This window comes from Sminthopsis crassicaudata, chromosome 2 (assembly GCF_048593235.1).
Source record: "Sminthopsis crassicaudata isolate SCR6 chromosome 2, ASM4859323v1, whole genome shotgun sequence".
Taxonomy (NCBI): Eukaryota; Metazoa; Chordata; class Mammalia; order Dasyuromorphia; family Dasyuridae; genus Sminthopsis; species Sminthopsis crassicaudata.
The window spans coordinates 151,400,105-151,472,193 of NC_133618.1; the positions used below are offsets into that span (position 1 = coordinate 151,400,105).

The 72,089-nt window shown below is 35.8% G+C and overlaps 1 long non-coding RNA gene across 1 annotated transcript; it reads left to right on the top strand.

The window, feature by feature from the left end:
• Positions 1-40,200: 40,200 nt before the first annotated feature.
• LOC141553288 (uncharacterized) lies at positions 40,201-48,277 on the top strand. Its single transcript, XR_012485375.1, has 7 exons — positions 40,201-40,257; positions 41,406-42,460; positions 42,748-42,833; positions 43,495-43,669; positions 45,011-45,146; positions 46,269-46,325; positions 47,984-48,277. It is a non-coding gene; the product is annotated as an uncharacterized LOC141553288 (long non-coding RNA).
• The last annotated feature ends 23,812 nt before the right edge of the window (positions 48,278-72,089 follow it).

Below are 72,089 nucleotides of genomic sequence, written 5' to 3' on the forward strand. Positions count from 1 at the left end.
AAGTTTCTTTGACTTTGTACTTTTATATCAAAGTCATGATGTGGTTTTAGTTTATTTTTAGGTTATAACTATGTCTTTTGCATTGAAAACAGAATAGTCCAAGTATCTAATCTCCCATCATAAGGCATGCTACATGAAAAAAAAGAGTATTTCAGAGGGTATCCCACAAAAACACAAACTCTGCCATAGAATATTTAAACTAGTGCACAAAGTATCAGCTGTCTGTTTATCTGCAATTGAAATTCTATCCTTTAAAATAAATTCCTCTGGCCAGAAATCTCATTTTCTAAACCAATTCATTTGAATATTATTAAACTCAGAGAATTCTTTTGGCCATATGATTCCTACAAGATGGATAAGCAGCCATAAGATTAAATTGGGCCAAAAAACAAGAAATCCCAATTCTAAAGGATTTTCTGGGGAAAATAAATATTGTTTTTTTTAAAGTCAATTCTATGTTATGTAATATTATTGTTTGTAAGAAACGACCAGCAAGGTGATTTCAGAGAGGCCTAGAGAGACTTACATGAACTGATGCTGAGTAAAATGAGCAGAACCAGGACATCATTATACACTGCAACAACAAGAATACACAACAATCAATCCTGATGGATGTGGCTCTCTTTAACAAAGTGATGGTTCAAATCGATTGCAATTGTTCAGTGATAAAGAGAGCCATCTATACCCAAAGAGAGGACCATGGAAGCTGAATGTGAACCACAACATAGCATTCTCACTCTTTCTGTTGTTTGCTTGCATTTTGTTTTCTTTCCTAAGGACATTGATCTTATTGATCTGATTTTTCTTGTGCAGCAAAATAACTGTATAAATATGTATACATATATTGGATTTAACATATATTTTAACACATTTAACATGTATTGGACTACCTGCCATCTAGGGGGGAAAGAAGGGGTAATTTGGAACAGCAGGCTTTGCAAAGGTCAATATTGAAAAATTACCCATGCATATGTTTTGTAAATAAAAAGCTTTATTAAAAAAAGAAAAAAATTCAATTTTAATTCCACTACTAATATAATTTATTGCTATTTAATTCTCTCAGTGTTTGTCCATTCCCATTATTCCAACTATGATCTCTGTGCTTATACTCCCTAAGGCAAATCTTTAGCTCCATCTCTCATCCATATCTCAATTCCTTATTTCTAAATATATAATGAATGTCAAAAATTGGATCTCACTATCATATCACATTTGCCATGTCCTAACTAAGTACACCATCTCATTTCAAAATTGGTTTGAGATAAGTAAGAGGAAAAAGTGAGAGGAGAGAGGATTTCCAGTTATCATGGTATTACTATTTTCATCTTCTTGGCTAGAAATCTTAAAGTTGTTTGTAACCCCTCCCATTCTTTTATTCAGTATCTCCCCCATTGCCAACTTATACTATTACAATTTAGATATTTCTGAGGCCCTAGTGATAAAATTCTTGTGAGAGAATACATTCATTCTACTAAGCTCATATCTCCAGGCCCTCTAAGTGTCCTTCCATCTAGACAAATATAGATATTCACACTTATGACATATTAAACATACCTACTTATTTGACAATAAGATGAAAAGCGATTAGTATAAAATCACAGATACAAATATAAGACAAATAAAGTTCACATGTAAAATTGGGTCATGTTTTTCCCATAAATGTAATCAGTATCTGTGAGGAAAAGAGGAAAACACAGAAACCTGGCAAAGAGGCACATATATGCTTAGGATAACTTACAGCTATGGGACTGTAAGCTTCTTTTTTGTTCTCCATTTTTTCTCCTCCTTTTCTTCCTTCTCTTCTTCCTTCTCCTCCTCTCTCTCTCTCTTTTCTGCCTTCCTTCCTATTTCTTTCTTCATTCTTCTTTTTATTTCCTTCCTTCCTTCTTTCCTTCCTTGCTTCAAGATTCTCATTAGTCAACCAATTTTCCTGTCAATAAATAAAAGGAGAAAGAGAGGGAGAGGGAAAGAAAGAGAGGAGGAATGGGAAAGAAAAAGGAGGAAAGGAAGGAGGAAGGAAAGGAGAAAGAGAGAGATGCTATCTTTAATATTTTTTTCCTCTCTTATCTTTCTATATTCAAACTCTTCTCTGTGAATAATCTCATACTAACTTATGTTTGGTAACAAAAATGTCATCTTCTATCTCTGATCAGGTAAATTACATTTGTCCTATAACCTTAGAACAATTTATGGATACATATTTCCCCAATTGGTAGTCTAAAATCTGTCCAAGTCTTCAAATACAAATCACTGAAATGTAGTGCATTTTCCATTTGCTCTAATATTCTATAGTTTGTTATATTAAAAATGAGCTACTCCTATGTCCCATTCAGACTTAATTTCAGGATCTGCTATCTTAGAATTCTGAGTACACCTATGCCCTAGACAAGTGAGCTATTAAAAAAAAACAAAAAAACTTTAATTAGTAAGTGTTTTTCTCGGGAACATCCTCATATCTCATACAAGTCTATGGTCATTCCCTTAAATAGCCACTAAAAAAACATATCCTTCTACCATTGAATTTCAGTATCATAATTGCCTAGCGTTGAGAGATTTAATGACTTGCTTGAGATCAGTTTGTCAAGTCACATCAAGTCAAAAATTAATTAAGTGTTTACTACATGCCAAATACTGTGCTAAGCACTGGAGTTACAAAGAAAGAAAAAAAAATGTTACTGTCTGTGACACAATATATATACAAAATCAATATAAGGTAATTTGGGGGGGAAGACAGTATCAGCTGAGGGGATCAGGAAAGGTTTGATGAGATAGCTTTTAAACTAAAATTTGAAGGAACCTAGGGATTCTAAGAAGAAATGAAGAGGCAGGGCATTCCAGCAAATGCAAAGGATATAGGAAGTCCATTTGCTGAACCAGACAGCATGAGAAAGGGATTAATGCATAAGGAAACTGGAAAGGCAGTATGAGGCTAGATTATGAATGAGTTTTAAATGCCAAAGAGTTTTAATTTTATCCTAGAAGTAAAAGGTAGCAATTGATGTTTGTTGAATAAGGAAATGCTGTGGTCAGATCTCTACTTTAAGAAAAATTCAAGTCAAATTACAAGGCCCACATGTATGTGATTCTTGGATGCTCAAAGAACTTGCAGCTGTGATTGCAGAGCTGGTGTCAGTGATTTTTGAAAAATAGTGAAGAACAGGATATAGGTTGCAGGATTAAAAAAGAGCAAATAGTGTCTTAATTTCTGAAAAATCATTGATGCTTTTTTAAATTAATGGTTAAGCAGTGGAGGGAAGAAGGATAGAGGATGATAGTTTGGATAGTAGGGTCAACTATATGCATATGCTGGGTCAAAGAAAATATGTATACATGTGTCTATACTTACAAATAAACATATATAAGTATACATATATGTGTATATATCTTGAAGTTACCCACATAGAGATGTTTATGTAACCCATGGGATCTAATGAACCAAATATACATAGACACACATATACATACACACATGCATACTGACAGCTACACATATTTGTACATATGTACTATATGCATGTTTATATGCATGCATACATTTAAAGATACAACCTTAGTCTCCATCCAGTCCAGCATCTCAGTTTTTTGGACACTGTGTACTGCATATCCTGTAGAAACTCCAAGTATAACATATTCAAAACAGAATTCTTTATCATTCCTCCAAAACTTCTTCCAAATTTTCCTATTTTTGTCAAGGGTGCCACCATTTTTCAAGCCAACCAGGTTCCCAAACTTGGGGGTCTTCCTTGAATTCTCACTTAACTCATATAACCAATTTACTATATACATATTTTTCCATTTGAGCTTCACAACAATCCTATGAGATAAGTATTACAAAAGAGTGGAAGTTCCCTGAGGGTCAGAATTATTTTTCTTTTGTGTTTGAATTTCCAGTGTCTAAGTCACAGGAAGAGCTCAATAATGCTTCTTAAATTTAATTTCATTATTATGATTATTTTTTATGATGAGGAAACTGATAGAGAGGTTAAGACATTTCTCCTTGGGGCACATAGCTAGTAAGTATCAAAGACTTGAATAAAACCTAAATATTCCTAATCCAGTGGTCTTCCTGAGTTCTTGTCTAGTGCCATTCCTCTGGTTCCATTTACTTTCTCATTAAAAGCAGCACTTTGCTGAAAGCTGGTTCATTGCTGCCAAAATCAGCATTTAATAAATGAACTCAGTGAGTATAGTCTTGAAGTTACTTAAGTCAATTTCAATGGAAAAGGGAAGCTGCAATTTGTTTGGGTGCCTGCATTATTTATACTGGCCCAGAGAGAGTTAGCCATTTGGCAAGAAAGTTGAAGACCAAATGAAAACAAACAAAAATAACTTTCCTCCTTGGAGATGAAAGGCAGGATTCATCCTGAAAAAATGACTATAAACTAAGTAATAGCTTGGAAATGAATATAGAAAAATATGGAGATTTCATTTCACAGAGAGAGAGAATAGAGACTTCAAGAGCAGCCTGTTCAGGTTAAGCACTCTGCCCGACACCTCTGCCCCAGCTCCCAGCACTCCCTGGACACTAATAAGATCATTAACGGGAAGCTGTTTGTCTTGGGATAGCATCTGAAAATTAGGTCATTGGCCACATGAGCTCACTTTGGGGAGCTGTATCTCAAGCCAGTTGTGAAAACAAGTGTTTGTTTGGATAACTGATAAAATATAAGGTTAGAGGTAAAGTAAAACCCCGTATTTTTGGTCCTTCGGATAAAAGGAAAGTTCTTGTAAGCAAGAAGTTTTCAGAGAAGTGTCTCTCTCCAAAATTCTAAGTGACAAATGGAAGTGGAAGGAGTTCCCCATGTCAGTGAAATAACAACTTCTCTGGGAAATCTTCTTTCCTTAGTATTACCAGAATTGTAGAATATGAAAACTGGATGGCCCTGTAGAAATCTCTGGTAATCTAGATTAGAAAATCAAAGCTGTGACAAGTGAAGTGACTTGTCCCAAGCATTATACAGGTATTAGATAAGTAGCATAGCCAAAAACCTCAAAATTTCAAGTCTTTATGGCTTTTGAATTTCCATATTCTTTTCCATTATTGATAATAATTAATATTTTATTTTAGTGCTTTAGGTTTTGCAAAAGTCCTTTTCACAAATAATCTTCATTTTGAATCCTCACAGGAAACTCTGGAAGGTAGGACACTATCATTATCCCCAATTTTTACAGATGGGGAAAACTGAAAGCAAAACCTCAGAGGCAAAAATGGGCTGACCCAGGAGATACACAGTAAAGTTTTCTGAATCCTGATCTGAAACTCAGGTCTTTTCTGATTCCAGTGCTATGCTGTACCCCTCTGATATCTTGTCCCCTCCCTACTTTTACTACTGCCTGCTTTTTGTGTGTGGTCTTTAGATTGTAAAGCTCATTGAGGGGGAAAAATTGTTTTCTTTTTTATTAAATTGTATCCCTAGAATTTAATATAATGCATGGCACATGGTAGGCACTTAATAAATATTTATTACATTGGATTATAATTTCAGATGGCTGAAAAGCTGAAAGGCCTGAGCCAAAACTGTAAAACCCACAAGAAAGGCAAACCAAGAAGCACACTAGACCCTTGATGGCCATTCGAGTGTGTGTGTGTGTGTGTGTGTGTGTGTGTGTGTGTGTGTGTGTGGCTGTGGCCTAATTGGGGATACAAAAAGTATGTGTGTATATCCTTCCATCAATCCATTCACCTATCTATCTATCTATCTAATCTATCTATCTATCTATCTATCTATCTATCTATCTATCTATCTATCTATCTATCTATCTAAATAATATTTATCTATCTAAAATACTATGAGAAACCCACTGTAATCCCCCAATTAGCCTGTAAGTTTACATAAGGGCCAAGCACTATGGAACTTCAAATATCCTCCATAATGTTTGCATAAAATAGTTATTTACATTGTATCACCTGAATTTTAATCAAAGAGTTTTCTGACTTTTAAAAATATGTTTTGATACAAAAGCCCACAACTAGTCTCTCACACCCTTTAAAGAAAATAATTCATATCTTTCTCCTGATATGGTTGAAATGCCATTGTGACTGCCATGTGAAACATTCAAGAAATATTTATTAATCTTATATGTGTGTGTGTGTGTGTGTGTACCTGAATGTAAATAAAAGTGACTATATTTGGTACTAGGGATACAAAGTGCCCTCAAAAGGCTTATATTTTACAGGAGGTAACATTAGACTAGTATGGATAAAACAATCAGGTCTTCTTCCTCTATCTAGGCATGTGGGACAAGGATGAGTCTTGATATAGAAAGAAACTCTCTAGCTATGTTTTTCCCTGGAGTTCCCACCTGGGACATTTTATTATCACTTTGCTAGACTTGATATTAATGGCACATATCCAAAAGGGGAAGTAGCATCCCCTTATTTTGAAGTCTTTCTTTCGCTCCCATCTATGAATACCAGCCTTAGAAAATATTAGAAGAAAATAATCTGAGTCAGAACTTGAATTAAAGAGGGCTCCAGGCCATCAGTCATTGGGAAAATAGTTCTTCCCTGTCATTGTAGGCCATGCTAAAACCCTGTTTGAATTTTTCAGTGACTTTCATGTGTCTCTTACATCCCAGATTTGTTCTTATGACCAATGGTTTGTTTTATTTCCTTTATCTACTCTCTACCCATACTGCTCAGAATAGATGCCCTTGGCAAAAGGCAGCATTTGGAACACAACCTACTTTAACTGACCACCCTTATAATTGTTGCACCTCAGCTGAGTTAGCTCACAGCTTCACCAGTTTAGGCCTGTCTTGGGCTGGAAAGCTCATTTATTTTACTCTAGCCCAAGGCTATTTGGTGTTGGTCTTGGTGTTGGCTTTTAAAAATAGATAGTTAAAAAATAAAACAAATTATAGACTCATGAAGTTACAGAGCTCCAAATTATATCTTAATAGCTTCCTATTCTGGCTGTAGAATTACCATCATTTGCTAATTTGTTAAATATCCTTCCTTCCATTTACTAGCTAAGGCATGGCTACTATTTTGCTCAGGTCCTCAAGCATAGACAAAAATCCTAATTCCCTTTTCTTGAAATTTTAGGTTATTGCTTGATTGAGCTATAATTTAGAGCTATAATTCTGCCACATTTGCAAAACTTGACCTTCTGTCCAAAACAATATAGTTCTCAGAGCCTATAATTCTCTCCAAAACAAAATAAAATAAAATACACAGAAATGTAGATTGACAAAAATTTCTCTTGGAATCCCCCATTTCCTTCAAAGTCTAGCTCAAATGCTACTTTCTATGATGCCTTTTCTGATTCTACTTCACTTCTTCAACTGCCAGTGCCTCCCCCTATTCCAAATGACTTGGGTTTTTTTTACATAATTTATATTTACCCTTATGTATATATATCAATTTAGATAGAATATAAGTGCTCTGAGGGCAAGGATTATTTTATTTTATGAATTCTCAGCATCTACCATCATGACTACCATATAATAGATAATTAATAAATGCTTTTTCTTGATTGATTATTCTATATACAATCATATATTAAGAACCTATGGAACCTCCCTTCAATGAAATTCATACATCATGTTTAATGATCTTAGGAGATCACTTGAATTTTAGAGAAATTAAGTGAAATGTGAGGTCATATAGCTAGTATCAGAGATGGATTGAATTTTGATCTGCCGTGTCCAGCACTCTACTTGATCCTCTACACTTCCCACATACAAATTTTTACTCACCACCATATATCCAAATCCAGCATCTCTGCCAACCCTTGTTAATGTTCAATCCACTAGCACAAATAAATAAAATCAGAAATGTGATACAGAGCTAAGAAAATTGAAAAGTACTTCTTTAAATAAAATTCATCAATGAACAATAATTTATTGAGTGCTTACTACATAGAAGGTAAAATGCTAGTTTCCCAGTTGGATACAAAGCTGAGAGACTGGGCTTGACAGCAAGGATTTTAGCCTAGTTGGAGAAATAAGATATATTAACAGAACAGAAAAGTAAAATCCAAGTAATTGCCAAAAAAGAGATATAATCCATGAGGAAATTTTTTTGCTTTTTGTTTTTGAATTGTTTCAGTCACATCTGATTGTTTATGGTCCAATTTGAGGTGTTTGGGACAACAATACTGGAGTAGTTTTCCATTTCCTTCTGCACCTCATTTTATGGGGAAATTGAGGCAGATAGGATCAGGTGACAAGACCAAGGTTGCACAACTAGTAAGCATCTAAGTCCATGTTTAAACTCATGAAGATGAGTCTTCCTGATGGTCTTATCACACTGAGAACCCCTCCAAATTAATGGTTTATGACCTATTAAAGTCTGGTCTTCAGGATCCTTTCTCCCTTTGAAGTCTTCTAATTTTCCTCTTCTAAAATTACTTACTCACCCAAGGGTCTTAATCCTCTTGTTCAGTCTTTGAAGGTGTTTAAATGGGCATGAAGAGATTCAGCTGATGTCTGGCCTGATGACTACAGCATGACTAACACAGATACAAGTAGCAAGAGGAAAGTTTTGGGCTCCAGGATCAGTGAGTGCCTTCTAAGCCAAACCAACTTCCCATGGTCTTGGGAGGAAATGAGCAGATCACAAGGCTATAAAATGATCACCTCGTGTTTACCTAGTGATGGAAAGGGGCCTGGAAAAATCCTGCAGTTGGGTTGGCTTATTGTATCAGGAGGTTAGCAAGATGCATATCCCACAGGCAAACAGATTTTTAAGGAGTAACATAAATCTAAGAAAACTCACTATGAAGATGATGCTACTGACCCATGTCAATATTTTATGAGCTTTGAATTGTTTTTGCAATAGCAGGGATAGAGTTACTTTGAAAAATTTGGAACCTCACTGCTTTGCCTTTTCTTGTGTCTGAAGGCACAATTTTTTTTTCTTGTTAGGAGGTTGGGAGGGGGAGACAGTAGGCTAGAATTGTGAGTTGTTGGTTTTTTACTTTTTTGTATTTTAAAGTGTTATTGATGCTTTTTCTTCCAACAACATAGTTTCTCTCCTTTGCTCTTACTACATCCTAGCTTGTATTAGACTTACTTATATCTACTTCCCTTTTCTGCTCTATTATACTATAAGCTCCCTGAAATCAAGGACTGCAGCATTTTTATTTTTTATCCCAACCACTTAATACAATGATTTGTATATATAAGATGATTAATAAATGTGGACCTAATTAAATCTAATGTCATTGCCTTTCCTAAGAATGAGTAGCTTTTCTAATTTGAATACACTCTCACTAACCTATTCTACTTGGAATGATGTTGCTATCAAACTATAGAGAAAGCAGGTCATAGCTTTATACCAGAAGTTTAGAAATAATTTCACCAAACCCTCTTTTCTCAAAAATGAAGGAATCAATCACAGAAAAATTTCATGATTTCCTTCTAGTTGAACTCCTCCCCAAGACTGCTCAGCCTAGAAGCATTTTCTTCATGGAACTCTTTGCTTCATCCTTCCAAGGAAATGCAGGGTCTACTTGGGCATCCCTAGAGAGTAATACCCCAAGCTTGTAACAGACTTAATCAGTGGAAGAAAGTGCTATGTTGTAGGCAGAACTGCACTTTTTCCCTGTGGTGACATCATGATACAAGGAGTCTCAAGACCAAGGCAGTCTTCTCCAAGAATAACTATCTAACTAAAAGGCTTTCAGAATACAAAGGAATCAACTGAGAATACCTTACATATCTAAAGAGCCTTATATAGAGCTGATGCCAAGTTTATATAAAAAATATCTAATTTGATCCTCTTAATAACCCTTAGAGTAAACAAGGAAGGCATTTTATATTCATTTTTCTTGAGCATAAAACTAAGGATCAGAAAGATTCAGGAACAGATTCAAAATCAGCTAATCATGGAAGTACCAGAATGATTCCATTGGACAAGATACTGAATTGAGATTTGAAGTACCTGGCTTTGAAATTTATTGTCAATAAAACCATGAGTAACTCACTTTATCTCTAAACCTTAATTTCTTTACCTATAAAATGAGGGAACTTGGGGGAAATGCCTTGATAGTCCCTTCTAGTTCTAAATCTATAATCCAGTGACTCCAAATACAATATTTTTTCTCCTATGCCATGCTATCAAATTAGGTTCAATGTTTCTTTTGGGCTACAAAAGGTGTAATCTACTTTTGTAGAAGTGAGAGAAGGAGTTGTTTGTCTTCTAAGGCCCCATATTCAACTGAACCCAGCAACTGACCCCTTCTATCTGAATCTTTCCTCCTACTTCCAGTTTCTATTCTCCCACCAATATGCCTTTTTTAAAATGGGAATAGAAGGTTCTGTGTGTGGGTGCATGGAGATCATGGCAAGAAAGCCAGAAAACTTGGAACACACAAGGTATGAGCTGGAGAATGTTTAACAATCAGGTTTTTTGGGGGGGAGGAGGAGGGAAATACCCCAAACAAACATTATTATCTACATTATTAACATTTTTTTCATTCATTTCTTAAATTTAGACAATCAACAAAACAATAACCAAACCCTGATTTGTAGCATTTGTCAATTTACAAAGTATAAATGCTCACTCTGAATAATCAGCTTTTAGGAGCCAATGCGACTTGGTTCCAGCACACCTTGGAATGACCTTTCCAGAATCACTTGTTTCTTGAGTCCTGGTGTCATTGCAAAACACCTAAGTGTGAGGGAGGAAGAGATAAACTCTCTGTTTCTATAAAGCCACAGAAGTATGGCAACGATGTGTCTTCATAGCTTTGCCAAGATACTAAGTGGGAAGAAAGGAGTGGCCCAGGGCCTTGTACAAACTCACAATAACTGATTACACATTACTTTGCCTCACACTATGCCATCCCTAGCATTAATCACCTCCATATTTTTCACAAACCTTCCTTTTTCTCCTCAACTTTGCATCTGGGAACCCTTAATTCAGTTCAGGCTCAGCTCTCAAGTGCTATTTCCTTCAAAAAGCCTTTCCAGATTCCCCAACTTTTAATGTCCTTCCCCTTCTCCTCATTGGGTAAGTTTGTGTATGAATCTTCACCTTTGAGATAGGTTTTCCCTTTCCCTCTGCTTCAAATACATTGGGACCCTTCCTCTTCCCTTAGCTCAGCTGTTCCAGAGTAAGATAGAAGGTAGAAAAGCATGAGGGTGTAGAGAGATGTTGACAGAAGCAGGAAATATTCAACCTGAGTGCTGAAAGGAGGAAATGATTAAGAAGGACTCACCTTAAACTTGCCTGCTGATTGAGAAGTAGACCATGGAAACAAATAATACCAATATCCAGAAACAGAAGGCAGTGATAGCAAAATGGTTGAAAATTTCCAATTTAGCTGTAGTTGTGAGTGATAGAAAACAGAACTACAGGGAATGGTAGAAAATGGAACAAATGCCTGGACTGAACAAAAGTTGGCCCCTTCTATTGCTAACGCACTATTTCTAGCAGTACTGCTAGAAAATCACAGAGAACGCACACATCTCTTAAGGAGAGGAGAAGTTTTACATACATCCATACATCATACATTTGATATGAGTCCTTTCTCTGTCCATTGTTTTATAAATAAATAGTAGTATACCTTGAATCTTATGAGCCTTAATGATTATAAAGGAGATATTGTGGCTACTCCTGGGAAGGCAAATTATCTTGTACACACATTCTCCAGATGTCTCTTGAAAGAGAGCAAAAATACAGAGAGGTAAGACCCCCAGAAAACTTGAAGCTTTTTATGAGCCTATGTAGGTAACATGGGGATTAAAAAATAGAACACTTGGTAAATTTTTATCTGTAATCAACTATTTAACACCATCGTTTTATAGATGAGGAATCTGAAGCCCATTAAGAATCAGCATCTTGTCTTAGTTCATGTTGTTAGTAAGTAGCAGAATCTAGATGGACCTCATGCCCATCATATTCTTCAGGTCACCTTTAAGCCATTCACAGACCCAATTACTTTGGAGAATCATTCTTCTATCGGAGTAGAAATCCCAGGCCCTTTTGGAAGATTTATTTTAAATGTGATTTCCTGTTCCTAGGTCCCAGTGCTCATATTACTAACTTCACAGACAGAATCTTGTGCCTACAGAGCTTACATCGTGTCTATGGTCTTAGATGGCCCCCAGGAATAGGATTGATTCTATCCTCCATTGGCAGCAACAGGAACAAAATAATATGTTTGGCTCTATGGTCTTAAGGACAATTGTTTTGCCAGAGAGGGAAAAACCACCAGGTCTCTTCAGTCCAGACAATTTGATCTTTCCAATAGACTGGAAGTTCTTCGCATTCATCGCCATTTGAGTCAAAGTTTACAAACAGATTGTCAAGAGAGAGGCTACATTGCAGACATTATATCAGGAACTTGAGTATCAGCCAGGTGATATCTCTTCCTAGATCTGCCACAGATTGCTTTCAGATTTTGAGTAAAACAAGGATTGGAGGGATTGAGTAGACAAGTTTTTCACCATACCAGACTTTTGGGCAGCATGCATAAGACAGCAGGTAAAGAGTTGCTCTTTTCAAAAGCAGAGCAGAGCAGATGTCTATACTATATATACTAAGAATTCCCCATCCCAACACCAGGATATGATTATAGATAGAAAAGTCTGTAAGGACATTAGAGGTCATCTATAACAACTCATTTTACAAATAAAGAAATGAAAACCCAGACAGGGAAGGCCAGTCAGTAGAAGTGAGACATGAAATTATGTTCTCTAGATCCAAATCCAGCATTCTTTCCACTGCAGTACACCCTCTGTAAGACCCAGAGCCATAATTTGAATCCAGTTTCTCTGACTTTAAATCTATTGCTCTTCTCATTGTACCGTGGCAGCCTTTTCCCTACAGTTTGAAATTCCAACCATTATAAGCATTCTTTTTTTTATTGTTTGTTTGTTTGTTTGTTTTATTTTATAATTATAACTTTTTTTTGACAGTACATATGCACGGGTAATTTTTTACAACATTATCCCTTGCACTTACTTCTGTTCAGATTTTTTCCCTTCCTCCCCTAACCCCCTCCCCCAGATGGCAGGCAGTCTTATACATGTTAAATATATTATAATATATTCTAGATACAATATATATGTGTAGAACCGAATTTCTTGTTGCACAGGAAGAATTGGATTCAGAAGGTAAAAATAACAGTTTACACTCATTTCCCAGTATTCCTTTTCTGGATGTAGCTGATTCTGTCCATCATTGATCAATTAGAAATGGATTAGCTCTTCTCTATGTTGAAGATATCCACTTCCATCAGCATACATCCTTGTACAGTATCATTGTTGAAGTGTATAATGATCTCTTAGTTCTACTCATTTCACTCAGCATCAGTTGATGTAAGTCTCTCCAAGCCTCTCTGTATTCCTCCTGTTGGTCATTTCTTACAGAACAATAATATTCCATAACCTTCATATGCCATAATTTACCCAACCATTCTCCAATTGATGGGCATCCATTAATTTTCATTTCTAGCCACTACAAAAAGGGCTGCCACAAACATTTTGGAACATACAGGTCCCTTTCCCTTCTTTAGTATTTCCTTGGGATGTAAGCCCAGTAGTAGCACTGCTGGATCAAAGGGTATGCACATTTTGATAACTTTTGGGGCATAATTCCAGATTGCTCTCCAGAATGGTTGGATTCTTTCACAACTCCACCAACAATGCATCAGTGTCTCAGTTTTCCCACAGCCCCTCCAACATTCATCATTATTTGTTCCTGTCATCTTAGCCAATCTGACAGGTGTGTAATGATATCTCAGAGTTGTCTTAATTTGCATTTCTCTGATCAGTAGTGATTTGGAACACTCTTTCATATGAGTGGAAATAGTTTCAATTTCATCATCTGAAAATTGTCTGTTCATATCCTTTGACCATTTATCAATTGGAGAATGGCTTGATTTCTTATAAATTAAAGTCAATTCTCTGTATATTTTGGAGATGAGGCCTTTATCACATTATAAGCATTCTTGAAGTAACTAGGTTGAAACATTGTTGACCAAAAGGATTGGCATATATAAAATCTATTATCACTTCCTTGCTACCTGGTAGTGAGCAGGGCAGAAATGACTCCTAGGGCAGATAATAAGAGAGAAAAGTTTGAAGTACTGTATGAAATGGAGGAGGTCAAGTTCAAAAGTGTGGGGATGAAGAGAAGGGAGTTAAAGGGGAGAAAGGAAGACAGAGAAAGTTGGAGGGAGAGAAACAGAGAGAGAGATAGCAAGAGAGTCAGAGAGAGAGAGAGAGAGACAGAGAGATAGGAAGAGACAACTTGCCAAAGAAAGACAGGGAAAGTGTATTAGGAAGAGAGGATCCATCTAGTGTAAAGGAATATGCTAGGGCATTGGGTAGGAAGAAAGAGAAAGAGTACTAAAAGAACTAATAGGTGAGTGAAGACCAATCTTCCATTTTGTAGTTCATTTTTTAATCTCTTTTTTCACTATCCATTTTCTTTGTCCCCTAAAAGGAAGTTAGTGGTACAGTGGATAAAGTGCTGTACCTAGAATCAGAAAGTCCTGAGTTTAATTCTTACCTTAGACACATTAATTGTGTGACCCTGTACAAGTCACTTAACTTTTGCAATGCCTCAGGTTTCTCAACTGTAAAATGGGGATAATGACACCTACTTCACAGGGTTGTCCTGAGGATCAAATGAGAGAATATTTGCAAAAACAAAACAAAACAATGAACAATACCTAACACATAGTAGATACATATAAATTCACTTCCTTCTCCCTTCCAAAAAAATATAAAAAGAACAGATTGCTTGGCATGCATCCAATTGCCCTCTAGCATTCTCTATTCATATTTTAGTTTCAGTTAACCCATCAGCAGAATAAATGTCATGAAAAAAATTTTGAAGTAATGTGAACCAAAGCTAGACTCTTCAAGAATTCGCCAATGTCTTGTTTTCCTTCAGCAACATAGAAACTTCCTCATATCATAAGATCCACTTCATGACCACTGATAACTCTGCTTGGTTTTGACTCTATTGCCATTATAATCTTCAGTCCCTCTGAGGATAACTCAATAACAGGAAACTCATCATCATGGAGAATGCTTCAGTTTTGCTACTCATATCTCTTCAGTACTCTGAAGTGCTCCTCCCCTTTTGATTGGAGTCTTGGAGGGTGTAGCAAAATACCCTTTCCAAAGACTTCCTTGGAAGTTTTGGAATCTCATCTATGCCTTCATTTGCCATCAGTTATTCTAGTGGGTTTTAATCCCACCATCATCATCATGCCCCCTATTAAACCTGAATCCCCTCCCCATTCCAACCTCTTTTTGTGTATTGTCTTATCTTACTAGATTGTATGAACTCCTTGAGGTCAGGAATTCTCTTTCTTTTTTATTATTTACATCTGTGGCATGAAGCAGATATTTCATAAAAGTTTATTCTATTATTACATTGTACAACTTTCCGTCCTGGGCCAGGTAACAAAGATAACCCTTTTACCCTGAGCTACAAAATTGCTAGTTACAGTTCAGATCCTCTATTTTCCATTTGAGGGAGGAGCAAATATTTTGGGGACAGAAAATCAATGTATAATTTGAATACTTAATTACTTGTTAACTATTGTAGGAAGTGCTGTTAAGTGAATTTTCAATTTTTCTCTATGTTTAAATTATTTTCTTTAAAATACAGTTAAATGCTTCCATAACTCCTCCCCCTTTTTACATTATTTTTTTTTCAAGGTAAGCATATGGAAAGAGTGATGGCAAAATTTTAAAAACTGATAGATTTGGAATCAAAAGACCTGGGTTCATGGCCTGTCTCGTACTGTTTGTGTGATCAAGGTCCAGAGCCTCAGTTTCCTCATCTGTAAAATGAGAATAACACTTGTTCTATCTGGTTTATAGTAATGTGAACTCAATTCATTTGAGAAGTATGAGTTGCTTTGACTATGTGTATTCCTTAAGTCTGTACTTTCTACTGGTATACTTTATGCTTTTCCCATTGACACTGTGTTTGGTTTGGATAAATTTGCATATGGAGGGAGAATACTGAAATGTCATAAGAATATTGAGCTGACTATGTCTCCTGATTGACTATTTAAGTAAGTGCAATGGTAGGTTCTTTTAGCTATGGTTTTCAGAGAATAGATATATAGAGTGCTTTGAATCTTCAGGTGATCACCCCCTGGAGATCCAAACAGAACATATGAGCTGCAGGTACAACTCAGAGGGGGTCATTACAATATGTTATTGTATGTCTAAACATACCATGCTCTCTGCTCTCTGTGTGAAATTAATTTTCTAATTCTTTGGAAAGTGTTAGTTTTTGTCATGAAGTAGAAAAGCACCCCAAATGGGACTGTGAGAAACATAATCTTGAATCTTTATAGTTAGAAGTTTATTATTAGTTCTTTACTCCCTATTGCAGATGGTACCTTAACAACCCAGATGCACTGTCCTGAAACCTTGAAATCTGATAAGCTTGGTGCTGCCTGAGAATGACCCCCTTAGAGTGATAACTTTTTTTTCCTCCTGTTTGGAATAGAAATTCCCTTATTATGACAAATGTATCAAGAAGCATTTTGATGTCTCTCTCTCTTCTTCCTATAAATATGTGACCCTGAGGCCACTCATTTGCTGACCCCCCTGTTCTGGTGGGGTGCAGTCGCTAGCTAGCAATAAACGCTCATAAATTTTAATTATTTTGGTTGCCCTGTTTTTCTCTCGCCTGGGTACTTCAATCATAAAAGCCATACAAAAATACTGGTAGAAAATTGGTATTAAAGACAGAACCTTGTTTCTAGAAAAAGTTTGAGCCATTAAAGTCACTGAATCTTTACAATTTCCTGAAGGGAATCCAGCTTCCTCTTCTATTTAATTTTGAGCCCAATTTGTTGTCCATTTACACAAGATCTCCAGGCTGTCCAGCCAAATGCTGGAAAATAGGGGTAGTAGACATTATTCATCTACTTATTCTTTCCTGAGGGTATAATCAGGCCAAAACTCTCTTGAGAAGTTATGGATCTCTCCCTGTAGACACTATAGTACACTGGGTTTGGTGCAACTTGCACACTATCATCTGCAAATGGGAGTCTCTGAAGTGTCTTATATATGACCTAAAAGGAATCTGTCTTTAACCTGGAGTCTTTTGAATTTTCTCCAATAGTGATAAATAATTTTAGTGAGACCCCCTCATTAAGGCCTGAGAAGTTTTTATGTGATCTTAGGTATATAGATGTATAAATCAAACATTTACTGATAATAAATCATAAATAAATTTATTTTAAAACAATTCTTTGGCATGCATATAATTTTACCATTTATTAAAGATGAAAGCAAATCTACACACTAATGAATTGGGTGTGCTTGTTTATTTTTACATAAAGAATTAAATCTTATCAGAATATTTGATACTGTAGAATGTAGACCTCAGAAATCTTTTACTATTGCCAAATTTTTTTCCAACTCCCACAGTGATATAATCCCAAATGAGGTCATGACCCACAGTTTAAAAAGTTTTGGTGTAGATGATTCTCATAAAAACTTTGTAAAGATAGGAAAGGTTTTTGACCTTGTCTTTGTTGCCTTTTTAAATCAATAAAAGTCTAAGATATTTCCTCCTACTTTTGATATCTTCCCCTCCTTCAAATGCTTGATAAATGATTCTTCAATGATGTGCTGCTTTTATATTACTGCCACACTCACTGCAGAGGAGGCCACCCAGGACTAAGGATCACTTTGTAATTTTCTTTGTTTTACAGGTTGCCGTGGCCAAAGAATTCATCTACTTTTGATGACCATCCTAGTACTTAGCTGCATTGATCTCTGGAAAGTTGATTTGGTCTGCTGCCTGGAACATATTGGGTCTATAAAGATAAAAACAAAGCCATACTTCCCCTCAAGTAGTTTACAATTTAAGAGGGAAACAATAGGCACATAGAGAAGGAAATACATACATATGAAATTAATATAAAATAATTTCAATGGGGCAGGGGTTGAAGGTGAAGGCAGTGATAACAACTAGTTGAAGTGTGAGTAATTAGGAAAATGCTTTCACAGGAGGTGGCAATTGAATTGACTCTGAAGAGAGCTAGTATTTAATAGAGATATAGCTCAGTGATTCTCAAACTTTTATTCTCCATATCTTTACATTATTAAAAATTACTGAGGATCTGTTTGAAGATTTTTTATTTATGTGGATTATATTATTTACCAAATTAGAAACAAAAACTAATTTTGAATCTGTAGATCCTTTGAAAGGGTGTTAGAGACCCACAGAATTCTCCAGACCACTCTGACCACAGCTGGAATAGCTGAGGGGAGAGAGCATTCCAAGCTGGGGAGAGGAGTATTTATGCAAATTCAGAGAGAAGGGAAAATGGAATGTTGTCTATGGAAAACAGCAAGTTGGATAGATTGGCAGGAGCGCAACGCGTGAGGGGGAACAACCTCTAATCATTCTGGAAAAGCAAATTGGACCCAGGAAAACTTGTATGAACAGATGCAGAATAAAGTGAGCAGAACCAGGAAAAACAATTTATGCAACAGTTTAAAAACAAACAGCTTTGAAAAATTAAAGAATTCTGATCAATGTCTTACTTGACATTGTTCCTGAAGATTGATGATAAACTATGCTATTCACCTCCTATAAGAGAAGTAAGTAATGGACTCAGAGGGCAGAATGCATTTTTATACATGGACAATGTTTGTAATAAAGAATTCCCCCACAATGGAATAAGAGAGAAGAAATGTTTTTAATTAAAAATTAAATTAAAGATTAAAACAAGTAGGTTGGAACAATAATCCAATCCAATCTAAATGACAAAAAGAAGAGTCCACCCTTCATCCCCAAGGAAACAGGAAGCCACTAAAGCCTCCTGAGTAGGGGAGCAATCTGCTCATATCTGTTCTCCAGGAAGATAAATCAGGCTGTTGTTTTGAGAATGGTCCATAGAGGAAGGAATCTGGAAGCAAGGAGGGGATATTTTGCAAAACTTGAAGAGTTAGAGAAAGGTGAGCTGCCCATTCTCATCATCTGCACCATGAACTTTATCACTCTAAACAAAAAGCATTTTGTGAATTAAAAATGGGTTTTATACAGGCTGAAATCATTATGAATTATAGTTTAATTGATGAGAGGACAGTAGGTTAGAGAGTCTATATCAATAAGTCAAGAGGAAACTTGAGAAAGGAGAATCAGAAAGAGGCATGATGATGCAAATTGGGGATCTGCAATAAGCAATAAGGAGGATTTTAACTCCCCAGAAAGAAACAAAGTAAAAAAAAAAGTTTAGAGGAGAAAGGGAGGCACTGTAGGCAGGGAATTTTCCTAGGCAAGAGAGAGACTAGAGAGAAACATTTATTAAAGTGTTGAAATTTCATTTCAATTCAATTAAGTATTTATTAAGCATTTACTATATTTTAGACTATGGTTACAAAGACAAAATAAATAATTCCCTATATTCAAGAAGCTTTCATTCATCCTCCAGAGAAACAGGACAACTTTTAAATAGATAGGTGAATAAAAAGATTATTGTTTCTCCTTAGTTTTTGAACAAGACCTATAGAGGGTCACAGTCAGTGGGGAAACTCTGGGTGAGGTTTAAGACCCTTCAGCCCAGAGGGAAACTCCTGACAATGTCTGGTTCAGCTCCCCATCTCCTCTAAGGACTCTCGGTCTTCCTGAGAAGTCAGGGGGCGGTGACAACCTGTGTTGTGATTGAAACAAGAGTGATACCAGATAGAAGAGTGATACCAGGTGGCAAACTATATAGCAAGTTGTTTATGTGGTCCTACGTTCTCAGAGTTGTTTTTGTTACATTATAAAAAAGGGGAAAGCCCTTGAAATAAACGCACTCCATTTTTCCATCCTCCTTAGGAGTCCTGCCTCATCACTTCTCCAGTAGGAAGGGATATTTAATCACCCCAGTGTGGGGACTCTAGAAAGCACAGTACTTTTTGTCATCCCAACTTGGGGAGTCTAGAAAGCAGAACACAACAAAGACCAATGGCATCTTGACTTGTACATGAAATGGATTTAAGTAAAGCAGAGTTGAGCCAAATCATCAGCTTTGTTCTTTTCTTAAGTCATTCAAGTCTAATGGTAGGACAAAAGTCAAGATAACTGGTGATGGCCTGGAATGCTGTGTGGCATTGACTTCTTTGATGTCTGAAGAAGCTCTAAACACTCCTTTTCTCTCCTAGAAATTAAAAAATAATAATTTAAAAAGGGGGAAATCCACTAACATCTAAAGACAAGCTTTCCATAGAAGGTAGAATTTGAGTTCAGTATCAAAGGAAGTCCAAGATACAAAAAGATGAGGTAAGGAAGGAGTTTCCTCTAGCAATGAGGTAAAGAAGAAGTAATCTGTGCAAAAGACATCTTGGTGGGAAATAGAACACCAAGTTTAGAGGCTAGCAAGTAGATTGATTCAACTGGAATAAGGAGTATAGGAGGGGGAATAATGTGAATTAATATGAAAAGATCTACTGCAGCCAGTCCATGAAAAGATATAAATGTCATAAATGTATTTTACCTAGAAGAAGTAGGAAACCATTGAAGATTCTGGAGAAGAAAGTGACATGGTCAGGTTTGTGCTCTGGAAAAATATTTATGGCAGATGTACTGATGAGGAGGAAGGAATGAACAGGACAATCAACTATACAGTAATGTAATGGTCTATGCAAGGGGTGACAAGGCCTATTAGTTAGGGTGTTGGCCATTTGAGTGGAGAGAGATTGTGGAGATAGAATTATAGCTGACAAAGCATTGTCCATATATTTTACTTTGATCCTTTACAACAATAATGAGGGAAGTGAGGATGAGAAAAATTAAGTGAACTTGCCCATGATCATATAGATAGTAAGAGTCTGACAATTTGAACTCAAACTTTCCTGACTCTAAATCTAGCACTTCTCTAGTGAGCCACTTAGTTACTCCAAGGAAGAGTCTAAAATTCTGGCAACCTGAATAATGTGTATAATTATGTGTATATGTTTGTGTGTATATGTATGTTTGTGCTATATGTATGCATGTTTGTGTGACAGAGTAAGATGTGAGAGAGAGAGGATGGGGGGGGAGAGGGGAGAGAGGGGGGGAGAAAGGGAGAGAGAGAGGGGGGGGAGAGAGGGGGGAAGAGGGAGAGAGAGAGGGGGGGGAGAGAGGGGGGAAGAGGGAGAGAGAGAGAGAGAGAGAGAGAGAGAGAGAGAGAGAGAGAGAGAGAGAGAGAGAGAGAGAGAGAGAGAGAGAGAGAGAAAATTAAGGAAGAATAAAGAATCAAGGATAACTTTGATATTGCAGCTAGTATGATTGAAGAACTAGGTCCCCTGAAAGACACATGAAAATCTGAAGATGATGTGTTTTGAGGAAATAGAAAGTTCCATATCATACATATTATGTTTTGAAACTATAACCAGAGTTGTGCTGGTAAAAATAACAACTAGCATCAGCACTCAAAAAAAAAAAGTACACAGGACATACCTTTTTAAGTGTAATCAACATTACTAATATTTTACTTGCTTAAATCTAGACAATCAACAAAACAATAAATCAAGCCTTGTTTGTTCATTTCCAAGGTATAAATGCTCACACAGAACATTTAACAATCGGCTTTCAGGAGTTTGCATGAAATAGCTCCTGCCTAGGTCTGACTTTAGATGATAATAATAATGGGGGTGGAATTGTTCAAAATCAACCAACACTTGAATATGGCCTCAGAAGCTTTAGGAAGATTGGAATTTCCCTGGTCTTTGAATTAGTTCCAGATCCAGATCTACCACATACTTTTAGTTGACTGCATAAATAATAATAGTAATATTTATATAGTGCCTACTTTGTTCCAGGCACTGTGCTGAGTACTTTATAATCATCTCACAATAACCCTAGGAGGTAGGTGCTATTTTATTACCATTTTGCAAATAAGGAAACTAAGATACAAAAAGATTATGTGGCCTTTGAGTTAGTTTCAGATCCAGATCTACCACACATTTTTAGTTGACTACATAAATAATAATAGTAATATTTATATAGTGCCTACTTTGTGCCAGGCACTGTGCTGAGTACTTTATAATCATCTCACAATAACCCTAGGAGGTAGGTGCTATTTTATTACCATTTTGCAAATAAGGAAACTAAGATACAAAAAGATTATGTGGCCTTTGAGTTAGTTTCAGATCCAGATCTACCACACATTTTTAGTTGACTACATAAATAATAATAGTAATATTTATATAGTGCCTACTTTGTGCCAGGCACTGTGCTGAGTGCTTTATAATCATCTCACAATAACCCTAGGAGGTAGGTGCTATTTTATTACCATTTTGCAAATAAGGAAACTAAGATCCAAAAAGATTAGGTGACTTGCCCAGGCTCACAAAGCTAGTATAATGTCTGGAATTGGATTTGAAATCAAGTATTCTTGACTTTGGGGAACTAAGTGGATAGGGCTGGAATCCAGCCTCAGACACATACTATCTGTGTGACCCTGGGCAAGTTACTTAATATTGTTTGCTTCAATTCCTCATCTATAAAATAAATTATAGAAAGACATGGCAAGTCACTAGTATCTCTGCCAAGAAAACTTCCCAAAATGTGGTCACAAAAAAAGTCAACATGACTGAAAATGACTGAACAATACTCTTTACCATACCTTATTGACTTCTTAGAAAACTAGATTTTTAAAAAATTTCATCCTCCTTTCATTATATAGATAAGGAAACTAATACTAACTAGTTGCCTTTCTGGATCTTAGCCTACTTCACTATGAAAGGAAAGGGTTGAATTAAACCAGGGATCTTAGCATTTATGTATGTGTCATGCATACATGGTAAAGCCTGTGGATCCTTTCCCAAAATAATCTTTTTCAATCAAAAAGTAAAATAAATAGGACTATAAAGGCAACCAGTTACATTGAAATGCAATAGTCAAAGTCTCTTTTAGAAAAATAAGTTAATGAAGCTACATTTAAGAACCCCTGAACCAGATGGTCTCTGAGTCCTTTTCCAGCCCCATTTTAATCTAAGCAGATAGATGAAGCTAATTAAAAGGGGCTTATCTAAAAGTGGAAACTATATCAAAGGATTCTCGAGTAAAGGGACCTGCCTTGAAAATTAAAAGTTCTACCAGGCAGCATTCTTTCCTCCTGATTTACAATTCTTCCCTGCTGGTAAATAGCAACTGGCTCTTGCTAGCTCCCCAGGTGCCGGAATGAAGAAGTCTTCCTATTAGACTTTCCTAGACAATAACAGCAAGTCCAAAGACAAGCATTCCAGCATCCAACCATGTGACCCAGGGAAGGAGAACTTCTAAAATTCTAGAAGGCTGGCCACCATTCCTGTGGTTTCAGAACCTTCTGTTCAACAGCTTCCAAACTCCTTGTACTTAGCACTTGTTAGATGCAGGTTTGCAGATCCAGGGCAGACAGACCATCCAGAGCTCACAAGGAGGTTGGCCATTTGTTCCACATGCTTTGGTCTGTTTCCTATTAATTCTGGTGACAACTTCTTAATCTGCAATAAACCTTATCAGTTTACATATGAGCCATTGAACTAGGAGTCTCATGGTCCTTTTTCTTCAAGATGGGCATTTTAGGTATCTGTCTTCATCTGAATGTGGGAGATTAGTCTCAGAGTGGCTTCACCCTTGACGGAGATATCTATTTGTTTCTGATGGTAGTTCAAGCAATCAAATAAAATGGGAAATTGGAAATCATCAATTCATTCATCTGCAAAGTGTAAATGGCCAATCTGGATAATTCACTACAAGAAGTAGGTTTGAATTTGTTTTGTTTTGTTCTTTAGTGCTCTGACTCAAGTGATCAATAATCATTTATTAAGTATTTATTTTATATACCAGATTCTGAGAATGCTTATATCCCAATGGGAAAGACAACTTGCACTGTCAGGCATTGTGCTAAGCCCCAGGAATACAGAAAAAGGAAAAAGACCATCCCTGTTCTCAAGTAGATACAGTCTAATGACTGATGTCCTTGGCCATCACTAGTAATCTTGACTTATGTCTTGTCACTGGACATTGGTGACTCTGGGATAGAGACAACTTGGCACAGCCTATCTCACTTAAATCCAATTTACTGGCAAGTCAAGACATTACCCTCCTAAAGTCATTGGTTTTCTCTGAAAACAAAGAACAACAACAAGAAGATTCATATAAATAAAATCTAAGTTGAACAGTTTGTAGAATTTTAAGAAAGAACCTGATTAAATTCTCAAATTATACAGATAAACTGAGACCCAAAGAGAGGAAAGAATTTGCCAATCGTTATTCACATAACTAGTGTCAAACCCTGATCAAAACCTTGAGAATCTCTCTGATTACCTTTAATATAAATTAGAAATGTTTGTCTGGCATCTAAACCCTCATCCAATCTACTCCATAATATCTTCGTCCTTATTTCATATTATTCCTCTTCATTTTAATCTATATTCTAGAAACCTTGTCCCTGAATTTGACATAGAATTACCCAACTCTCTACATGGAAACAGACCACATCTTCCATGCGTGAAATATGCCTACTCCTCATCTTTTTGTCAAGATTATTTTCCTTGAGGTCTCAATGAGAGCCCTGCTTCCTATATGTATTCCCAAATCTCTCCACATAAGAGAAGATGTTCTCTCCCAACCCCAGTGGTCATAGAGCACTTTGTCTGCATCTCTCCTTGTTCCATCACTCTCTTGTAATGTTTTCATTTGTGAACATCTCCTACCACTCTTCAAGCAAAATGGAAGTTCTGTGAACATAGATTTTTTAATATTTTAACTTTGTATCCCCATCAGCTAAACCACTATGTTGTATATGATAGGTACTTAATAAAGGTGTATTCAATTCTTCCTCTTCTAAACAAATGCCATAACTTCCTAATCAGTCCTGCTGTATCCACTTCTCTCCTGTGACCAATCTCCCTTTCATTCAGCTGCCAAAATAACTCTCTTTATTACTTATAGCTCTCAACATTTTATTGCTCTACTCAATATTCTTCTGTGGTTCCCTTTTGCCAAGGGAATGACAATACCAACTCCATTTAATTTATAATCTACCCAGAGAAAAAGAAGTGAAGAGAATGATTTAAGGTAATCACTTAAGGGTGAATCCAATCAAGATTTCCAGGATTGTTGGAGATTATTGTCCTTCATGAACTCTATTCCCTGTGTTCTCAGAGCTTGGCATTTTAACTCCCAACTCCATGCAGATGTTGTTCCTCATGATTTGCTCAGGCATTCTCTCTTTACCTCTACTTTTTCTGGTTCAAAATTTTCTTTAATATTCAATATAGATACAATATCCTTTAGGAAGCTTTTCCTGTTTGGTTTTTTTTTTGGTAGGATGGGGTGATGGTGGTGGTATTTGTATACCCAGGACCAAGTACAATGTCTTGTCCATAGTACTCATTAAATGAATGAATAAATAGAACTTGTCTCCTCCTTCTCTTTCCTTTGTCAAATACCTTTTCTGCTGTACCCTTTTGCATCCCTAAAGATTTCAAGCTGGAAATGATCTTAGAAATCATCAAATTCACCCCTTTCATTTTATAGACAAGGGAAATGAGGCTCAGAAAGGCTAAGTCATCTACCAAAGGACATACAGCAAGTGTCCAAAGCCAGATTTCCTGAATCCAAACCCAGTTCTTTTTCTGTTCCACGATACTGCTTCTTTGTGGGCTTTTTCTCCACTCTATACTTTGCTTGAATCCTGGATGGAAGTGTCTTGACAACTTGAACACTCCTTTCCATAGACTTTCTTCTTTCTTCCTTTCTTCTTTCTTTCCTTCCTTCCTTCTGTTTTTTTGTGGTTGTTCATTTTTTTTTGTTTTTACACTAAGAATGTTCCTGAGAGGTTGCATATCTATCCAATCTTTGGAAATCAAATAATATTTTAGTGTAAATAAAAAGTTTGTTATATAAGGGAATGCTGTGCTAATTTCTATCATAAAATGTTGAATCCTCATGTAAAATGGCTTATTGCTTCCTAAGTTAATAAAGCTGAGATTTCTGTACACTGGCTTATTACAAAATGAGGTACACATATCTGCTTTTCCTATTCTAGTGATTCTAAGTTTGTGAATGTCATTTTGAAGCTCAGGCTTTGAAATACACCCAGATGTCTAACTGAGATGAAGGGGGGGAAAATTGTGGTCTAGAAAAAATAATTTGCTTCCTTGAATTATTGAAATTTCAAGTTACTGAGTATAAAGTTTCCTCCAAAATTATTTTGTCTTCTGGAGTATACATCTGATGTCTTTCTCACTCTTCCCCCTCTTTGGAACTGTTACTGTTACTCACAAAAGCAAAAACAGTTTTCAGAAACAATACTCCTACAAAGCAGGAACTGTCTTTTTGCTTGTATTTGGATGAATGAATGAAATAGTTATTAGGTTTTTGGTATGTACAAAGCACTATTTTAAATCCTAGGAATACAAATAAAGCTAGGTGTTACTGGTTCCAAGGAGCTCACATTCAATTAGAGGTGACAACAAATATAAAAGGTTTCAGCTGCCAGTCAGATAGATGGGCTCTAAGGTCCTCAATGGCACAGAAACAAAGCAGATAATAAATCCTCTTCTCTAATTTATTTTCACATATACATTTATATTAGTTTCTGATATTGAAACATTTGATAGTTCCATAGTCTTTAGAACTTTCTTTTCTGATACTTCAATAGATCAACTGCTAGGTAGTCAGGTGGCTAGATGGCTGGGCTTCATTTCCCCTGAATTCAAATCTAGCCTCAGATACTTTCTAGTGATGTGATTCTGGATAAATGGCTAAACCCTGTTTGCCTCAGTTTCCTCATGTGGAATATGAACTAGAGAAGGAAAAAGCAAACCACTCTAGTATCTTTACCAAGAAAACCCCAAATGGGGTCACAAAGAATAGAACACAATTGAAAAGACTGAACTACAACAAGAGAGATGTGGTGGTAGCTCTTGCAGGAACAGTTATCAGACAATGTCTCCACAAAGGTTGCTTTCCTAGAAAATGGCTTTAGACAGTGGGCTGGAATTATAAGTATTCCAAAGATTTTTGGGTTCAGGGCCTCAACATCTTATTTGTATTTCTAACATAACTCTTGGCACATAATAAGAACTTAATACAAGATTTGTCTAGTCTAATCTAATTGAGTGGACCACAATGAGGCACTTTAGCAATCCATAAAGGAGAGTTCTTATGATAGGCTTTCCAGAGCTAAAAGAACAAACTCCAGGGCAACAGTGAGAAAATGGCCAGAGAGTAAGAAATGGTATTTGGCATCACAGGATTAGGATTAGATGGGATCTTAAAATCTAACACAACTCCTTCAATTAAATATAAGGAAACTACAGCCAGAATAGTTGTGATTTGTCCATGAATATGTCTGTATCAAGTAGAAGGATTGGCATTTGAGCCTTAGTTCTCATTTCTCTTCCATGGATGAACTGATGGCTGTACAACAGGAATATAAGGATGCTGGTTGCAGGAGTGCTGGTGAGAGGGCTGAGATGACCATCATCTCTTTTATCTGCAAACATGTGCTTTTCTATGTTTTTAATTCTCTCATTGAGCTCACTTGAGAGAAAACTTTAGCACTTTCTACAACAGATTCACAAAGATTCACATATTTTATGAATGCTTTCCTCCTTTTTGTAAATATGTGTTTATGCATATGTTGCCTCTTAATTTTTTTCTCTAGTATACATAGCTATAGCACTTTGGTGCTTGGATACCAGTACAAAAGGGAAAATGAGTTGATTAATAAAATCATCCATATGCTAGAAGTCAGGAAAGTTATACATATGAATATTGAGGATTGACTATATTCAGAATTAAAAATAATAATACAGATGTGTATGACCAGGGCATATTAACACAGGTAACTTTTAATTTCCTAATCCTTGACATTATACCTCTCAAAATAGGCTAGGATAGCATTAGTATATTTGGTAACTATATCACACAATTGTTTAACATTGATTGTATTATTGTGCTTAAAATGCTAGATCTCGGGGATAGCTAGATGGAGCAGTGGATAGAGCATCAGCCTGAAGTCAGGAGGACCTGAGTTCAAATCTGATCTCAGACACTTAACACTTCTTACCTGTGTGACCTTGGGCAAGTCCCTATTGTAGTTTTACCTGCCAAAATCACCAGCAACCCACAAACATGGTGGTAGAAGGAAAAGATGTATGGAGCAACCACAGATGCAGTATGTTTAGTTGATTTTCTCTTGGAAAATGAAGGATTCTCAGAAGAGCATAAGAACTCACTCAAGGAAAATGTCAGTCTTCCCTTAAAGACCACAGCCTACTGTGACTATGTTGCTTTCCTTCTGTGGAGGTACCAGTAAGTAGTCTCCTACCCTTCCTCTACTCCTAATCTATAGCAACAGATTAAAATAAAACCTTAAAATCATAGAAATTGATGACACTTTTATAAAATAAAAAGAAAATAAATAATATTTATAAAATTATTAAAATGCTTCACTCCTCCCAAATTAATTAATGATGGGTTTTCATCTTTAAATAATTTAGAAAACAGAGAAATCTGGACCTTCAATGTTTATTTTAATTGAAATAGCAATAGAAATCCCCCCCATTTGATATCTATGGGTATACATTCTGTTTCCCCCATGGAAGGTTTTGAAGGAAGTAATTGTTCCTTTCTTGTCTTTATAGCTTTAGTACTTAGCACAATATCTGATATGTAGTGTGTACTTAATAAATGCTTGATTGATAATCAGCCACTCTTGGCACAAATAGGCTATACCTGTTGCATTCCCACCTCCAGTTCTTCTGCATCATTATCTTTATTGTCTAAATAAATACACCTGGGTCATCTTGTTTTAGTGCCAATACCCTTCTACTGTACTACAAGAATTATAATCAATCAATTATCGAACATGTATTAAACTTCTACCATGTGAGAGTGTACTAGTTGTGGAGTTTACTTAGAGAAGAATGAAATCATCCCTACTCTCTAGATGTTCCATTGGGAGAGACAATCAAAATTCAAGGCAGTTAGAGTGGGAGGTGACTAACATGGGGGGAGTGGGCAGGGGAATCAAGAAATTCTTCATAAATAGTGCTCAAATCATTCCTTGAAGGAAGAGAATTCCATATGATGACAATGAGATGAGAGTACATTCCAGAAATGTGGGATAGCCAAAGTAAAGGAGAAGAGAGTATATGAGAAATAGAAAAGAGAGTTTTTAACTGGATCACAGAGTATGAATAATGATATAGGAAAGATATGTTGAGGCTAGGTTGTGAAGGATTTTAAAAGTTCAATAGTTGATAAATCATCCTGATTGTAATCAAGAGCCACTTAAAACTTATTGAGTCAGGGAGAGATGTGATCAATTCTGTGATTATGGAAAAATCACTCTGGCAGCAGTGTAGGGGATAGACTGGACTGAAGAGAGAATAATTTGGAGTTTGTTGCAATCATCTATGTAAGAGAGGATGAGTCTCTGAACTAAGGTAATAGAGGAGTGGAAAGAATAGATCAAATTCAAAAATTGTTGAGGTAGAAATGAGAGATTTGGCAACTGGTTTTATATCTAGGATGAGAGGGAAAGGTTGAAGATAATGCTGGTGTTACCTATCCAGATTGTCTGGAAAAATAGTGCCTTTGTCAGAAATAAATTTGGAAGAAGTATAAATTTAGAGGAAAGATAAATTCTATTTTAGGTGGGTTGAACTTAAGATTATGACAAGACTTTTAGATTGAAATGTGCAATAAGCAGTTGGAGATGTCAGAGGGAATCTCAGGGAACAGACAAGCTGAATGTAGAGATTTGTGTAAAGATGATGAGGTCACCAGAATGTAAAGACAGGAGAGAAAAACCCAGGATGGCGTCCTGGGGAATACCACCACTTAGTGGGGTGGGATATAGATGATAATTCAACAAAGGAGAACTAAGACATAGCAGTCAGACAGACTAAAGAAGACTAGGAGGAAGTAGAGTTATGAGAATTCAGATTTTTAAAAATAAAGAGAGTGTAAAGATGAAAAAAGGTTTGTCAATGTCTTCAACAAAATAAAAAGATCAAGAAATATGAGTACTGAGGAAAAAACCAAACATATCTAATAGTTAATTTAATAAATCTGTTTTATCTTTGGAGAAAATGGTTTCAGTTGAAGGTTAAGGGTAGAAGTCAGGCTAGAAAGGATTGCAATGTAAGTGAGAAGGTTTGAATTATAGGAGAAAAGTTTCTAGGGTTTTGGTTGATAAAAGCAGCAGAAATATAGGTTGAGGAGATGACACTGACTTTTCTGTCCTCAAGGAATTTATAGTTTTCATTGGAGAAACAAAAGTTAGAAAGTCAAAGTACAGATGGATCTCAATTAAAATCTTGAGAAGTCATCTCATTTTTTAAATTTATTTATATCCACTGGAATTAATTACCATAAAGTGTAAATATGTATGCTTCCTGCTGTGTGATTTTGGGTAAACCTCCTAAACTCTATTTGCCTAGTTCCCCATCTATAAAATGGGTACACACTAGAAAAGGAAATAGCAGACCACTTCAATATCTTTGCTAAGAAAGCCCCATGGACAAGTCCATGAGATCACAAAGAGTCAGAAATGACCAAACTATACTATAATAACAACATATAATTATAACTTGAAACAGCATGAATTTGAATAATAATACCACTTCAAAGATTCATTATTCACAACAATCAGGATCTATCTATGTATGTATATACATATATGTTTTTAAAGTAAAAGACCCATTAATTAATATAATGGATAGGAGAATGATGGCGAGTGATACTTCATATGAAATTGTCTGTGCAACTGCTCTTAAGGCTCCAATTAAGGCATATTTTGAATTTGACGCTCATCTAAATCATAGGATTGAGTAAATATACATATATATAAGTACTAAATGAGATATGGGAAATTAATGCTAAAGGATTATTCCAAGAAGAGAGGTCACTTTGAATGCAAGAAGTGAGAAAAGACTTCTGAGTAGGGTAAGATCTTCATGGGATCTAGAATGGTGGATTGGATTTGGAATAGACGTAGGGAATAGACCTCATGAAGAGAGATAGGAATGGTATGTCCAGAAGATAATAAGGAAATGAATCTGACAAGAGTGAAGGGATCTAAGTTTGTAAATGCTGAGAGATACAAAATTAGGATAATTTTCTTATCTTGGCATTCTATATTGATTAGTGGAGGGTAAACTTTGGTACCTCTTGCTTTGAAAACAGTTTTTCAAAGAGGCTCCCAAGCATAAGAATTCATTATCTGACAAAAACTGCTGGGAAAACTGGAAATTAGTATGGCAGAAACTAGGCATGGACACACACTTAACACCACATACTAAGATAAGATCAAAATGGGTCCATGATTTAGGCATAAAGAACAAGATTAGAGGAACATAGGATAGTTTACCTTTCAGACTTGTGGAGAAGGAAGGAATTTGTGTCCAAAGGAGAACTAGGGATCATTATTGATCACAAAATAGAAAATTTTGATTACATCAAATTAAAAAGCTTTTATACAAACAAAACTAATGCAAACAAGATTAGAAGGGAAGTATCAAATTGGGAAAACATTTTTACAGTTAAAGGTTCTGATAAAGGCCTCATCTCCAAAATATACAAAGAATTGACTCTAATTTATAAGAAATCAAGCCATTCTCCAACTGATAAATGGTCAAAGAATACGAACAGATAATTTTCAGATGATGAAATTGAAACTATTTCCACTCACATGAAAGAGTGTTCCAAATCACTATTGATCAGAGAAATGCAAATTAAGACAACTCTGAGATACCACTACACACCTGTCAGATTGGCTAAGATGACAGGAACAAATAATGATGAATGTTGGAAGGGATGTGGGAAAACTGGGACACTGATGCATTGTTGGTAGGGTTGTGAAAGAATCCAACCATTCTGGAGAGCAATCTGGAATTATGCCCCCAAAGTTATCAAACTGTGCATACCCTTTGATCCAGCAGTGCTACTACTGGGCTTATATCCCAAGGAAATACTAAAGAGGGGAAAGGGACCTGTATGTGCCAAAATGTTTGTGGCAGTCCTTTTTGTAGTGGCTAGAAACTGGAAAATGAATGGATGTCCATCAATTGGAGAATGGTTGGGTAAATTATGGTATATGAAGGTTATAGAATATTATTGTTCTGTAAGAAATGACCAACAGGAGGAATACAGAGAGGCTTGGAGAGACTTACATCAACTGATGCTGAGTGAAATGATCAGAACTAGGAGATCATTATGCACTTCAACAATGACACTGTATGAGGATGTATTCTGATGGAAGTGGCTATCTTCAACATAGAGAAGAGCTAATCCAATTCCAATTGATCAATAATGGACAGAATCAGCTACACCCATAAAAGGAACACTAGAAAATGAATGTAAACCGTTAGCATTTTTTTTTGTTTTTTTCTCCCTAGGTTATTTTTACCTTTCAAATCCAATTCTTTCTTTGCAACAACAACCACAAAATTCGGTTCTTCACATATATATTGTACCTAGGATATACTATAACATATTTAATATGTATGGGAATGCCTGCCACCTAGGGGAGGGGGTGGAGGGAAAGAGGGGAAAAATTCAGAACAGAAGGGAGTACAAAGGATAATGTTGTAAAAAATTATTTATGCATATGTACTGTCAAAACATGTTATAATTATCAAATTAATTTAAAAATATAAAAAAGAGTCTCCCAAGCAGTGTAAGAATATCTTAGCATCCATTAGGCTCCCCAGGCCTAACTCTCCCAGAATTAATTCATAATAAGTTGCCTTTGTTATCTAATAAAGTCTGTTGAAATTAAATAGAATGCTTTAAAATGTTTTTTAAATGCAGTGTTTGAATAAAATTCCAAATCAATTTTACCAAAGTCTTTCATCTTTCAGTTCCAAGCTTTTCTATATTTCTCAGGCAAATATAATCTCCAGGTTTCTAAATCATTATAGTAATTCACTAAAACATTCTTGTTTCCAATGCCTATGGTACCCACAAAACCACAAAGCCTCTCAAGTCCCTTTTTATCCCTTTTCCTTTAAGCCAGGAAGCCATATCTGCCAAGAAGAGAAGAAACCAGGGCTTCTAGGGCTCCAAAGTTCATCTTCCAAGTTAATGTCCCTAAAGACAGTTCAGTCAGACAAGGTGGGCAGCATTCTACTGGACTTGAGGAGAAAAAACAAATAGTCTCACAGAGAGACGGTGAAAAGCACTTACACAGATATTTTATATAAATCCTAATGAGACAGTAAAATCCTTAATATAACAGAAAGGGAATTTGTAGAATAAATTTTAGAAATGCTGGGTGGATTATGACAGATCTCTTAAAGAAATAGATAAAGGATTTCTATGAAACATTAAATATGGATAAAATACACATTTCCTTCTACTGTACAAAGTTTAAAGGCTTATAATGTGGTATTTGGATAAGGATACTTTATTTGGATTAGTTAATTATAAAACTAATAAAGAAATATTTTCTTCTCTCATAGTTGTAATTTTGTATAATTAAATTGTATAAAAGCAAACAAGCTGGTCTTAGGAAAGTTTCTTCAGATCCATCACTACCATGAGATCTTTGACCCAAAAGAACTGACATATGGTAAAAATTCATTTCCTTCTTACAGCACCCATGCTGCCCCCTTGCCTTGTGATCTTTTGGTGATAGGTAGTCACTTCTTCATGGGTCCCACTGTCAAGTTACTTCTTTCTTCTTCCCTGACCCTCAGAAGGTCGCTTACTCTTTCAACTAACTTGCTATAGGGTGTCTATGTCCCCATCCTGCAAGTGAACTTGTCCTAAAGACTGACTATGTTGTTCAGTTTCTTTCTTTTTTTTCACAGTGAAAAATAAATATTCTGAAATTTCCAGTTAGAGATGTAATTTAGGGGGCAGCTAGGTAGCGCAGTGGATAGAGCACCAGCCCTGAATTCAGGAGGACCCGAGTTCAAATCTGATCTCAGACACTTAACAGTTCCTAGCTGTGTGACCCTGGGCAAGTCATTTAACACCAGCCTCAGGAAAAAAAAAGAAAGAAAGAAAGAAAGAAAAAAAGAAAAAAAAAAGAGATGTAACTTGATATTCAAGACTATTTGGAGATGATTCTCTTCATTGGTGAAGAATAATTACTTACTTCTCTACATGTGTATGAAGGATTTAGTTGGAGAGAGGTTGAAAGAAGAAACATCCAAGTCTTCTAGTTTCCATTTTTAATAAAGTATACATATGTTTGCTTCCCTCCTTCAGAGAGAACTCCTGGAATAGAGAGAAAGCCTTCTTGAAGAAGCTAAAATGTATAGAAAATAGATCTTTTATCATCTTCGAACTTCTTGGAACTTTGGAGAATTTGGATCAGATTGGGGATTCTCTCTCTTCAATTGAGCTGAAGTATCTCAGTCCCAATAGAAAAGTTCATTTTATATATTTGTATATTAATTAGTATTGTGGCATACTTATCATATTTGATACCAGGAATGTATAATTTTAAATTATATATTAAACAAAATTGTTTTCAGTTACAAGCATGAATAAAATGAATGATAATGTCCAGAAAAATGAAATTATTATATATAATGTGAATTTTCTTTCTTTTTTAAATTAAAGCTTTTTATTTTCAAAACATATGCATGGATAATTTTTCAATATTGACCCATGTCTTGTGTTCCAAATTTTCCTCTCCTTACTCCAACTCCTTCCCAAGATGGCAAGCAATACAATATATGTTATACATATTAAAATATACATATTAATTTTCTATGAAATATATACACACAATTCCAATGAAAAAAGCGTAAAAAATAAAAAGTAATAGATTAATTTTTTTATTATATTAAGGTGTTTTTAAAAAAAAAAGTGAAAAAACTATGCCTATATATTGGTCTGTTGCAGAAATTAATAATATTATAATTGATGCTTTGGGATCTTTATTTCTACAAATTTATCAATGACTTCATCAAAAGTGATATTTGCATATGCAATCTCCGTAGATAATATAGCCAAATTTGTGCCTTTCTATTTGCTCATAGCTGACCAAAAGACACTTTTTAAAATTCATTTTAATTTCAAAAAAATTCTTTTCCATGAAGCAACTGTTAAACAAATTGTTAGAAAAAAATATTAAGCAAAAGGATGCTTGGCAATAATTTATAAAAATTCCATTTCAGAAGGGAATTTTAATAAACCTGAAACATCTGGAAAAGATTCAATTCAGGCAACTGCTGAATTGAAACACTATTGTAACATTTTATTTTCTTGACTCATTCCTTAATTTAAAAAAATAACAACATAAAAAGAAGAAAATATTCAATTTTAAATATATTTTACAAACATCCCACATATCAACTAAAATTTGCACTTACCAAACAAAAATATTATACATTATAGATCAGCTTGTTTTAAATTTTAAACACCAAAAAATCCAAGTAGTCACAATAACAGAGGTAATGTAACTCTAATTCTGCTTTTTATCTTTACAATTATTGTGCTGTCATTGCTTATTTCAAATCTATTGTTTAAACATAAAAATTTATATTACCATGGGAATTATAGACACAAATTTTTCCCAAAGTGAACTCAAAGAATTCCAATTCAATCAAGCTTTTATTTAATGTCTACCATGTGATTCAGTTTTACAGTTCCAAAGTGACTTATTTGAACATGCAATTTCATTGCTTTGATTTCACTGACATTGATTTCAAATTTTTTTTTGTCATTTCTATTAGATTTCATTCTGCATGATACATCTCTTGAAATGATGGAATCTAGGAAAGTGGCCAGGTGGGAAATGATGAAGAATTTCCCTGGATGCCCATTTTAAATAAAGATCAGGGGGGAACTCTCAGATGTCCATCTCCCACTCTGTCTAATCTGAGGGAAGGAAGGTCTCAGAGACAAAAATTGCTGACGCAGTGTGAGTTTGTGAGTTGATTGTATCTTGCAGAATGATGAGTTTTGGGAGAGGATGAAGTGTCTAGGTAGAAATTAATGAGAATTCTCTTTAAGTAACAACAAGGGTTTACTAATAAACTTTTATCAACTGATTCTGTGGGAGGGGAAGTAATACAGCAAACATTAATTTCCCATCACTTTCTTAAGATTAGACAATCAATAAAACAGTATATCATATTTGGATTAATAGCAATTCATGATTTCTGAGGAGAAAATACACTGAAAATTTAAGAATTACTTTAATTGATCAAGCTAATTCTATATTTTCTTATTTCTATAAAAATAAAAATATAAAAATAGTTCTATAAAAATAAAAAATAAGAATTTTTGAGATAGGAACTGATAATCTTTCTAAAATTATTCTTTATAAATCACATTTTAGTAGGCATGCAATTGGCTGAAAGATATTGAAAATACCATTTACTACTATTTATTGTTTGTTGATTATTTTAAAATTTACTTGACTCAGTAGAGCAAAATCCAACCTCAATGATCCCTCTCCAATAAGGTATATGGTATACACATTTTAAGATTATGCCAAGTTCCTCATTATAAAACAAATGTAATCACAGAAATAAACTTCAAGAATGTGTGCCCATATCATAGAAGATTTTCTGAACAAAGTTCAAATAGAGGAGGTAATTCCCTATGATAAGATTTCCTAGATATTCCTGTTTGCAATGACATTGAGTTAATTTCATGAAGTCCTAAAATACTATAGGATCTCTTCACTGAAATCTATGGACAGTCAAAAGATTAGTCTGTTCACTGATATAGCCCTGTCAATTTAACTTCTATATAATTCATGGGTCCATAGAAAAACAATTGCTCATATTGTTATAGTACTTTATAGTTACAAAATGTTTCCTTAATATTATTATTCTAATTTTTCAAAAGGATAAACTGAAATTCAAAGAAGTCATGTGACTTACCCATGGTCATATAAATAATGAACAGTAGTGTTTGGACTTCTTTTTGATAACAGGCCCAGTATTCTTCATTCATTCATTCAACAGACATTTAAATGTTTATTGTGCATAGCACATAATGTTAAAGCAATGTAAAAACATAGAAGTTTAGATAAGACAAAGTCCTGCCTTTATGTAACTGATAGTCAAATTAAATAGAATATACAGGAGATCCCCCAAAATCTTAGTGTACTTTTAATCCTTAATAACTTTAAGAGTTTAATCTTTTATCTTGAATAGCTTAATGAATAGCACTAAGACTTTTGGCATACCCTCTATAATACTACATGAAAAGTGAATTACAAAATTAAATGATGTATGAGAGCTGAAGAAGAAAGTAATTGATGATCAAGAAAAGAAGGAAAATCTGTGGAGAAGATGGCCTTTGTAATGATGTTCAAATGATTGATAGGAACTCAACAGATACAGATGACAAGGGTAGCATAGGGAATCATGGAAGGAAAGCAAAGAAGTGGTCATGTATAGGTGTCTTAGGGTTTGACTAGAACACAGGGTTCCTAGAAGGAAATGCTATGAGTTAAGTTTGGAACCTTAAACAAGGTACTAAAGTAATTGAAAAAAATAGAGAGTGTCCTGGAAATCAGAGTATGAAACACATTATAATCTCCCAGGCTTCCATTTCCTCAGCTCTAAAATGAAGAGATTGAACTAGATGATGGTCTCTGAGATCTCTTCCAGAACTTTATCTATGGTCCTACAGTGTTACAGAAGGTAGTGAGGAATGGTAGTAGGGGAAGAATTTGGGAGAAGCAATTGGAAACAAAAAGTATACCAATTCCTATTCTTTTAAATCAGGGAGAGTTTTAGGACTCCCCTACAAAATAGTGCAAGCAATGTATTAATCTCAAGAAGTAACCAAATATTAATTAAAGTGAGGAAAAGGGGAAAATCTTGGCTGAAAAATTTAAAACTACAGAGGAGTTTGGATTAGAATGGGAATTTCAAAGGGCACAGCGGAGGGCTAGGAAGTAGGTTAAAATGGGTATAAAAAACAGGGCTCATTAGAAGAAGGGCAAGTAATTAAAATGGGCTGACACTCTAGCTAAAATACTTAGATTAGATTATTAAGAGTTGGAAACAAGGACATCAAGAGGTAGATTGGTGTGATGTGCTCTCCTAGCAGAACATAGACAACAGAGGACTTGCAGAACCAAAATACTCTATCTTTATTATTTGTAATACTTTGCTGCCTATCTCAGATAAGTGACAAAGTTTCAGATATGACTACAACTGGCAAGATCAACTAATGAATAAATTAGCATTTATTCAGCACCTAAGAGCCAAGTACTTTGTTAAGTAGTGGAGATACAAAGACAAAATTGAAATAATTCCTGAGCTTAAGAATATTGCATTCTATTGGAGGAGACATGTACATATACAATTATAAACAAAACAGGATACTGGTAATTGGGAGAGAGTGCACTAGCAGGAGAAATTTCAGACAGAATGTGACTTATTCGCTGAGTTTTAAAGAAAACTAAAGATTCTAAAGAGTGGAGATAAGAAAGTAAGTTCCAGGCACCAAGATGTCTTCATTCAATTCCTTGGGATTCAAAACTATGTTTCTCTAGAAAAGGATGAAATTCTAAGCTTACTAGAGTATTTCCTCACCTATTTCTTGTATTCTTTTTTGGGGAAAGGGGGAATGGAAGAAAGCAAGTTACAAGTCATCAATGGGACAGAAAGAGTTGATTAGAGTAATAGAAGAAGAATGAGAAGATTCCCTATCTCCTTTTAAACTATATTCACTTTTAAAAGTTGAGAGTGGGCCAAGTTGGGATATTGGTGTGATTTTGGGGACACATTCCTGGATCATCAACACCTCCCTCTGATTATTTCCATGCCACCACCACCACCACCCCGCCCCAGTTGCTCAAATCCCAGTTTTCTACCAACATGTTTTTTTTACTGTTATATATTTAGTGAAGAAGTGAAGACTGGGGTGGGATTCAGATGTTTCATTTATAGGAATCTTAATCTCTGGCTCTCCATCCTCTCTGGGGTTTTTTCTTTTTCAATTCAACAAATTTATTTTATTTATTTTTTAAAAATTTATTATAGCTTTTTATTTACAAATTATATGCATGGGTAATTTTACAGCATTGACAATTGCCAAACTTTCTGTTCCAATTTTTCGCCTCCTTCCCCTTCCCCAGATGGCAGGTTGACCAACACATATTAAATATGTTAAAGTATAAATTAAATATAATATTAGTATATATGTCCATAGTTATTTTACTATACAAAAAGAACCGGACTTTGAAATAGTGTACCATTAGTCTGTGAAGGAAATAAAAAATGCAGGCAGAGAAAAGTAGAGGGATTGGGAATTCTATGTAGTCATAGTTATCTCCCAGCGTTCTTTCACTGGGTGTAGCTGGTTCAGTTCATTACTGCTGTAAACTCATTGTTGAAGAGGACCAGGTCCATCAGAATTGATCATCATATATAATTGTTCAACAAGCATTTATTAAAGAACTTCTACATATCAGGTACTTTGCCAAACATCAGGGATAATAAAAATAGTGTCTTCTCTTAAAGAGTTTATATTCTACTGAGGTAAAACAAAATACATATAAATAATTATAATATAAAATATATAAAAAGTAAGTACTAAGTAATAGATGGATTGCTAAAAACTGGGGATATCAAGAAAAGTCTTGTATAGGAGGCACTTGGCCTTTGAATGGATTCCAATAGGTGAGGAACGTGAACAGTGCAAGCACAAGAGATAACCTATACAAAGTCAGGGGCAAGAAATGGAATGTCCTCTATAAAAGACAGCAAGAAGGCTTCAAAGAAATCATGCTATTAAGGGAAAACCAGAGTATGGTCACCATGTTAGCATGATGAACAAGTAATGTGATAGAACTGGAAAAATATAGTAATGTGCACTCAGGGAATAATGTGAAATAATTCTGGAAAGATCAGTTGGAGCCAAACAGTGAAGGGTTCTATATGTCAGATAGAAGGAGAGCAAGCAAGTGCATTGTCATAGTATGGTAAAAGGCCTGACAGTCAGAAGCATACATTCAGAATAAGACAAACTGATTTCCCTACTATATAGCTTTAAACCAGTAAATTCTATATTGCTTTCTTTCTCTGAAACAAGAAAGTTACAGATGCCTTCTTCACCTTTCAGAAGTGTCATGAGAAAATGAGCTTATTGGTATGAAAGCAATGGAGAACAAAACTACAATGCAAACAGAAGTCATTATTCTTAGGACAAGAGGTGGTACTGTGCAAGCCACAAAACCAGTCAGCATTCCTTTCATGCCCCCTAATGTCTTCTTGACTGCCCTTTTCAAGCAAAGGGCAGTTCTCTGTGTGGAATGGTCTGATGTCACCAGGGGCCTCCTGCCACGGAACCTTCAGCGCTGTTTGGACCTAAACACTTAGCTGAAGTCAGTGCTCCGTGGCGATGCTAGTTGTTTGGTAAGAGACAAACTGCTATTGAAAGGTTTGAATTGGCTCAGAGACCTGGAGGTACCTACCCAGGTTAAAAGCTGGGCCCCCTCTGAGTCATCTGTCCCCAAATCATGTTCTCAGTAAGGATCCCCAGGGTGGGGATCAGCACAAGACCTGCTCGGGAGGCTTCAGGTAAGTGAACTGGGGTCAAGTGAAATTGTGAGGGGAAGAGTTTCAATGTTATAAAGGTAAATTGCGAAGGGAAGGGGAGGGAGTAAAATAGGAGAAGGTATAAATGATACTAAGAAGGAGAGAAATCAAATTTATAGAGAGATCTATACCCCACAAAAGAACAGAATTCTATTATGGGATCCTAGGAAAGGATATGCTGGGGGCAGAATAGTGGGGAGGAGAAACAAGAAAGAGCTAGAATTCTTATTTGCTCATCCTATAGGATAAACTGAACATGAATATATTTTGTCCTGCAAAAAGTGAGAGATTAGAGAACAATTGCTGTAGGGGGTAAAGGTCACTCTGTTAATATATTATGCTAGGTTCTTTCCCCTAATCTAATCCCAGCTCAGTGCAACATTTAGATAAAGGTCTAAATAAAGACTCATGATCAATGTAATTAGGCTATGGCACCTACAACCTACCAACAATGACTTGCATTCAAGAAGTTACATAAATGATGTCATCAAGGACATATATGACCAGAAAAGCAAGGGCTGATCATGTAGCAAGAGTGAGGAATAAAGGGATGGACAACCCAAAAGTTGATACACATATATCCATAAAATAGTAAAATATCCAGAGCAAGGCCCCCATCATATTAGGCAGATCTTCTATGGAAGATTTGTGGGAGGGTGTGGTCAAGAATTACACATGGATAGATTGTGATCTGTACTGATGGAGTACCTACACCAATGAGATCACAAACCTACTGAAATATTCATACCAAGGCAGCAGGTTAATAGAGTCATTCATTCCCTTCACCTCCTTACATTAGCTGTCAATGAGGGCCCAGGCTTGGCCACCATCTCTTCCTGCAGTTGCCAGGTGTCCTGGTAGGCTCAGGGTCAGAAGGGTGAACTGGAGAGGTGGGGGGTTGGGAGGGAGAGAAAATGAGCCAGGTTGGTCTCTTCCCTGTTCATGTGGGATCTCTATTCCTACAGCCCCACAGGACAGCAGCCCTCTGGCCTCCACATCCACCTCCCCAGGGTATATCCCTAAGCTGAAGGCCTTGAGGAAGAGGGATCTGAAGAGGGGCATGTGGGCTGTCACTAGTATGGAAGGAACCAAGCTCTGCATGAAGAAGAGAAGGAGAGCCAATTTTCGCCCTGAGGATCAGGAAGCCTTCTACAGACTTCTTGGTGTGTGGCCTGAGCAGACTTTTGGGATTTTCCACAGGGAGGTTCCATAAAAGAATGATCATTGCTCCAATCTAGCTCCTGGGAATTACATCCTAGTGACTTTAAAAACTCAGTTGAGGTAGGGGGCAGATCACTTGGCTTCCTCTCCATGGGGCTATGAGTCCACTCTTCTTTCCTCCCCATTGCAGTGGTTCCAAGTGGTTCTACCACTTAGCCTCTATTGAGTTCTTTCAGGGTAAAATAAGTTATACTTTACCAGCTCACATGCCACATCCATTAGTCCCACAGTCCCATTCAAATGCCATCAGAAAGCATCAAGGTGTGGGCAAGAACAAAGACAACTGATTCTACACCATACAGTCCTACAAAAGAACAAAGTCTTCTTTGGTCTTATCTAAGGTCATATCCTTGGCTCCTGAGGCAGCAGAACCATCATTTGGAGATATATCTTTAGAGATGTCCATTTTTAATAGTAACAACAGAGAGGAAATATATTGAGACAGGAAGCCTTGCAAGGAGTTTGTGACTTACCAAGGTCATGGAGCTAGGAGGTAATAGAACCCCAATCTTCTGCTCTTAGTTTCTGTTGAGGTTCCCAACCCCTTTAAATCACATTGTAATAGGCAAAGCTTCCTCTCCTAGACCCCATTCCTGACCAGAGAAGGAAATGTGGCAGGACTTTCAGCTTCTCTACCTTCCTGAGACTTCTTTGGGAGGAAATTTCTCCTTCCACAACACTGGGCTTGGTCTTCCCAGCTTTGCCACTCCATGCCTCTGACCCATTCACTCCCTCTGCAGAGGATCCTGTCATCCAGAATTTCTTGGAGGCTGACGTTTTCCTAAGAGTGTCTGATAAGGTATGGAAAGCCCCAAAGGGTGGGACCTGCAGAAAAACTTGGGGGAGTGGGTATAACAATTTAGATGTTCTCCCCAATTAGAACAAAACCAGTAAAAAGAATCAATGGTATGAATATAGGAGAAATAAGGAACTTGGGCAGGAAGACTTGTGGGATAGTAGCAAGGGATGGTGTTGGAAATACAGGGGTCTTAATTCATGACCTGCCAACTGAGCTCAATGACTTGGTTCTTCATCCTTTTCCTCTTCACTCTTAGTTTTTGACAAACTTCTCTCTGTTCTGAATAGTATCTGCTCTCCATGGTGGTTGAATATTTTGGTCGAGTGGGACTCCCAGGAGACTGTTATAATAGAATCCACTTCTTCTTGGCTCTGTGAGTACCACCTCTGCCCCCAAACCCTAAAGAAAAAAAAACTTTATTGGTTTTTCTTTTCTGACCCAAGAGACAGCTGAGAAGCTCTGCATTCCTAATCTCTATGCTTTACCCATCTTTTCTAAAGTGGGTGCTCTGATGAATTCCCAATATAGTTTTTCCTCCTTAGTGATTCCATATTGTGTCCCTAATCATGGATAACTTAAATTAACAGACAATTAAGGCTCCCCCATCAAGAGAGAGATAACCACTCTTTAGGAATGTGATTAATAAAGCAGTCAGGGCTCTTTCCTACTTCCCCTACCCATTAAATCCTCACTGACTGACTCTAAAAGGCTAAAATGAAAAGGAAGATTTCATGAAGAGTATACAAAAATTAGTTCTTAAAATGATATAATTTTACAGTTGTGGATGGAGATCACCACCTCCACATTCTCAGAATCTCAGATTCTTTCTGATTGTATCTGGATTCTGAGCCAGTCCTTAGAAATTGCATCCTTCCCATCACCATTATCTTGAGCAGGAACCAAATTAGTACCCAAGGGCCAGAGATTCCCTGCCATTCATTTTCTTTCCTAAAGCTATCTCTTCTACACAGTCTGATGATTAGAAATTCAATTGAGGAGGAAACTGGATGAATGTTTCCATTTCTTTATGACAGCTATATTGCTTGTGACATGGAGGAAGACAACCCTGTCTCTAAGTGGAGCATTTTCCCTTTTGTGCTTGGAAAGGAAGACTGGCCCATCCTCTATAAAGAATTCCTGAGATTACAAGCAGAATTCTTCCATGCAATGGGTGGCAGAGCCTGGGTTACTCCAGAGATATGTGAAGAGGTTAGTTGGTATTGGGACAGAGGGAGAAAGTGGTGATGAGGTAAAGCTAAAACCAGGACAAATTAACTGAGTACTGCATTTCTATCAGTAATGAGTAATGAGGAAAGGGAAGAGTATTGGACCTCAAATGCATTCACATTACTGCTGAATCAGGTCCTTTGCTGTTCATTGTGTACAACATTCTATTTCATGCTTCCAATGAAAATGTGAGTTCTTCAAAGGCAGGGACTCATTTTCGTTTGTCTTTGCAATCCCAGTGCCTAGTGATGCTTACTAAATTCTTCCTGCAGAAAAAAGAGAAGAAGAATAAGAGGAGGAAGAATAGGCAGAGGAGAAGAAGGAAGGAAGGAAAGGAAGGAAGGAAGGAAGGAAGGAAGGAAGGAAGGAAGGAAGGAAGGAAGGAAGGAAGGAAGGAAGGAAGGAAGGAAGGAAGGAAGGAAGGAAGGAAGGAAGGAAGAAAGGAAGGAAGGGAGAGAGGGAGGAAGGGAGGGAGGGAGGGAGGAAAGAAAGGAAGGAAGGGAGGGAGGAAAGGAAGGAAGGGAGGGAGGAAAGGAAGGAAGGGAGGGAGGAAGGAAGGAAGGAAGGAAGGAAGGAAGGAAGGAAGGAAGGAAGGAAGGAAGGAAGGGAGGGAAGGAGGGAGGGAGGAGAAAAAAAGAAAGAAAGAGAAAGAAAGAAAGAAAGAGAAGGAAGGAAGGAAAAGAAAGAAGGAAAGAAAGAAGGAAAAAAGAAAGGAAGAAAAAAGAAAGAAAGGAAGGAAGGAAGGAAGGAAGGAAAGAAAGATAGGAGAGAGAGAGAAGAAAAAAAAAAAAGAAATTCAAGATCTATGTGAAACCCTTATGCAGATGCTCTCTAATGTCCAAAAAGAAAGCTTTCCTTTACCCTCCATATCTTTCTTTTTGCTTTCTGTCTATGGACAAAGTCAGAACCCTATGACTCTGAATCCTGGAGACTGTTCAACTCTATAGGAATGTATTTCTGGTGACTAAGGAACTGGGTTACCATATTGCTAATATTCCAGGAATAGACAGAGAGATAAGGACAGATGGAGGTGGGGCATGAAGTAGGGGAAACAAAACAAAAGAAAGACCCGAATGTAACAGAACTAAGCAATGCTTTAGGTTCTAACGAGAAGTTTCATGATCCTTCCTCCTCTTCCATCAGATGAACACACTCTTAACCAGGACATCTGATTGGCATTTATTTAGACCAATAGCTAAGTTACTATGATACCTCAATACAGAAGGGATCAGAGGAGTATATTCTCATCTTGGGAACCCTCCCCACAATTAATCCAGTCCATAGGGGAATGGGACCCATCAATCTGCCATGTTTACTTTTCAGATCCAGGCCCAAAATCCGCTTCACTGGGTCTGGACCCGAGAACGGCACTACCTTCCCTAGGTTTCCAGAGTGGAATCCCTATGCCTCCTAGGCCAGGGAGGCAGAAGTCACAAGAGCAAGGAGCAGGGACCTCCAGGTGAGTATGCACCCCACCAGAAGCAGCTCCCACTCTCTGAGGTCTTAGAGTTATTCCTTAGTTACACTAAGTCTGGGATAGGAGTGGGGTAGCATCAAGGTCATACAGTGGGTAGAGTGCTAAATCTAAGTTCAAGTCTAACCCTAAATGCTTAGTAGCGTTATGTGGCACTAGGTGAGTCACTTAACTTCTATTTGCCTCAGTTTCCTCAATTGTAAAATAAGGCTATCTGGCATATAATTAGTACTAAGCACTTATCTTTCCCAAATTAAAATGTTAGAATGTGGCTGAATCTATTCAAAGTAATACCTAATATAAAGTCAGAAGTCACAGGAAGGGAAGGAACAGTGAAGATCATCTAATCTCACTCCCTCATAGGAAAATAAATAACATAGGTAACATTCTGCAAACCTTAAAGTGCCATATAAATGCAAACTATTATTATTATTAATGTTGTTGTTGTTATTAGAAGTGAGGAAATTAAGGCCCAGTGAAGTACATCAACTTGTTTGAGCTCATACAGCTAGGAAGGCAAAGTGCTAGTATTTTAGTAATTGTTCTTTGCTTCTGGAGACAGTGTCCATCATCATTATACATTTTGGAAATAAGAGAAGGAAATAGCTCCATATTCATATGTACACACATATACATGCAGATATATGTACATAATATATACACACATACATATACACACATTGAAAATGCTATCATCCTATACTTTCCCTATTTTATTTTTATGGAGAATGAGAAATATTGAAAACATTTTTGGAAAGGTGTCTTAAGTAGTTTTCTCTGTGAACAGAGGATGGCCTAGAAGACCTTCCAATGTCCTTTCCAGATCCAGGATTCTCTGAATTTAGGAGAAAATAATATTAATGCAACTAAGGGTGGAATGTAGATGTGGGTAGAATGTAGAAATAGGAAGAAAGAAAAACAACATGAGACTCTTAGAGAAGAAAAAAATAAAATCTGTTAAAACCCAATGAATTTATGTTGCTACAAAGAATTAAAAGGAATAAGTTTGACTTCCTGAAGTGTATCTGGGATGGAGGGAGGATCAGGTCAAGTAACTGGATGAGGAACAAAAAGATGATTATTTCCTCAAATCTTCATTTATAACAGAAACCGAGAAAGGACATAATGGAGAACCTACCAAAAGAAGTGTTCCATCGAAAGCAGGTAGAGAATTAAGTGTCTTAGAGCAAGGAGTAGCTGACTAAAAGAGAACAAAGCAAAGGTGATGGGAGTTCTGGAAAGGGAAGGGAGGAAGAAGAGGTAGAAATAAGGGAGAATGTGAGCATATGTAGTATGCCTGATGAAATTCCACAGAATTAAAGTATATATATATATATATATATATATATATATATATATATATATATATATATATATATATATATATACATATATATATATATATATGTATATATATATATATATATACATGCACAGAAGGAAATGAAGGAATATGTGTATGAGCAAATTAAGAGTGCTAGCTTGAGAGAAGTCAATCATAGAGGGCAGGCAGGTGAACAAATCAATACCAATAATAAACATAATGAGGGACAAAGTTTAGAACATTCTCTTCCTTTAGTATACTTATAATTAGCAGATATTTAGTCTTCTCTAATTCTCCCACAACCCTCTATTCCTTCTTGTTTCATACTTTCTTCCTGCCTCCCCTTTCCTAAGTGAATTTTCAAATAAATTCATAAGCATTTATTAGATACCTACTGTGTTCTAGGCACTCCATTGGATTTGGGGAAAATTAAGAAAAAAATTTAAGTAGTTCTTGTCTATGAGCTTACATGCTACTAGAAAAGATTAGCCTTAAATTTATCTGTGGATAAATGCCTCTCCCTGAAGGGCAACTGCTCAAATATGGGGGCAACTCCTTGAAGTTATCTCAGGGACAGGAAATGGAAAAAGAGTCTTAGAGGAACTAAGCATTGAAAGAATGTCTGTCTGAGGGTAAACACTATGGAACTGTCTCCAGGATCATGCATTAGATGAATAAGTTGCAAGAAGTGACAATTCTAGACAGTTTGACCTTAAGTAGAGTGGGAATCAATTTATCTGATGGTCTTATGTTGTCAACCTGCAATCTGAGAGCATTGGAGGATAGAAGGAAAGAAAGAGAGACATAGTTTGGATTGTAAAGAAAGGAAGTAAATGGGAAAAGTAACTATCTATTATAAACTCCTTAGAGAAACCAAGTGAAAAAGCATAAAGGTTTTCCCTTCTAGGACACTACAGCTAGGCAGAAACAATTAAGAAAAAGCCTTAGAAGAGACCTAGAGAAAGGGAAAGAAACCACACATCGGAGTATTGAGGACATTAGAACAAAATATATAGTAGGAGTAACTAGATCAAAACATCCATTAAGGCAAAGACTGTTTTATCTCAACTTTGTACATTCCCCTCGGGCCTAGTGCACACATTCTGCACACATTAGGCCTTTAACAAAGATTTGGTAAATTGATTTGATCACAGGAAGGAATATTGAAATTAAAACTTCAGAGGATGGAACCCTCTGAGGAAAAGCCTTCTAGAATGAATTTTGGGGAAGGGAGATGGAAGGAAGGGAGGAAGGAAGGAAGGAAGGAAGGAAGGAAGGAAGGAAGGAAGGAAGGAAGGAAGGAAGGAAGGAAGGAAGGAAGGAAGGAAGGAAGGAAGGAAGGAAGGAAGGAAGGAAGGAAGGGAGGAAGAAAAGGAAAGAAAGGAAGGAAGAGAAGGAAGGAGAATGGAAGGGAGGAAGGACCAAGGAAAAGCCTTTTTTGATGGGGTCTTACTTCAAGTCCAGATGCCTATGTTCTCTCTGTCCGAGGTCCTTGTAGTGCTGAAAGAAAACAGGATTCACTGTGAGAGCTTGGCCTGACCAGTAGCAGAAGGAGACAAAGAAGAGCACAGAGGAAGAGTTAGAAGCCCAGCTTTAGGAAGGGAAGGAATCCCAAAGGAAGAGAATTCTGCCTGCAGTGAGCAACCATCCTTGCTGCCTTGAGGTGTGATGTTGACAAGAAGTTGGGGAATGGGGGTGGGACTAACCTAGTCTGGACATGCTTCACTTTACAAAGTAGGTGTGTCCATCAAAAACATTTTTTTTTATAAATTTTAACTATATTTTAAGTAAATTAAGGGATCTGGCTTTTTTAGAGAAAGCCTATTGTGAAATCTTTTACAAAGAAAGTGATCATCAATACTCCCTACACACATTCACATACACATTCACACATACCACTAGTATCTAATTTATCTTTTGTATAAATCAAGACTTCTACATATTGGGTTTATTTAAACAGGGTTATACCTTTAATAGAGGGTAAACAATAAAGTGATCAAAGCTCTAAGAGAGTTAATGCTGAAAGTGCTTAAGATGTTCAAGAATTATCATCCCATGGCCTTCATTGTCTCAGGAATGCCACTGTTTGATGACACTATCCCACTATAGGAGAGGGACTAGCAGGGTATTGCTAGGAAGAAGACACAAGGGAAGAGGAGAGACCACTTACTATGGAAGGTATTTGGTTTTTTCCTGTTTCTGCCTCACTCATCCTTTCCTTGTAGCTCCACTGCTACAGAACAGCTGTCATCTCCCACTCTACTCCTACAGTAGCCAATAGGACAGTAACTCCAGAGAGATGAGGTCAGTCTTCCAGTCTTGGAAAAAACAGCCACAGGGGCTCAAGAGCTTATGTCCTGGAAAAATGAAACAGTACTCAGGGTATGCTTGAACCTTCAAATGGGTCCCCAGCTAGCCCCCAAATCTGTGGTTCATTGGGGGTGGACAGGGGGCTACTGCAAAAAGAGCAAGTAATAGTAGTATTGAAAAAAAGAGTATGCAAGTAGAAACAATAAAGAAATGAGAACTTGCAAATGGGACTATAAATCAGAAGCTAAGAGGAGGAAGAAAAGGAACAAATAAGAATGGAAGATGGGAGAGGAGCAAATAATCAAAAGAGGAAGGGCCAATGAAGAATAAAAGGAGAGAGGAAAAGGGGGGGGGGAAGGGGCTAGTGAGAAAGGAGGAAGATGAGGAAGAAGAAGAAAGTAAGTAATCTAAAAGAAAGACCAGGATTAGCAGGGGAGGAAGAGGGGAATGAACAGATGACAAATGTAGAAAGGACAGTGGGGAGACTTCTCTAGCTGTTTCCTTACAGGGAAGCCCTGGACTGGAGTAACCCAAATATAATCTATCATTCAGTCTTGATGGAGGTAATAACTCCTGTTTCTCTTTTAGGTTCTCCATCCTCTTTATGAGTTAGGTCAGGAACCTCATGCCTTCTTGTTACCTTTTAGCAAATTCAATCATGCTTACAAAGTTCTTGTTTCCCATTTCTTAAGGCTTCTTTATGGTTATGTACACTATATGTTGTTGCCCTTTGGGCTCTACCAAATAAATCACCATCTTGAATTAAGAATATTTGTATGGGATATTATTTCAAGGACCAATTCTAGAACTTTCTTTAGCGGTATAGAAGGGATATCTCTAAATATAACTTATAATTTATATTTCTGCAGTAGTGTGCACAAGGAACCCCTAGATCTTGTATAAATACAAAAGCCAGGAATACTTAACCTCTTATATTGTGGACCCCTATGGCAACCTACAGACCTTTTCTCAGAATAATGTTTTAAAATGTAAAAAATAAAGTTGTTGAATACAAAAGAAACCAGGTTTGTTGAAGTACAGTTATCCAAAAATAAAATAAGTTGGTAGATCTCAGGTCAAGAATTTTTTATTTAAGGGGATAATGCCTATATCAGAAGGAAGAATGGCAAGAAGGAAAGAAGGGAGAAAAAGCAAGGAATAAAGCATTTACTGAGGATGCAATATGTTCTAGGCACTATACTAAATGCTGTCAATAAAACTACAGTAAAAATTCAATAAGAATCTACTGTGTGTTAGGTATTGTACTAAGTATTGGGAATATAAAAAGAGGCAAAAGACCTTCCTGTGCTCAAGGAGTTTGTAATCTAATGAAGGAGGTTACCAAAAGAAGACAGTTCTTGTGCTGAAGGAGCTTAAATTCTACTGGTGGTAAAACAAACAAGGACAGTTAGGTAGCACAGTGGCTATAAGCACTGGGTTTGGAATCAAGAAGACCCATCTTCATGAATTTAAATCTGACATCAGACACTTACTAGCTATGTGACCCTGGATATATTAGTTAGTTGTGTGATCCCCGTCAACTCAGCCCAATCAAGAGAAAAAGTCTCAGGACTCACCCAAAGGAAAATCCCCCAAAGTGTCTAGATTAGAAAGCTGAGAATAAATTCAAAATTTTACATATCAGCTTATTCCCAGAGACAGTTTTTTCCTCTTCAACAACCTAGAGTGGGACAGGTTTCTTCCAATTTCTGTCATGAAGCTGGAAGCCAGAAGAGCCTGAAAAGAACGACGAGCAAATATCTATTATCAACTCTGCCCCTCCCTAAATGCAGGAGTAGGGCATTGATGTATACCTGTGAGGAGAGTGTTACATACAAATGAGCACTGGGGCTCAGGCTACATTTGCTTTCTTTCACAAAAGTTTCATGTGCTTTTCACAAAAACAAAAGGGAAAAGGTACTAAAATAATCAGCAGGATCCTTTTTATAGGCCTAAATGAAATAATACTCATAATATGGTCTATCTTATGACACTGGGAACCAGTCAGTTTTGAAGGTAATGAAAATAATCCTTAGGAAGTTTCTTTTTTTTAGGAGAGGATGAAATCAGAAGTTGTAAAGGAAAGCTTATAAGTCTGTAAGTTCAACAAGTTGATAGGGAAACTCTTCTGATCAACCTTATACAGGCACAGTAATGCAAAGCGTTTTCAGAAGGAAAAAGCACAATTTCAAGAAGGAAAAAAAAAAAAAAAAAAAGCATTAACACTAGCTGGGCTCAAGGAAGACCTCACTGAGGAAGTGGTGTCTGAGCTATACTTTGTAGTGGTGGTTGTGGTGGTTCTTGGTGGTCCTTTGTTTTTTAAGAAGGTGATTGAAGGAAGGTCCATTAACTGGGGATGTCTGAAAAAATAGTGGTATGTAATTGTGTTGGAATGCCATTGTCCTGTAAAAAAAATAAGAAGCAAAAAGCTTTCAGAAAAACCTGGAAAGATTTACATGAACTGATGTAAAATGAAATGAGCAGAACCAGAATACTGTGCTTCGAAAGAAGCTAGGGATTCTATGAAGCCAAATTGAGAAGAGAGAATATGCTAGAGGTAAATAGGATCAGTAGAATGTTTTTAGATTTTAAAAAATATATATATTCACTTTAATTCAAAATAATTAAGTATTCTACTAGAGTCAGTCACTCTGCTAAGTGCTGGAGAGACATAAAGCCAGAAAGATAATCTTTATTCTTAATGAGAGCTTACATTTTATTGGGAATTAATATGTGGCTTTTCAAAGTTTAGTATAATTCTACAGGGGAAAAATGACTTTAAGTGGAAAAAATGACTTTTAAGTATTTTTGATATAAAGACTAGAGCTGAGTAGAAAGTTTAAAATCCATACACAAGAGTTGAGCAACCTAGAAAAATAAACTTATTTGAACAGTTAGAAGGGAATATATGATGATATAAATACTAAGATTCTAATGCCCCTATTAAGGGAGTTAAATTTTAAACATATGAAATTTGAGGGGAATATGGGTTCTATTATGAAAATCTGAAGAAAAGGAAGAAATGGGAAGTTTAAAATAATACATTACCATAAAAATAGGAAGAGATAGAACAAGGTCCATGAAATGAAGAATATACAAACAAGGGGAAACCAGAAAATAGGCATCAGATCAATCTCATAGTTAAAGAAAACAAAAGTGGATAAAAAATAAATACACAATTTGTTCTAGAATGCCATCAAATTACACAGGGAAACAAGCAGGGCTTCAGGTAAAGAAGAAATGACTAAAAGAGAGTTTAATCCCTAGGGAAAGAATAATACAAGTAAAACTAACTTCCTGATTCTGAAGTGAGGAGTAAAATGAAAAATGTTACTTGACTGTTGTTTTTTTTTTGCATGAAGGAATTGGAATCCAATTTTGTTTTTAACTGGGAAAAGTGGGAGCACAAAGAGCACTCCAAAAGTGGGCCATGGGAGCACTTTTTAAATGTACAGAAGAAAAGAAAAAGTTCAGAAGGAAGCAAAACCTTTAAAAGCAAGTGATAAGAAATATTCATAATTTCCTCTTTTGTTCTGTGTATATGAAAAAGTTTATGATTCTTAGTATTTAAGTTTGGAATTTAAAAATCTTAAATAAGTTTATTTTATCTTTCCACAAATTTTCTCCAGAAGATTTAATCAATATTAAAAAGACCTGTTTTAATTTTTACAGTATCTTATCTCTTGCTTTCATGTTCATAGTCAGTATCTAGATTAGATGTATACAACAGGATCAAGAATATGAGAACATAATGAGTATGCTGAAATCAAACATAACTACAACATAAATTTCATTGCTGTTCATTAAAAATGACAATTATGAGTTGAACATAACATACCCAGAATATTTTTCAGTTTTAGCTACTATATTTTAAATGGAACAATAAACTAAAGCACTCTCAGAGGAGATGAACCAGGACAAAACAAATTCACTAATTCGTTTACTTCTGACTCCCCAATCCTCCTTTTCTTCTCTAAACCTCAGGACCTTGGTCCAATTCCCATCCCTTTTCCTATCTCTCTCTTTCCCTCTCTGTCTCTGTGTCTGTCTCTCTGTGTCTGTGTCTGTCTCTCTGTGTCTGTGTCTGTGTCTGTGTCTCTCTCTCTGTCTCTCTCTCTCTCTGTCTCTCTCTCTCTCTGTCTCTGTCTCTCTCTGTCTCTCTCTCTCTCTCTCTCTCTCTCTCTCTCTCTCTCTCTCTCTCTCTCTCTCTCTCTCTCTCTCTCTCTCTCTCTCTTCCTTTCCTTTCCCTCTCCCTCTTCCTCTCATTCTCCCTTTCACTTTCCCTCTCTCTCTTGTTGTCCCCCCTCCCTCCTCCTCCTCTTCCTCTCTTCCCCTCCCTCTTTTCCCCTCCCCTCTGTCTTTCTGTCTTTGTCTCTTTCTCCACCTTACTCCCTCTCTTTTTCCCCTTTGGCTATTTTGTTTTACATTTGTCTATTTCTTTATAAATAGTAGCAGTAGAAAACATTAATTTCTGGAAAGGATTATGGTTTATTTCAGTCTAAGAAGTCTGTAGTACTAATTTTGTTTAGTCCTCAATGAAAGGGAAATTAGAATATTCTGTTTTTTCATTTAGAAAATTGACAAACATTTATTTTCTCTCTCTCCTATTGCTCCCCTAATTTAAAGAACAGCAAAAAAAAAAAAAAAAACCCAAAGCCCTTTGTAACAAATAAATGCATAGTCAAGCAAAACAAATTTCTACATTGGCTTTTTCTAAACCTATATAATTTTGTATTCTGAGTTCATCACATCTCTGTCAGAAGGTGTTATCAGTCCTTTAGAACTATGGTTCAAGGTCAAGAAATCAAGGGAATCAATAAAAATATGTTAAGGAAACAGTATGAATTTTTGTATTTACTTGAAATTTTAAATAATTTTATATATTAATATAAATCATATAGATTAACAAATTAATCATTTAAAAATTTAAAAATTTTCAAGAAATTATTCACTATAATTTTCCTTCTTTGAAATTGTCTTGACTGTATCTTTTTAAAAATCCTATATTTTGGTATCATATTTTCTGTAAAAAGGAAAAACTGTGTCTTTAATAAATATATATTTTATAAAAATAATATATAACAAACTGTAAAAATAAATAAGTAAATATGTAATATAAATATTTTAGCAGCCCTTTTCATGGTATTAAAATATTGTAAATTAAGGAAATGCCCATCAATTCAGTAATGGCTAAACAAATTGTGGTATAAAAATATGGAATACTATTGAACAATAAGAAATGATGAGCAGAAAAATTTCAGAAAAGCCTGGAAGGGCTTGGACAAACTGATACAAAGTGAAATGAGTGGAACCATGAAAACAATATACAAAGTATCAACAACATGTATAACATTCAACTATAAATGACTTAGTTCTTTTTAGCAATATAATGATATAAATACAAAGGACACATGCTGAAAATGCTATCCCCGTGCAAACTCTAAAGGTAGATTGAAGTATACTTTTTCATTTACATTTTCCTTTTTTGAATTTTTTTCCTTTTCATCTGTTCCCTATTTCATAACTGCAAAATGTTTTATATGATAGCATATGAATAACATATCAAATTGCCTAGAATTTTAGGAAGAGGTGAGAGGAGGGAGCAATATCTGGAACTCAAAATTTTGTAAAAATGCTAAAAATTGTCTTGCCATATAATTGGGGAGAAAAGTATTATTCAAAAAGAAGGAAAAAAGAAATGACAGCAACTACTTCCAGGAAAACCTAGAAAGAATTATACAAACTGATTCAAAGTGAAATGAGCAAAACTATGTACATAGTAAAAATATCATATGATTATCAACTGTGCATGACTTAGCTACTTTTAGCAATACAAGGACCTAACACAATTTCAAAGGATTTATGAAGAAAAATGTTATCAACCTCTAGAAAAAAAACTGATGGAGTCTGAATGCAGATCAAAACATAATTATTTTTGTTTTATTTTTCTTGGATATGTTTCTTTTGGTCTCTGTTTTCTTCCTCAATATGACTGCACAAATGTGCTCTATATCAAATTTCTTGCTGTCTCAAGGAGGGGAAAGAAGGACAAGAGGAAAAGAATTTGGAACTCAATATTTTTTAAAGTGAATGTTAAAAATTATTTTTACATGTAATTGGAAAAAAATCTTTTTAAAGAAGAAAAACACACACACAAATAAATAAATATAAATTAAAATGGATTGCATAATTCACATTCAGTAGATCCCATCAGAGACCCAGAAATATAGAATGTAAGCAGCTGGGCTCAAGGACCAAAACTTTAGAGGACTGGGATAAAACGGTCGGAAATTTTGCCAATAAGAGACATGACCATAAGTTTCTAAATCACCCCACATGCTGAGAGAGTGGATCAAAAGTCTGATTCAGAGGATCAGCCTCTAAAATGTCCTCATACCTGCCTAGATTAAAACCTGTATCCTGGAAACCTTGCTTGTGCTATCAGTTTTCTGTTATATTATTGAAAAAACTTGATGTTTTTTTTCCCCATTGTAATATGTGTGTATACACATGTGCAAAAATGTTTGTAGCAGTTTTTATAGTGGCAAGGAAATGAAAACTGAGTAGATGTCCATCACTTAGGGAATGGCTCAATAAGTTATAGAATATGAATGTTATGAAATATTGTTCCATAAGAAAATATCAGCAGGATGATTTCAGAAAGGCCTGGAGAGATTGACATGAACTGATGCTGTGAAATGAGTAGGACCAAGAGAACACTCTACAAAGTAACAAGGAGATTGTATGATGAACAGTTGTGATTGATTTGGCTCTTTTAAAGAATGAGACCAGTTCCAATAGACTTGTGATGGAGAGAACCATCTGCATCCAGAAAGAGAGGACTTTGAGAACTGAATGTGGATCACAGCATAATATTTTCACCTTTTTTGTTGAGGTTTGCTTGCTTTTTATTTTCTTTCCCATTTTTTTCCTTTTTGATCTGATTTTTCTTGTGTAGCATGATAAATGGGGAAATATATATAGAAGAATTGCACATTTAACATATATTGGATTATTTGCTGTCTTGGGGAGGTAGGGAAGAGAGGGAGAAAATTTGGGAACACACGGTTTTACAAGGGTGAATGTTGAAAATGATCTTTGCATATATTTTGAAAATAGAAAGCTATTTTTTAAAAAGTAAAAAATAAAACTTATGGGAGAATGGATTGATTATCCACTTAATACTTTTAAAAATTATAGCCTTCCTTGAATTTCAATAACAAGCTCTACTAATGCATTTAAAATATCATTTGCTCATAAGAATTAAATTGAGATTGAAAGAGAGTATGTATGAAATGAAGTTCAGTTCTAGGGCTGATGGAAAACCCTAATAGTCCCAAGGAGACAGTAAGAGGCAGGTAGCAAGTTTATGTCAGTAGTTCAGAGGACAGTGGGGGAATCAACTGGTTATAGAGGCAGAGCAGATGGTAAGACCTAGAGAACTTGAGGAAGCAATGTCAGGGTTAATGAAGCCTGGTGATTCTCCTCAGTGGAAGAAAAAGAGTTGGTGATGTCCATCTCATTCATAAGCAAAAAGCCCAGATGGGGTTTTGGTGGCCTGAGGCTGTAATAGCAAGAAAGGAAACTATCATATGGGTACCCCTCAAGTGCACTTACAATTCATAGGTTCTTGACCTCTTGACTTTAGGGCTATCTCTGTAAGTGAGGCTAGAAGAGTTGTTATATCTGATACTCCAGTTCCAGGCACCGCTTTCATGAGCAAACCTTTGTTTAGGCTCTTATCATTGAGCAGGAATGGGCAGCAGCATGCTAGTGTGTTTTAGTAGTGTTGCATGGGCACAAGGAGTTTGCCAGCTAGTCCTGACTATGGAGCATCTAGGGAGCAGGTTCATACCATAAGAACAGCTTCTTACCAAATAGAAACTCCTTGCAGAAGTGTTGCTAGTAGTTATTGATGATGGGAGCCCTGAAACTCTTTCTTTTTCTCTCTCTCTCTTTCTGAATTTGGGAATGAGCCATGAGGTAAAGCACTTTAAGCTACTTGAAGGAGAGATTCTCCTTTAACCCTGCCTCTGTGAGAGACTGCCCCAAGGAATCAGATAAAGTAATTTATCTAGGTGGGACTATTTGAGTCCTAAACTGGAGAATTCTAACCCTAAAACCTTAAAAGAAAGAATCATTCAATTCTATTCAAATTCCAGCTCAAGGTGACCAGCCCCCATTGGGAGCAGGCCCTCAACTTGTAGCTAAGGCTTCTATTATAAAAAGAGCCAATTTTAAACTCACTCCTTGCAGAGGACCTAGCATGCCATGCTATGGCAAGGAAACCTCTGCCCGCTAAAATAATATTCTCTTTCAGCATTACCTTCTCTTTATCTCCCTCACCTATTTCCTTAACAAGACTTTATATCTCTCTGTTGGGATCTTACCAGTAAGGAATTCAGCCTTTCTATTCATATATACAAAGGCTGACTTCCCATTGCCAATAATAAAGCTCTTTTTATCAGTCTAGCTTTTCAAATTCATAAATTCCTTTACAAAGCACCTCTATGCTGCCAGAAGGGGGGTTCCTACAATTCCCTCCCTTGCACTGATCCAAAGGGGATTTAGGGGAACCAAACCTCTTCATTTGGTTTCCTGAACCCCAACCCTGCCACTAACCTCATTATTTAACTCCCTGACCACCAGGAACCCTAATCTCATCATTTAGGTTCCCTGAATCTAATCTCATCATTATGAAATTGGAATTGAACTCACGATGTCCTGCAGGAGCAGAATGTAGTTGGTATGAGCAATAATAGTAGAATTCTACAGCTAGAGCATCAGAACCCAGGGCACTGATTTCCCCAAAGGGACAACACGAATTATGAAATGAGTATTTTTGGATTCAGCTGCCTGCCAATACAGCTTGATTGAAATGTTCCCCTCTCTATAGAGCAGCAACTTCAGCACAAGTCCCATGACACTTAGTCCTGTAAGTCTTTCATGAGAATGCAGATGGCAAAATTTCAGGATACATTCATATGTCCTTAGTCTAAAAGCAAGACTGGCAGTTGTTGTTCTGTTGTTGTTGTTGTCATCATTACACAATCACTAGGGTATCATCAATAAATCCAAGAGATTTAGGGTCTGGATTAGTACTTTGTAAATTTTAAAACTGGAAATATCATCCAGATGGAAGATCTTAAAAGGTAAAGATTGTCTTAAACAAAGATAATTTAAGGGTGGAAATCTGTCAGGGTGGAGGACAGTAACAGCTAGCAAGTGATGAGTCAGGACAAAGGAAATTAAATATGCTTACTGTCTCTCTTCCCTCTAGGAGCCCTGCCTTCAAGTGCCAGAGGGGTAAAGATGAAAGCAAGAAAGTCAGATAGGGTTATGGGGTTATGCAACAGGTATTATAGAACTCCAAATGTTTGGGTTGACTTTTGACCACCATAGTTCTATTTTGAGACTTGTCCCAGATGAAACCACAGTGATGTTTGCTGAACTGCAGAGCAGCATGCCTGCTCCTGCTGACTAACTCGCCTCACCCAAGTATAATTTTCTGTAGTGCCAAGAATCGAACAACCTGTCAACTTGAAAGGGTATAATTTAATCCCTCTGACACTTAGGGATCATGTGATGTTCAATAACAGGCATATGTTTTAGTGCAAACTATCCAGGCTGAGTCTTCAATTCAGTACCTATATAGCTCCCTATGGAGTGAGGCAGCTTCAAGAAATCAGAAGTAAGATTAATATATGCATTATATTCTGAAAAGAAAACTGGATTTAGAGTCAAGGAATCTGAGTTTGAAATCCAACTCTCTAGTAGCCTCATCTATACAATGAAGAAGCAAAACTGAATGTCCTCTAAGGTCCCTTCAAACTTGGAACATTCGTATTCCTGAGTTTCTTTTTAAGGCATTTTAATTCTTCCTTTGCTGCTCCTAAGCCTTTTCATTTATGAAAAGAGCTAGAAGGGTCCATAGACATCTTTTAGTCTAGTACACTCATTTTACAATGGAAGAAGCTGAGATACAGAAGTAAGAAGATTTGTCCAAATGGCAAATTTCTTCCTTTATGCTACATTAGGATGCAGCATTTTCACGATGTCTCCAGCTTATTCGTGGTCTCCCACTACAGAATTAATTCTGCCTCTGGCCTCTTTGGGCTATAACTATACTTCATAGCCTTTTTTTTCATCCACCCCCTTCCTTTCTCTAAAGATACCTATGATGGGCTCCATTCCCTTATCAGTTCTTGAGTTATTCCTAGCAGTCATGTTTCAGCCATGTCTAACTTTGTGTGACCTCACTTGGGGTTTTCTTGGCAGATATATTGGAGCAGTTTGCAATTTCTTCTCCAGTTCATTCGATAGATGAGGAAACAGGCAAAAACCATTAAGTGGCTTGCCCATGGTCACACAGAAAATAAGGGTCTGAAGCTGGAATTGACCTCAGCTCTTTCTAACTCCAGGCCTAGCACTCTATCTACTGCACCATCTAGCTGCCCCCTATATTTTAGTAATGCTTGCTAACTTTTACCTTGGCTGGTGACAATGAATCAGTTCTAAAATGGTTTAAACAGAATAAGCACAAGATGACTTAGTAGGTGGCCAAATTCTAGATTGCCATAAATACCCATTCCCATGGGTAAATGGAAAAACTCATGATTTTACAGCTTTTCAAAGAGCCAAAGGCATACCTGTAGCTTGTAGCTGTGCAAACTAGAATATGAATGGAAAAGAACATTTTTCTGGATCATTCAAATTGTCTTGTTATCCCTATTTTAATTTATTGATAGATAGACATTATTACATTAATGTGACTCCATTTTCTTTTGTTGCCTGTCACAATCCATCGCCCCTTTCTCCTCCTGACCTTGTCCATGTTCTGCCATAAATACTTCACAGTAAAAATATGTCTTGATATCACATGGATACTAATGTAACATGTGGGCTCCCCATCAATTATCTTTTGTTCCAACATCACCAGTTCACTTTTTTTCAATCATATTTCTCTCTGTTGACATCCTTTATGCAACTTCTCTTTTATACTTCATTGACAAATTGCTGCCTATCACACGCACCATTTTCACCATTTGGATGACTCTGAATTTTAATTCTTTAGAGACTGTGATATACTCTGACTCACAGACATACTTCAAATTTAAAAAAAAAAATCAGTCAAAGGACAACAAATTGCAGAACTCACCCTGAGGGACCAGAGTTGGAACTTAGGAATCTTTTTATTCTCTACCTTCAGTATTGGTAAGATTATTATTTAGAATATGGAATGTTGTTAACAAGAAAGATTTCAGAAAAAAAAATTATCTTTTCCTATAAGTACCACTGAGAATTTTCAATCTCAAGATAACATTAAAGATAAATTTTTGTGTCCAGAATTCTATCTGAAGACAATAATTAATGCCTATTTGGAGAAAATTGTAGCTTGATGTCATATAAGCAAGATTGTTCTTTTTAAAAATTCTGCTACTCAAGTATTTGCATTCTTTGGAATAAACACCCTAGCTATTCTAGCACAGATCTATAGTTAAGAATGGGTATTATTAAATGCTATCTTATTTGCTACCATTTTCTTTCTTCCTATCTCATCCTTCCCTTCAGTACTGCTAGTGACTTCACATTGGGATGGCATGAGAAGCATGGTATAAGGGACCTGGAGGGTGATGGTGGTAGCAAAGATTAGAAAAGGAGGAATTTACATCAATGCCAGAATCTGAAGAATCAAGAAGAATGAGGGAGTAGAAAAGGGAAATCTGGTGCATTAGAAGGAGAATTCTTTTTTACCATGGCACTGGTGTATATAAGTTGAGTATTATTCTAACTTAACCCAACTTAATTATATTGCTATTTCAAATTCATTAATTGGATAACTTCTTCTTTGCTAAAGAAGTAACCAGAGTAATATGTTTCATTTCTCAAATATATAAGGAACTGAATCAAATTTATGAAAATAAAAGGGCCATTCCCCAATTCATGAATGATAAAACATGAGCAGTTTTCAGATGAAATAATCAAGCTATTTATAACCATATAAAAGGTATTCTAACTCATTATTTATTGGAGTAATGAAAATTAAAATTCTGAGGTATTATCTCATACCTTTTAGATTGGCTATTAGGACAAAAAGCCAAGTTAGAGAGGATGTGAGAAAAATGAGACATTGGTGGAATTGTGAACTGATTTAGCTATTTTATAGAACAATTTGAAACTATGCTCAAAAGGCTATAAAACCATGTTTTCCCTTTGACCTGTATTTGACCTACCACTATTAGGCTTGTATTCGAGGAGAGATTAAAAAAAAAGAAAAGGGAAGGAAGGAAGGAAAAAAATCTATATGTACAAAAATATTTATAGCAGCTCTTTTTTGTTATAGCAAAGAATTGGAAATTAAAGGGATGCCCATCAACTGGAAAATGACTGAATAAATTTGTGGTATGTGATTATGATGGAATACTATTGTGTATAAGGAATGATGAGCAGGATGCTCTCAGAAAAACCTGAAAAGACTTCCATGAGCTCATGGAAAATTAAATATGCTGTGTACAAAGCAACAGCAATAATATAAGATGATCAGCTGTGAATGATTTTGCTATTCTCAGCAATACAATAATTCAAGACAACTCTGAAAGACTAAAGTGAAAAATGCTATCCAAACTCAAATAAAGAATTAATTCAATCTACAGATTGAAGAATACTTTTATAAAACTTTATTTTCTTGAGGGTTTTTTGAGAAGTGAAATATGTTTCCTTTCACAACATGACTTTTTGAGAATATTTTGCATAACTTCACATGTGCTTTCCTAATGGGGATGAGAATGGGAGAGAGGAAATGAAAGAATTTGGAACTCAAAGTTGTTTTTTGGCTTTTTTTTTCCCCTGAGGCTGGGGTTAAGTGACTTGCTCAGGATCACACAGCTAAGAAGTGTTAAGTGTCTGAGACCAGATTTGAATTCAGGTCCTCCTGAAATCAAGGCTGGTGCTCTATCCACTATGCCCCCTAGCTGCCCCAGAACTCAAAGTTTTAAAAACAAATGTTAAAAATTGTTTTACATGTAACTGGGGAAAAATAAAATATTAAATAAAAGTAATAAGAGTTCAGATTTTAGTAAAGATATACAATAAATACATTTTTCATATGCATGTACTTTAAAATTTCTCTCAGAAATTCACTAACATTACATCAAATTCTTAGCCCCTGAATGTCTGTGAAAGTAACTTATCAAATTCTCACTTATTCTCCACTTTAGTCAGGTAGGGAGGGACCAAGTATTGTTTTCCTTTTCCTACTCTCAGGAGAACAGGGGACCCAAACTGTGAAAAATTCCTCCCAGGACTCCCAAGATTTTAGGAGCATAGGTAAGAGTAGAATCCAGTGGCCCAGGATTCTTTCCTTATTGTCTCTCAGATTTGCTCTATTAACATTAAAGAATACTTGACTACTGTTACATTTCAGTATCATTGGTAAGAAGGGGTCCAATATTGCTATTAGGGCTTTAACCAGAATCACAATCAAATTGACAGACTCCTAGAGAATGTCTATAGAACTTCTAATAGATTTGAATCCCAGAAATCTCATTTCTTTAAAATAAATTTTCAAATTAACAAAAATATAGTCCTGGGACCAACTTTAAAAATTTCATCAACATTGCTTGTTAGAAAATATTTTTCTTCCTCAGATACAAATATATGGAGAGTAAGAAATAAAAATAATTCCACTTAAATATTCAGAAGGTTTGTACCATACTTGTTATTGGATAAGATCTCAATCTTATCCTTTTTTTGGGGGGGGGGGCTGAGATATTCAACTGGCTAATCTTCAAAGCCAGCTTTGTTGATTATAACCTTTCCATACTTGCAAAATCACATAATCTCAGAGCTAGAAGAGATTTCAGTAGCCAATGAATTCAACCTGTAGTTTAATAATAATCTAGTAAGAAAGTCTTCTATAAATCTGACAAGAAATCAGTCATCATCCACTTGAAGACCTCCAGTAAAGGGGAACCTAATCCCTCTCAAGGAAATCTGTTACAAGACTGGATAGTTTTTCTTATTGTTAAAAAGTTTTCCCCTATATCAAGTTTGAATCAGATTTTTTGTAACTACTACCCATCACTCTTAGGTCTACATTCTGGGGTCAAATGGAAGGAATCTAGACATTCTATATGTAAAGATATATATATATATATATATATATATATATGTGTGTGTGTGTGTGTGTGTGTGTGTGTATGTATATATATATATATATATGTGTGTGTGTGTGTGTGTGTGTGTATGTATATATATATATATATGTATATATATATATATATATATATATATTCTTATATCTAAAGATAGATGTTTTGTCTCCATTGAATTTTCTCTTCTCAAGTATAAAATCTGTGTTTCTTCCATTGACACTTACATGGCTTTCACCATCCTGGTTGCTCCACAACACTCATTTCACAAGAATTTTAAGGTAGTAGAAATAGATAGGAGTCAATAACATAGCCTTGTTCCATGGAAAGTCAACAAAAGAGGGACTTAAAGGGATGGCATTTGGCAACATCTGTTCCCTCCTTGCTCCTTTCTTCCTTCATCCTTTGGTTCACACAATCAACAATCCTCAAGGATCTTTTCACTGAAGCCATTAGTGAATTTTCTCATATTAAAAGCCTAAAATGATATAATGTTGGTTGAAGTATTTAATCTCTTTTTTTCTTTCCCAACCACCAAAGACCTGGCTTGGAAGAATCCAACTAAATATGAGACCTTGATCTAATTCTGAAGAGGAAGTGCAAAAAAAAAAAAAAAAAAAAAAAAAACTGGAAAAAAAAAGTAGCCTCGTATGATGGCTACAGGGAATCTTTGCAATAAGGAGCCACAAAGTTATTTAAAATTATTTAGACTGAACATGGAGTACTGAATGAGACAATCAAAAGCATATAGGGCTCATGAGAAGAACTTTGTCCCTGAAAGGTTGGAGCTAGGCAGAGATGTTCACCATGAAATATTCCCTACATTAACTTAAATGAAAGAACTGAGGAATGACTTTTCTCTAATTAATTGTTGGCATCCATTGGCATAGCAATAGTATCCTCCAGGCACGGGGCTTATGTTTTAATGTCTCATCTTTCTAAATATGTTCTGCACTGTCAAATGTCTATTATTCTTAGAGATTTATGCCTCCGTTAAAGATCTCAACAAGATCCAAAAAAAAATGAGTACACATTCCAAAGCTCTTATTAATCCTGTTACAGGATTTAATGAAACATTGGGCCATAATATTTGTATTTGTTATGGTTGCTATGTTGCTAAGTTATGTAGCTCATCATACATTGCCTCCTAGTAGAATCTTGATATCTGAGAGTGTGAAAAGGAAAGTTTGTCCTATGAATTTGCCAATTTTTGCTATACTTTGAGGACTATGAAGACAGAGGCATTTATTTTCTTCCCATGAACTGGGTGCTTTTCCTTGGCAACAAAAGTACATATCAGTGTGTTAGAAAAAAACAGCTTAATGTGGTCTTACTCTTAACATCCCTCAGATTTGTTCAGGATAATTGTGGTCATTTAGGTCAAATAAGTTTTTTTAAATATCTGGAAACAAATACCATAAAAGTTTCTTCAAGGGCTTCAAAATGACCTTCAGTCAACGTAAAAGATCATCAGAACAACTATTCATAAGCATATCCACCTAACAAGTAAAATCCCTTTGAGTGATCTTTAATTCTTTATTCATTTATTTGACTTTTGTTGTATCATTTAGATTTTTTTTCTATATCTTTCCTTTTTGCTCCCAGAAATCCATTCTTAATTTCAAATAATTTTTTAAAGGTAGAACTTTTTTGTATACCCAATCAATATTTTGAAAAAAGACTTGACATTATATTTAATGCTCTGAACCTGTGGACAGCCCTTTCCCCAGTTCTACAAAGAAAGGAGCATTGTGATGTGTCTTGTCATATATTTTCTTTGGAGTCAAGCTTGTTTTTTATAATATTTATTTTCAACATTTTATTGTGGTTGTTCTTCCACTTGAATGATATAGCTATTGTATATTTTTTTCTTAGTTCTTCTTACTTTACTTTGAACCAGTTCATATAAGTCTTTCCATGCTTCTCTCATTAGGGTTGTTGTTTCTTATGACATTATATATATATATATATATATATATATGTATATATATATATATATATATACATACATATATGTATATATATATATACATATATGTATATATATATATATGTCCATTATATTCATGTACCATAATTTGCTTAACTATTACCCAATTAATGGGCATTTACTTTATTTCCAGTTCTTTATTCCCACAAGAAAGTGCAATTCTAAATACTTAGGTATATATGGAGCCTTTATTTTTATCAAGATTTATCAATACTCTTATCAATATATGGAACCTTTATTTTACCAAGGAGCTTATATTCTTAAAAAAATAAGATAACATATGCAGGGGACATATGGATGGAGAAGTATAGAGAATGATAATTTAAGTCACAGGGCAAATAATTGACATATCTTTTCCTAAAAAGGTAACATTGATTTGAAAAGAATAATCTTTTCAAATTTAAAATTAGAAAGCAGCACCGTAAGACAAGGCAGAAATGTATATTCACAGTGGAATACTGTAACATGCCCTCCTGGCAGTTACAATTACTAGTCTGTCCTAGGCCCAACAGAGTACTTTTGACTACTGACCTTTGCAGTGTCAACTCTACCCGGCTCGCCTCCTCTGAGGCCTTCAAAGGTCTTTGGCCACAATTTTTTGAATAGTAGTTTAATAACCGGTAGCGCACTCAAGAACAGCCACATGTAATCTTAAAAGCCTTTATTATACCTACTCACATAATGCCCTGACTTGTTGGTTCCCTAGTGAACACCTGGTCTGAAGACCCACTTGTTCACTACCAAACTTCTTACCTCTCTCGGCTATCCATCAGCTTGGCTTGGCTTGGCTACCCCAGGCTAGGGAGCCAGGTTAAAGAGTGCCAGGTTAAAGAGAGCGACTGCTGTCTGCAGTGGGCTTACAAAGGGCCTGTGAGGTCACACACACAGCCAACCAGTGAAAGGGCCATCACCCATTACGAAGCTATCTCAATATGTCCAGGATCCCACCCACAGGGCAGTCCTATATCCACAGAGATTACTTCCTGGGGCACTCAATCTCCTGTTGCATTGTGCCTGCCCATTTAAAGGACCCTTACAATTCCCTTCTCTTGTTTTGCGTGAATCGCATCCTTACATATTCACAGTGGAATACCATGGAGATGACCACGAAGGGCTGTGGTGGGTATCAGACCAGGACAAGATAAGGTAAAGAGCTCATCAATCAGAGCCCAGGCTATTGTCTAGGATTAGAGTGCTAATAGTTCTGCTATACTCTGCTATTGTCAGCCCATATATGGAGTATAATGGTCAGTTTCTCAGATCACTCGAAGAAGGATTTTGAAAAGCTGTAGAGTGTCTAGAGGAAAGCAACTAGCATAGTGAAGACCTATATATCATATCACTTGAGGATAAGTAAAATGAAGTAGGAATATTTGGTCAGAAAAGAAACCTTCAGGAAGAACACATTTATGGTCTTTAAGTATTTGACAGGGATTTAATAGTTTTCTTCTTGGCCCAGAAAGCAAAACCAGGATCAATAGATTTTCGGCTTTATATAAGGAAAAACAAACCATTAAAGCCATCATAAATGAGGAATGTACTTCCTTTGGAATATTTGGGAATAATCAAATCTGGTCAAGGCAACAAGCATTTATCAAGTCTCTACTATATATCAAACATTTCTCATCAAAAAATAGAGATGCAAAATGAAGCAAAAATAGTCCCTGCTTTCCTTAAGAATAGAAATATTGTGTGTGTGTGTGTGTGTGTGTGTGTGTGTGTGTGTGTGTGTCTTCCCCACATTTCAATGGGGAAGACAACATTTAAAATTGGCAATTATCTCAGAAGGAAGGCATTAGCATTAAGAAGAGTCAGGAAAGGCTTCTTGGAGAAAATGGGATTTTATCTTGAACTTGAAGGAATCCAGGGAAGCCAGACGTGGTTGGTGAGAGAAAAGGCAAGAAGGATACTCAGTGAATTGGAACAGAAGAAATGTATGTTCTAAGAATGACAAGAATCCCTGGATCTTAGGAATGCAGGGGACTAAGGTGTAAGAAAATTGGAAAGGGAGAAAGGGGCCAGGCTACAAAGGACTTTAAAAGTCATGCAGTGGATTTTATGATACTGGGTTTTCATACACTAGACTTCTTTAAGCACAGAATGTGTGATTATTTGTTGTAGTAGAGATGCTTTGTAATGGATAACTTATAGTAGAGATTCTTGGTCAGATGGAAGCTGAACTAAAGGACGCTGAGGTTTAAATTAGAGATCTTCCATTTCTGGTATTCTGAACTTCAGCGATCTATGCGTAATCCAAGGAGTAAAGGTGTCTGAGAGATATTTCTCTGCTTTGATTGTTTTTTTTAAATAAGTTTTATAATAAAAAGTAGGCTTTAGTCATAGATCAGGAAAATTGTAGATATTTGGTCCTTACCAAATAATACATGACATTTGTAAAAACTTCTTTTAAAAATCCAAATTTTTATTTTACACTAATTGCCAGAAGGGACAATTTAATAAATCATCCATTGTATGATAGTTTATGATTTTGGTTTAATACAAGAACATTTTACAGCTAGGTAATGGCAAAGAACAAATGGTGGCATCTATTCCATCTTTTCTGGGAGTTTGTTGAACTATGGAACCAAAACTTTGACTTTGAAGGAACTTAGCCATGAAAATTTGTCCCATTTAATTTTTCCATTCCCTAATTAACAGAGCAAATAAAATGGAACTCATGAATCGGTATAGTTACAGTAAGAAGAGAGGCTACTGCTTAGGGAAAAAAATTTTTCAAAACAAATATCTGTGACAAAAGTCTCTAAGGAAAAGATACACAGATAAAAGAACAAGAGCCATCCCTCCCCTTTGCCCTGAAAGATATGTGAAAAGATATGAACAGAAAACTCTCAGAAGAAATGCAAAATAGGAAATAATAATAGCTAAAATTTATATAGCACTATGTACCAAGCACTTTACAATAATTCTCATTTTATCCTTATAACAACTCAGGGAGATAAGTGTTTTTATTATCCCTATTTTGCTCAAATGGTAAGAAGACAAACTAATAAAAATAACTATGGTTTTGTCTTTTATTCATCAGATTGACAAGGGCACAAAAAGTGAAAATGACATATTGGAGAGGCTACAAGATATATTAATGCACTGTTAGTGTAGATCCAAACTTTCTGGAAACTACTATGAAACTATATCCAACATCATTAAATTGTACATACCTTTTGACCAAATGATATTACTATTTAAGGTATCATTTTGGAGAGCAATCTGGAACTATGCCCAAAAAGTTATCAAACTCTGCATACCCTTTGATCCAGCAGTGCTACTACTGGGCTTATAGCCCAAAGAAATACTAAAGAGGGGAAAGGGACCTGTGTGTGTCAAAATGTTTGTGGCAGCTCTTTTTGTAGTGGCTAGAAACTGGAAGATGAATGGATGTCCATCAATTGGAGAATGGTTGGGTAAATTATGGTATATGAAGGCTATGGAATATTATTGCTCTGTAAGAAATGGCCAGCAGGAGGAATACAGAGAGGCTTGGAGAGACTTGCATGACCTCATGCTGAGTGAAATGAGCAGAACCAGAAGATCACTATACACCTCAACAACAATACTGTGTGAGGATGTATTCTGATGGAAGTGGAAATCTTCAACATAAAGAAGATCCAACTCACTTCCAGTTGATCAATGATGGACAGAAACAACTACACCCAGAGAAGGAACATTGGGAATTGAATGTAAATTGTTAGCACTACTGTCTATCTCCCCAGGTTATACCTTCGGAATCCAATACTTAACGTGCAACAAGAAAATTGGATTTACACACATATATTGTATCTAGTTTATACTGTAACACATGTAAAATGTATGAGATTGCCTGTCATCTAGAGGAGGGAGTAGAGGGAGGGAGGGGAAAATCTGGAAAAATGAATACAAGGGATAATGTTATAAAAAAAATTACTCATGCAGTATTTAAGGCATATACATCTAGGGATATTGCATATATTTATTTCTTTATGGCAGTTCTTTTTTGTGATAAAAATAGAACCAGAAATAAAGTGGGTACCCTACATATGCAGTGGCTGGCATACAGTGGGCTCTTAATGTTTATTGATTGATGAAATTATTAAACAAATGGTGGCATATGAATATAATGTAATATTATTGTGCCATAAAAATGGTGAATGTAAAGAATCTAGGGAATTTTAAGAAGACATACAAATAAGACAAAGTATCAAGTACCAGGAAAACAATTTAAGTAATAATTATAATAATATAAAAGGAAAACCATTGAAAGACACCAGAATTATGCTCAATTTGTGACCAATCATGATTTCAGAGGACTAACAGTGAAATAATCCTTTCCTATTTTCCACCTCTTGATGATGGGGTGGCAAATTATCAATATAGAATAAAGTATAGATATTGACAGACATAACCAATGTGTTGATTTGTTTTGTTTAGCTGTAATTGTTTGTAATTGAGTATGTAAGGAATGAGGAGTCATGAGGAAATGAGAAGGAAAGACAAATATTTGTTCTAAAATATTTTTGTTCTCAAAGCTCCATGCACAACTGGCCCAAAGTGTATGCATATTTATGGGGATAGTTCTGCAAATTCAATTACATAGGGAATTTTAAGTAAGAAATGAGATACAACTAATAACTGAATAAAAGGATAAAACTGGAGGATTTTTATACATAACAAAAAAAGAAAAAAACAAAAAAAAACAAACCTAGCCCATCCAGACAAATGAATATCACAGTTCCTCATGTGGAAAATATGGTGGTCATAGTATTCTCTAGAACTAAAATATCAATATGTTTTAGATAAAAGCCATGTTTCACTAGGTGTAGATAGGAAGCATGCCATTAGTTTTTTGGGTTTTTTTTAGAAAATCATTTTACTCATTTTACAGATGGAGGAACAGAAAGATAAAGACTAGTTATCATGTCTTTGGACTTTTCAACTAGTGCCATAACCACTAAATTAGGTTTTCTCCGGAGTCTCAAAAGTAAGCTGAAATATACATTTCAGTTTCATTTGTCACTATGATGTATGGGAATATTACATAAAATAATGATCCTTTCACAGTAAAGACTTTACACATGTAGTGATCTCCTATCCTACTGGCAAGTTTATTTTAATGTTTGAATGGTTTGCCCAAGCAAAAATTAATTTAAATGTATATTGAAGTAGGCCAAGAACATAAAAATATGGTGTGAAAAAGGAAAATTAGTTCTCCTAAGAGTTCAGGTATTTTGTCATCACCTATAATTAGAACCTGATGAGCACTTAAAGTCATCTTTTGATCTTTCAAGAACTCAATTCCTTCCCAGATGGATAGAAGAGATATAATAAGATCTTTCCATTTGCACATACCCATCTCTATGACTTTGAAGAGATTGTCTACCAGTGCCTAGAATGTTCTCTCTCTTTCCTCATCTCCATCTCAGATCCGTTTGTCCTTAGTTTACATGCTTCTAGAATAATATACTAGTGTGATGCCTTTAGAAAGCTCAAAATACAAAGGATATTTTTTCATATAAAATATGAAATTTAGCGCAGCTAGATGGTACAGTGAATAGAGCACTGACCCTGAAATCAATATGACCTGAGTTCATATCCAGCCTCAGATGCTTAACACTTGGTATAGCTGTGTGACCCTGGGCAAATCACTTAACCCCAATTGCCTTACACAACACACACACACACACACACACACATACACACACACACACCACAAAAAACAAAAATAAATAAATGAATGAATGGATAGATAAACAAATAAAATGTGAAATTTGGTGCTCAGATATTTCAGGATGTAAAACAGGAGGGAGGATGAATGAAAAGAAATTATAGTATATTTGATTCTTCTTAATTTCAAAAGAAAATTTATCTATACTTGAAGATTATTCCATATCTACTTATAGACAATGTCCTTTTAAACAGCAGATTATGATGTGTTTGGTGTTCAGATAACTTGGTGGCACAGTGAATAGAATGCTGTCCCTGGAGTCAGGAAGAATCTTTCTGAATTCAAATCTGGCCTCAGGCACTTATTATCTTTTTGACTCTGGGCAAGACACTTTACCTGTTTGTCTATGGTCACACAGCTAGTTGGTCACACAGAGATAGAATGAGAACCCCAGAGTAATGGAGAATAGTTTGAACTTGTGTTTGTTCTGTTACATCTTATCCTCTTTTAACCCTTCTTAAAGGATTTTTAGACATCAGTAGACAGGGAAGTATTTTAGGGAGCAAAAGAGCTCCCTAAAAATACCAGCTCCTCCTTAGAATAACCAGATTTATTCTTTTTGAAGAAACTTGAGACTAAATGACAGAAAGGATAAAACATTATTCTTCCTTTTCATGTGTCCCTAATCTTATGTGAGGGATTAGAATTACAGAGAAACTGGGAATTGTCCAAAGCTTTGTCACCAGCTTTTTCTAGGCTCTGAAGCCTATCTTTCCCAAGCATAAGAACATTTTCTCTCTCTGAAGATTTTATTTATTCTTCACAATAAAGCACAAAGAAAGTCAAATCTCATTGTTTCAGACAACAAAGCCAAATCATGCTAATAAACTCTTGGGGGGAGGGGGGAGCATGGAGAGAAATTTGGTAACCAATTGTATGTTTTCAGGAATTTTTCAAGTAGGCTGTTAATAACAGCCAGTACAAACTTCTATAAATATTGCACTAACAATGTTTGCTATTTTAAGAATATTTTGAAGGAGTCCTACCAAAGAAAGTCCTTCAATGTAGCACTGATGTGTAAACATGTGCAAACATCTTTGCAGGCAGAGCAAAAAACAAAGAAAGAAAATTATAGACCAACTTCTCTAATGAATATTGATGAAAAAATACATAAAATTCTAGCAAGGTTACTATATCAATATATTGCAAAGATCATATGTTATGACGAGATGAGATTTATGCCAGGAACTTACGTCTGTTTCAGCCTTAGGGAAACAATAAGAATAACTGATCATTGCAATAAAAAACAAAAGTCTTGATTATTCCAATAGCCACAGAAAAGACTTTTGAAAAAATACACAATTGTGTATTTTAATTTATTATTTTAATTACATTTAATTTATTAATTTTATTTAATAGGATACTCGGTTCTATTAAAAAAAAATTAGAAAACATATGATAAATCTGGCTTTCCTTAGAATGATAAATAGTATCTATC